Source organism: Theobroma cacao, chromosome 10 (genome assembly GCF_053813885.1).
Source record: "Theobroma cacao isolate CCN51 chromosome 10, ASM5381388v1, whole genome shotgun sequence".
Taxonomy (NCBI): domain Eukaryota; kingdom Viridiplantae; phylum Streptophyta; class Magnoliopsida; order Malvales; family Malvaceae; genus Theobroma; species Theobroma cacao.
Window position 1 is genome coordinate 20,172,896 of NC_142648.1, and position 72,089 is coordinate 20,244,984.

Here is a 72,089-nt window from a genome sequence, read left to right on the forward strand (position 1 = left end):
TCATCCCTTACGAATATAAACAGTATTATAATACATAATTACACATTATGATATCTAAGACCATAATACAAAATGTTAGTAGACATAATTTATTTTTTAATAATATAAATTTTAAATTTAATATTCTCTAAATAAAATTTAAAATGATATAATATTGCAATATTAAAAATACTATAAAATATTTATACTATAATATTAAGAAATTAAAATATAATTTTACATGCAATAGGTTTGTAATTTTACATAGGCATGATACTTAAAAAAAAAGATAAATGCCTTTATCCCTTAAGTTTTGATCGAAATTATACGGAGATGCATTAATTTTCAAAATGAATACTCCGTCTCAAAAACAAATTTTTTGCTGGACACGTAAGTCTAGTCATTAGTCAACCGTTAATGTTTTCGTCAATTTGATGACGTGACAAGGATAAAAAAGATAATTTTACCCTTGATTAATTTTTAAAATTACTATTATATAGTTTTATTAATTTTTTGTTAATTAAAAAAAACTCCCCATCTGGAGAGCATCAAAGCTGCCTTGGGGAGCAACGGTGCTCCCTTTTTTTATTTTTTAAAAATATAATAATAATTTTTTAAATTAATAAAAAAGAAAGGGTATTTTAGTTTTTTCATTATCTTTATTAATGGTGTTTGCACTTTTGAGGCGGAGTGCCCATTTCGAAAACTAATGAATCCTTTTGGAATTTTGATTAAGACTTAGGGGTCTAGGAGTATTTTACCCTAAAAAGTTAAATTAGTTAGAAAAATTCAAATAAGTTTTTATTTTTTCATTACGTTGAATCGAGTTTTTATACTTATTTTAAACTAAATAAGTTTTTATAACTAATGATTTATTAATAATTATTATTAGTACAAATTTCATGTGTCATTATATGTCTTATGTGGCACTAACATGGCATAATAATAACTATGTCACATGTTGATGTGATATAATGATATATTTACGTGATATTTTTTATTCTTCATGTCAACAGTACATTATAGTGTAAGTATAAAATAATAAGTGATATTTTGATTAATAAAAAATTAATTAACTATTAGTTATAAAAACTTATTTGATTTAAAATAAAATATAAATATTTAATTAAATGTAATAAAAAAAATTTAAATATTTAAAAAAAAATTTTAAACATTATGAAGTTGACATATTATTTGAAAAGTTGTGAAGGTAATAGTATAAAGGAGTACAGGCCAGACATTTGAGATGAGGAATAAGAGAGATAAAAAGAAACACGTAATGAAAGTCAAAACAAAAATATTTCAGAAGCCAAATCCCTAACGCTATCTCTCCTAATCAATGCCAAACCAACAAAATTTCATCTTTCCGAGAGGATTATCCGGTACTCACTGCTTACCGTGAGATGGCCTTGGGGCTCATCCCACTAACTGTGTCTTATTACATTTATCATGTAATCAAAATATTTGATAAACCAGAGGCTAATCAAACCAAAAAGCTAACATGAAACAACCTAAACTTAAATTGACTACAATTTAGATTTAAAAATCAATTAATGACAAATAATAAATATAACACAAACTATTAATCTACTAATATTTAATCATGGCTAAATACGTAAATAAACCTCTGAACTATACCAAGAAAGATAATTTATCTTCTATCCTTTTATTGCATTCAAATAAGCTTATAAACTTTTATTTTGAATCAAATAAGCACCTTACACTAACCATTGACTAATTTTAATTAACGGTACAATAAGCAATTTTTTATGCCATTTCATCATCCATGTGGCAGGTTGACATGTCATCTTGATGACGTTAATGTCATGTGACAAATAACGTAGTATAAAAAATTATTGACTAAGAATTGAGTTTTTTCTTTTTTACCTATTAAAATGTCTAAAAATTATTAATTAGGGATTTAAAAAATTAAAAAAAAAAAACCTAATTGCGTTAAACTTATTACCATCTTCTTAATTGAAGTCATCCTTCCTAACAAGAAAACCTTCACTCTCTTCAATATTCCTTAAACCTAACTTACCTTATAGTCAAAATGTCTTCTCCTTATCTGCAATCTCTATTTCTTTTCTAAAAATTGTCTTTGGATAGTCTTGAATTTTCAAAACCTCAAAAAGATGTGGAAAGAGAATCTATTATTGTTAATAAATAAATTCAATACCATTATATTTCCCTTATAGATTCTAGAGTAGAAAAAAGTATTAGATTTCCCTTACAGATTCTAAGGAAGAAAAGAGAAGGATTTAATTTTCTTTAATTATGGATCAACATTGTGTGTCTTTGCTAGTTTCAATATTATAAACATTATGTGTCCTACTTTTACTCTTTCTTTTCTCAAAATTGTTTCTAAGTATTCTCGAATTTCTCTATACTAATTTTCAGTTGAACAACAATTACTTCAATCAAATTGGAAAGGTTGGATTAGGTTTTTTTTTTTTGTTAGGAATGATGGATGGTAATTAGTTAAGAAATTATAGTAATTAGTTTGAAATAGTTATTTTTTTTATTTTTTGTTTCAAATTCTTAACCAATAACTTTTGAAAATTTGGAAAGGAAAAAACTCAATTCTAAGTCAGTAAATTTTGATGCCACGTCATTTGTTACATGAAATTGACATCATCAATATGACACCTTAATATGCCACGTGGCAGATGATTTGGCCTCAAAAATTGCTAACTATACAGTTGACTAACAAAAATTAGTCAACAGTTAGTAAGAGGGGTTTATTTGATTCAAAAAAAAGTTCCAGGGCTTATTCGAATGTAATAAAAGGATAAGGGTTAAATTGATTTTCTTGATAAAATTCAGAGACTTATTTGAGTATTTAACCTTTAATCATTTTAATATATCTTTTAAGATCTTTTTTGTACTCTTACACTTTCATATAATTATGGATATTATCCATGATTAAAAAAGAGTAAGAAAACAAATTCTTTCCATTTTTATAATTAAATTCAATTCCTAAAATACATCTTATATAAAAGCTCTTTTTATTCTTTTTTTTTTCACTCTTATGGAACAAATAAAATAAATAATTACAATTGATAAATAATAACTTACAAAATAAAAATTAATCCATAAACTAGAAAAGTAATTGACAATAATTCATCAAATTAAGTTAATTCTGAGACGTGCTTTAAACATTTTATTTTATTTCATTTTTAGTAGATATTAGATAGTTATTAGAGATATTAACTGAAAAATACTTAGAGAGAGAATTAAAAATGATTCATACTTAAAATTTCTCAATAAAGTACTAATTTTCGAGTAAGTAATTAACATTGTTTTTAGCTTTTGAAGTTCATGGTTGACCTTGCAAGTCATAAGTTGTAACTATAATTATGGTAAATTACTAATAATTATCAATGTAATAAAATAAAAATTAAATATCAATCACTCAAAAATTATTAATAATTTGTTTGAGAGCATATTATTAATTTTTTATATTTAGATCTATACAAATATAATTCAATTTGACTTTAAAAGACAACAACTTAAACATAGAAATAACATGAATCCAAATAACCTTATTCCAAACTCAAATAACCCAAGCCCGAGATAACTCGAATCTCGTATGAATTAGATCCTAAGTGATCGAACTTGAAATGACTTTAACACAAAATGACCCAAACTTGAAACTTATCCAAACTTCTTTCGACTTAAAATGACTGAATTCAAGAACTAGACGTCACTTATCTAATTATTGTTGGACATTTTCGACGATAATAGAGAAAAAATGAAAGGAAAAAAAGTCTTTTAAACAATAATGCTTATTTAAAAAATTATGTTTGTTCAAGCAATTAAGTTTGCTCAATCAATTATGTTTGTTTAAAAGATTATGTCTGTATTAAGAGATGTATTTGTATCTATAAATAGGAATCTTAGATTTTCTAAATATAAACGAGCATAAACAATTTTTCAATCATATTTGTGTCAAATTGTTCTTAGATTGTTTTTATATATTTTTTTAGAACAATTCGATAAAAGTTTGGTAATCTTACTATATATTGGTAGATGTGTCAGTGCATTGATTGCACTTTGCAAGTGAATTGATCTCGTCAATGTAAAACGTAATCAATCACTAGACTTCATTGTATATTTGATATTTTTATCATTTGTAACTCTTTTAAATGTTTAATAAAAAAAATAATAGAAGTAAATAAAATCTTAAAAAAAATGATCAAGATACACGACTTGAAACCATTATTTCATATTTTCGATTATCCAATCCCCTGTTATGATAATTATCACCTCTACATGTAATAATAAATTAATTTATGAATTTTCATAAACATATGAAATGAGTTGCATATCAATCCTTTAGTTGCTAATATTGTTTGTGTGGTGAAATGTCAAAAGTCCAAATGCACATACAATTTTCTTAAATTTCGCTTTTTTTTTTTTTTAAATTCCTTTATTCCAATATGGAATATCTAAGGGTTAGGAGTAGAGTGTAAATTCACATGTGTTGGAAAAAACATAGAAAAGGCCAAGCCCCACGTTGCCACGCCCATGCGGCTGCAAACACAACTCCCTGGGACGCGCACACGCTTTCCTTACCACCTTATCTTTTCCTCTTCCTAGCAACCTTGCTATCACAAATTCCATTAATCCTATTCCTTCTTACCAATCAATTCCCCAAAATCCCTATCCTCTCCTAAACCCTAACACTTTCTACCTCCAATGGACGCCCAGCTTTCTGCCTCGGAAATCACGTCTCAGCCGCTCTCTAGCTCCCCAGGTTCTTCTTCTCCTTCTTCTTTTCCCTCGTTTTTAGCTTCCAATGACGATTCTAAGTTTGCAACTAGTTCAGTGGCAGACCATGCTTTGAAAGCTAATGAAAATAGTAAAACTAGTGATAATGAGAGTGGTGAGGTGAAGTCTGAAACAACGCCCGAAAGGCCACTTGTGGCTGACTCAAAGGAAGAAATTCAGGCCCTAGGGAAGGATAGCGATGCCTCTCATGTCCACTTTGATGGTTCAAATGTGATTTTGAAAGAGGACTCGCTTGGAGCTGGTGATAATGGTTTAGAGGGATTTAGAGGTGAGGGTTTGATGGAAAAGCTTGATACTGAAGGTGTTGGTTGTGGAGCAAAGGAGGGCAAGGTGGAAATGGGCTCGATTGGTGATGCTAACCAATCTGTTTTAGCAATGGAAAGCAGAGAGGGAGGTAGGATTGGGATGGTCGAGAATAATTCGATTTTAGGCAGTGGAGCCAAACAGGCCGATCCTGTGGTTGTAGAAGCAGCTGATCATAAGGTGGTTGAAGCAGATATTTTGAAATTTTCTGGTGGAGAGGACTTGGTGGTTGATGCAACACCTTTAGTTGGAGATGTTTCAGAGAGTAAGAAATCTGAGATTAAGGGGACAGAGGTGGTTCCAGTTTCTAGGAGTGCGAGCTTGGAAAATGGCTTTGATCAAATTAGTCATGATGAGAAACATGTTCTGAATGTCTATTCTGTGCCTGACAAGAATATTGAGCCTGTTGCCACCAATAGAATTGATACTGCTGAGCTTTCGGCTTGTGAACAGAATGCTGACTTTGATGCTGCGAAGAAAGCTGATTCTGCTGGTGGGGGCCTGCTTGCCAAACTAAATGACCTCCAAGGGGAGGAAGTTATAGATGTGTTGGAACAAGCGGGTAGTGAGAATATAGATGAAGGGGGTGGAGATGGAAGTCAGACAGTGGATCATTCTGCTCCACCTATACAATTGATGGCAGCTTATGAAGCCGAGAATTTAGATAGTGATTCTCAAAGCAGAAGATTGGTAGAAGAATCTCATTCTCCCAAGTCTGCAGAGCTAACTACAGTTTCTAAAGCAGAAGTTAGCTTGGAAGGTGAAGTAGAAGAAGAGAACCACCATCAAGATGAAGAAGGTGAAATTGAAGGCTCGGATACTGACGGAGAGACTGAAGGTATGATCTTTGAGAACACTAAAGCTGCCAAACAATTCTTGGAGGAGCTAGAACGAGAATCTGGCTTTGGTTCTCACTCAGGCGCTGATAATTCTCATGATCATTCTCAGAGAATTGATGGTCAGATTGTTGTTGACTCAGATGAAGAAGTGGACACTGATGAAGAAGGCGAGGGGAAGGAGTTACTTAATTCTGCTGCTTTGGCAGCCCTCTTGAAAGCAGCAACTGGTGCTGGTTCCGATGGTAGTAACATCACTATAACTTCTCAAGATGGATCCAGGCTTTTCTCTGTTGAGCGTCCTGCTGGTTTAGGATCCTCACTCAACAATGCAAAACCTGCACCTCGATCAAACCGACCTAGCCTATTCACTCCTTCTGCTGTCACGAGTGGGAGAGACTCTGACAACAACTTGACTGAAGAAGATAAAAGGAAACTGGAAAAGTTACAATCAATAAGAGTCAAATTCTTGAGGCTTGTTCAGAGGCTAGGACATTCTCCAGAAGATTCTATAGCAGCACAGGTTCTATATAGACTGGCACTTGTTGCAGGTAGGCAAACTAGTCAACTGTTTAGCCTTGATTCTGCAAAGAGGACAGCTCTGCAACTTGAAACAGAGGGTAAAGATGATTTAAGCTTCTCATTGAACATACTTGTTCTTGGGAAGATTGGGGTGGGCAAGAGTGCTACAATAAATTCAATCTTTGGTGAGGAGAAGGTCTCGGTTCACGCATTTGAACCTGCCACTGCAGTTGTGAAAGAGATTACAGGAACAGTAGATGGTGTTAAGCTAAGGATCATTGATACCCCAGGTCTGAAATCTTCAGCCATGGAGCAAGGTGCCAACCGCAAGGTCCTAGCTTCTATTAAAAATTTCATAAAGAAGTGTCCCCCTGATATTGTACTCTATGTTGATCGGCTGGACACCCAGACCAGGGATCTTAATGATATGCCATTGTTAAGATCAATCACTAATTCTCTTGGCTCTTCTATCTGGAAAAATGCCATAGTTACCTTGACTCATGGTGCTTCTGCACCTCCAGATGGTCCATCTGGCTCACCTTTGAGTTATGAGGTGTTTGTTGCCCAACGTTCCCATGTTGTTCAACAATCTATTGGTCAGGCTGTTGGTGATCTGCGCCTGATGAATCCAAGTTTGATGAATCCAGTTTCTCTTGTTGAAAATCATCCTTCGTGTCGAAAGAATAGAGATGGCCACAAGGTGCTTCCTAATGGTCAAACTTGGAGACCTCAGCTTTTGCTGTTATGCTACTCTATGAAAGTCTTATCTGAAGCAAGCTCTCTTTCCAAACCTCAAGATCCATTTGACCATCGAAAGCTCTTTGGTTTTCGTGTCCGTTCTCCTCCTCTTCCATACTTGTTATCTTGGCTGTTGCAGTCTCGTGCCCATCCTAAACTCTCTGCTGATCAGGGTGGTGAGAATGGTGACTCAGATATTGATATGGCTGATTTATCTGATTCCGATCAAGAAGAAGATGCGGATGAGTATGACCAGCTCCCCCCTTTCAAGCCTCTCAGGAAAGCTCAGCTTGCTAAACTTAGCAAGGAGCAGAGGAAGGCATATTTTGAGGAGTATGATTATCGGGTGAAACTCCTTCAGAAAAAGCAGTGGAGGGAGGAGTTGAGAAGAATGCGAGAGATGAAGAAGAAAGGAAAGCCTGCTGTTGATGAATATGGTTATATGGGGGAAGATGTTGATCAGGAAACTGGAGGTCCAGCAGCTGTACCAGTTCCGTTGCCTGATATGAGCCTGCCACCTTCCTTCGATGCTGATAATCCAGCTTACAGGTACCGATTCTTGGAACCAACTTCTCAGTTCTTGGCAAGGCCAGTTTTGGACACTCATGGTTGGGACCATGATTGTGGATATGATGGTGTTAATATTGAACATAGTCTAGCAATTGGAAGTCAGTTTCCTGCTGCAATTGCTGTTCAGCTCACAAAAGATAAGAAGGAATTTAATATCCATTTGGATTCTTCAGTTTCTACCAAGCATGGAGAAAATGGATCAAGCATGGCTGGCTTTGACATCCAAAATGTTGGAAAGCAATTAGCTTATATTTTCAGAGGGGAGACCAAATTCAAAAATCTCAAAAAGAATAAAACAGCTGCTGGCTTTTCTGTCACATTTTTGGGTGAGAATGTCGCAACCGGGTTCAAACTTGAGGATAATATTGTTGTTGGAAATCGGCTGGTGTTGGTTGGTAGCACTGGGATTGTTAGATCTCAAGGTGATTCAGCGTATGGAGCCAATCTAGAAGTGCAGCTCAGAGATGCAGATTTCCCAATTGGCCAGGATCAATCCTCTTTGGGATTGTCTCTAGTCAAATGGAGAGGGGACTTGGCATTGGGTGCCAACTTTCAGTCTCAACTTTCTGTTGGACGGAGTTCAAAGATAGCAGTTCGTGCAGGACTGAACAATAAGATGAGTGGACAGATTACTGTTCGAACAAGTAGTTCAGATCAGCTTCAGATTGCACTCACTGGTATTCTTCCTATTGTCATGGCAATTTATAAAAGCATCCGTCCCGGGGTTAGTGAGAACTATTCCATGTATTAGGTGCTGTAACAATTTTTCCCACCTTGAAGAGCTGCCATTACGTTACCTTGGGAATTGTCCGAACTCAGATTATATTGGAGGCATTTCTTAGTCGAGCTCACCTTTCAGTAATTCATACATTGATTTGAGCATGAACAACTGCTATGATGAGATCTATTTTATTGCGTGATAAATGGTACTAAGCATGAGTATCTTGTTGTTTCTTTAGCAATTTTGATTAATAAGAACGTTTTATAAATGAATGTTTGCTGTTTAGCAGAGGAATCTAATTGCAAAGATCCTTATGGTTATGTAGGGAAACTTTATACTGCCCTGCAATATAATGTAACCACATGTTTTGTTTTCTGTGCTGTACACATGGACAAGTTCTCTGCTTTAATGTAATGAGATCTTGCCTGCTGAGAAAATTCAATTTTAGTCTTCCACGTGTCCTTTGATTTGAACATTATCCATTTTCTTTTGTTTAGACTCCTCACCTTGCAATGAAGAGATAGGAAACATGAGAAGGAAAGTGACATAAACCTCTAGGAAGTGGGAAAAATGGGATTCTATGAAGTGCCTCAGTTGAATCCATCTGTCCTTCACTAACAAATTCATGCCAACTTTTGTGCTATCTTCATCATCAGAGCCCAAAATTTCAATGCTTCCAAGGAGTTAGCTAATTGTCAACCTTGGATTTTGATTTAAGAAAAAGATAAAAAGGAGGAAGCCATATTAGTTACCATGACAAAATAAATAAATAAAAAAACCCTTGAAAGTATAGCACTACATCAGAAAATGGTCTCTATCTGAGAATTTCTACTCTCTATGCAATTTGAAAATGAGCTGCAGATGTATTCAAAGGATTAGAAATATGGTGGAGCACATGTAACTTATACATTGGAAGATATATTTCAATGAAATCTTTTTGTAATTTTTTTTTGGTTAAGCATACTTTGGTACCCCCTTCTTCAAATGCTTCCAGGGATAGCACGTACTTACTGTTCCTTTGTTGCCCTGAATCTTTCCTACTTGTAATATATATGTTATCTTCATCTCATCTATACTTTGCTGTGCCTTGGCAGTTAGCTGTGTTATTTGTTTTGTAACTGGCAACCCACCGTTTTCCTTCTTAGTGGACCTCTCAACTGTGTCCAGTTTGTTCAGCGATTAGGATAAGGTAGCTTTCAATCCATTCACGTACAAGTTCATCACGAATTGTATTGTAGAACTAAGTCGACACAAAGTTGATGGTCCATGACAAAACCTAGTTGCCTCAACTTCTCAATGTAGCCAAGCATCTTTGATCCATCATGAGCCCTAACAAAAAAATTGCCTTTTGTCAATTTGCAACAGAACAATTCCCTTGATGCCTCACACTTTGCTTGTCGAACAATTCTCTCAATCATCATCGTCATCCTCAACAAGGACAAGAGGAACAGTATTTTCAAAGACATACAATTTCTTTTCTTGTTTGAGAACTATTCTCAAATTGTGATATTACTCCAAAAGGTTTGATCTAGTGAGCTTATTTGCTTCTAATATGCTTTGTGGTAATAAATTGTTACTTATTTTCTAAACCTGAATGTGTGTAACTTCTAAGCCTTTGTATCACAATAAGATAAAGTCTCAAATCTTATTGGTTGCTCCCACTATTTTATTCAAAATTATAACCCTCACTATTAAATTAAGAAATTTCTAATATCTTAGTAGGTTAAAATCTCATTTAATATTCTACAAACTTGAGTGACTTAACAAATCATGACATATTAACTCTAGTAAATAACTTGACTTATCAATTACATCCAATATAACTCCTAAATCTATTAGGTGATAACTATTTGTCTAAACAAATCATATATGATTTGCTTAACATTTTCCTCTAAACCTATATGATCATGAGTGACTAATCTAAATTATAAAAGTTAGTTAAGTAAGACCCAACTGTAATAGCATGAACATATTCTTGTTCAGTTCAATCTTGAGTGACTCAACAAGCCAACGATAAAATGAACTCTAGTTTTTGCATATCATAGTGAAAGGCAACCGATCAATGTTCTTATCATATACTCAATATAATTTATGAGGGATTCAAGTATGTGTGCTCATTTATGAGGTTTGAACATAATTATTTTTTAAGGTCTCATCATACATGCATGCATAGTATTTAAATATCACATAACATAATTCTATTATAAACATACTACTCTGCATGATTATGCATTTTCATCAAATCTAGTTTCCTTGAGCCATTAGAAGTAAACTAGTTGGTCATATCCTTAGTAATTGCATTCATAGGTCTTCATAAGCCTTGGCTACAACTTCCTTGGTGTCTCCATGATGCCTTGGTCATCCATTTTTGAGATTACATAAAATTCTATCTTAATTTAATCCTATAAACTATAAACCTTTTATATAATTTATAAGATCTTGAATTACATTTGCAAAAAGTTAGATGAGAAGAGAATTTTACAACCTTAAAAAAATAGAAAAAGGCATAACTCATCATCCCTAATTCAAAAATGCGGTGAAAAATATAACCATGTTTATATCCATATCAAATAAGGTGCCAACCAACCCTTAGCCGCACCTTTGGACTAATTCCCTGTTCTTGGAAACCATTCATTATGAAACAATTTCACAATTATATAGGCTGTCCAAAATTTCCAAAATTCAGTTAAAACAATTTTCAGGATGTGTTCATGAAAATTTGGAAGTTTTCTTAATATGTTACCAACATAGTTATGTGTAAAATAATTTAATTTTGTTGTCAATTATATAAGAAAACAAGTAAAATAGAAAAGGACAAAAAGCTATCTAGATTAACAATTTGAAAATAATTTTCACAATCTTTTGCACCAAATCAATACATAATCAATGTCAATTGATATTAGCAACAATTAACATCAAGTCCAAGTTAAATAAAACTAAGGAAGCTTTGATACTACTGAGTAAAAAAAGCATGCAATCTTATTACAATACACAGCGTAAATTTAAAAATTTTTCCTATGTAGAATCATATTTTTGTTATTAATCATATATAAAGCCTAATTAGGGGATAAAGATCATTATACCTAATGTCCTTAGAGTTGAAATCACAAGGAGTCAGTACAGTCTTGATCCTCTTCACCAGGCTGGATTGTAGCAGACCACAAGTTGTCCAAGTGTTTAGCCTTCTAGATAAGTGCCATTCACATGGTTTCCTTTTTCTTAGTTAACCCATAGGATTTCAAACTATTGTATAAACCTCAAGTAATGGATGATATTCCAAGAGTCACACTTAAGGAAAAAGGAAAACAATGGCCAAATTGGTTTAGAGGAAAAATCAATGGCTTAATAGGTTTAGGAAAAGCAAAACCATATCTTAAGGTTAGGAGCTTTTTCTGAATCTTCTCACAAGCCTTTCAAGGTTTTGTGCATGTGTCACGATCTAATTCCAAGCCATGACCGGCATAAGGACCAAATAGGTGAAGTCTATATGGCCTAAGCAAACCTTATACTCACTAACCATACACATGTCAGCACACAATCAATTCCATACTCATAAGCATGTACTTTCATACACACACACACACACACACACACACACACACACATATATATATATATATATATAACATACATTGTACAGTATAAACCTACTTTCATTGGTCTTTAAATAACAAGTTTACATCATTGTTTAATTGCATATTCCATGTGCTCATATATGCATTCAAGCCATGACATTCAATCACATAGAATGTACCATTCCTGTTTTAACATTGCCAAATTTTGATTCATTATTTGAAGTTGAATTTGACATTAGTGGTGTGAGGATAGGAGCTGTTCTTTTACAAAAAAAGAAACCAATAGCTTATTTAAGTGAGAAGCTCAGTGATACGAGGCGCAAGTGGACCACATATGACAAAAAAAGTTATTATGTTGTGTGTGTTTTGAAGAATTGGGAGCACTACTTAGTCAGGCAAGAATTTGTTCTATACTTGAATCATGAGGCATTGAAGTACTTGAATAGCCAAAAGCAAATCAAATAAAGACATGCATGCCAAGTGGTCTCAATTTCTGCAGGAGTTTCTTTTCGAGTTGAGGCACAAGGTTGGAGTACAAAATAAAATAGCAGATACATTGAGTAGATATGCAGATTTGCTGGTGACAATGAGAAAAAAAGTTGTGGTTTTTTATACAGTTAGGGAATTATATCATTCATAATAGTTTTCTAATGCGAGGCAACCAATTTTGCATTCCTAGATCTTTGTTGAAAGAAAAGTTGATTAAAGACTTGCGTGGTGGAGGTCTTGCTAGTCATTAAGGTCGTGACAAGACGATTGCTGTTGTTGGAGAAAGATATTATTGGCCACATTTTAGAGAGGATGTAACAAGATTTGTGTAGTGATGTTACATATGCCAAACGGCAAAGGGATAGTCCCAAAGTACTAGTTTGTACATGCCTTTACCTATAACAAAAAATATTTAGGAGAATTTGTCTATGGATTTTGTGCTTGGATTGCCTCGAGCACAAAAGGGTATGGATTTTATTTTTGTTGTTGTTGACAAGTTTTCTAAAATGGCTCACTTTATCCCTTGCAAGAAGACTTCAAATGCAAGCGAAATAGGAAAATTATTTTTCAAGGAGGTTGTTCGTTTGCATGTTGTGCCTAAAACTATCACTTCAAATCGGGATAACAAGTTTCTTGGTCAATTTTGGAGGACTTTTTGGAAAATGTTTGATTCATCCTTGAACTACAATAACACAACTCATCCACAAACTAATGGCCAAACTGAATCAGTGAACACCCTTGGCAATTTGATTTGTAGTATTTGTGGACATAAACTGAAGCAGTGGGACTTTGCATTGTCATAAGTAGAGTTAGCTTATAATAGTGTTGTTCATAGTGCCACCGAAAAATCTCCTTTTTCTATTATCTACATAAAGTCGCCATAGCATGCTCTTGACTTGATCATGTTAGCTAAAGTTCCTAAATTTAATGTAGTTGCTGAAATATGGCTAATCACTTGTAAGATGTTCAAGCAGAAGTGAAACGGAAATTAAAGCAAGCTAATGCCAAGTACAAGAAAGTTGCAAACCAACACTACGAAAAACAGATTTTTGAAGTATGAGATTTGGTGATGGTGTTTCTATGAAAAGAAAGGTTTCCAATTGGGACTTATAGTTGAAAAGAAAGGTTTCCAGTGGGGACTTATAGTAAGTTGCAGCCTAAGGAGTATAGACCATAACAGATTTTAAAGCAGACCAATAATAATGCATATGTTGTGGATCTAACAAATACAATGGGAATTTCCAAAACATTTAATGTGGCGGATATTTACCCATTTCATTCATTAGATAAACCCTTGTATCTAGATGTACAAGTTAACTTGAGGTTAAGTTTTTCTCAAGTGGAGGGGACTGACGTAGATAGTCTAGCAAATAACTTCTTGGAGCAAGTTACGCGTCAAAAGCCAAAATGAAAAGCCCAAAAGTTATAAATGGACATGTCATAATTTTAGTATTTTCCTTATTTAGTTAGGAGTCCTATTAAGAATTATAGGTATAATAGAATTTTTCTTTTATTTTAATTTACTTAGACAACAAGTAAGCATAGGTTTAGGAATTTACTTTCTTGTACTTTAAAGAAGTCTAGGGTAGAATACTTCCTTATTTAAATTTACTTGCATGGCAAGTAGGGTTAGGCTATTATAAATAATACCCTCAAACTTAGTTATTAGACAATTTTTGAAATTATTGAATAATATTACTTTCTTTTCAATTTTTGAATTTAAGTTTCTACTTTTGAAACTTGATTATCAACTTTAAAGGCATTGTTAACTACTAGCCTTTGTTTTTATGTTAACTTGCTGTGTCAAAATAAGCTAAAATTTAGAGAGAGAAAGCTTAGATTTGAAACCCATAAATGGAAAAGTAAACATCATGGTTTATTTCTTAACTTAGTCAAGCTTGATTTAAGATTTAAGGTTGGAATTTTGTCCATGTGTGGAAAATGAAGAAGAAATAAGGAAAAAGATGAAGTGTTAGAGAGAAAGAAGTTAAAAAATAAGAGAAGAAAAAAGAAACAAGAGGGTTGGCCTAGCTATGAGGAAAATGAAGTCAAAGCTTCCACCAAGTCTAAGAAAAGTCAAATAAAATGATAAGCAAAATGACCATTTTACCCTTAGTATGAAATACATCTATTTTGATTTTTCTCACTTTTTTTTTATTTCAAATAGGCTTAATAACTAAAAAATATAGGTTTTTCAAAGAATATTCTTCAAAATGCATGGTTGAAAAGAATATTTTATAAGCTCATCAAGAAATTTACCATTTTAACCTTGTAGTAAAATTCGAGGTTTTACAACATGATTTCTAATAGTTTAGTAATGCTAGCCATTCGTTTTAATTTACAGCATAAGCCTTATATTTATAAGCAATGGAATTATTCCTAACTCTTGTAGGACTAAGCATAACTTTTATGCTAATCGCATAATTGCCTCAAGACTAATTAAACTATTTAATTAAGTCCTTGAAGTTCTCAAATTCTTTTAATAAGTCTAACTTAATTACCCTTTTTGAAATTCTTTGTTGATATTCTTAATATGTATGACTCATTAGTTTCTTAACATGTTAACAATAAATATAAACTATAATCCAGGTTCAACTAAGATTAGATAAAATAAACTCATTTTCATTCATCATTAATTCCCGACTGATTTGTTCATATTTATAAGTCAAGATTGACATCTAATAGTCGATTCATCTTCCTCCACCAATTTTGTCACGACCCGATACTCCTTTCGAGCTTGTGACAACTGCTGCGATGTCTTGATAGACATTCATTACCCGGAATGTCAACCGAAAACTCGCAAGGCTCTTGCATCAATTTTACGTCTCTCCTGTGAGCAACAATTACTAAATATCATGTTTTAAGGGAATATAAACTATTTTTAAATAAAAAACAAACAAAAAGTAATTTCTGTCACACAGGGTTATTTTGGTCATTTTACCCAAAAATTTTGAAACCTGATGAATATATAGCATACGATCGAAAAATATATATTTCTTATCTAAAAATAATTTTAGTAATCTAAATCATCCATTTAAAATGAAATTATGGCTAATCAAACTAAATAATAATATTAAATAAAATATTCTATTTTTTATTAAAAAATATTTATAAAATCCTGCATAAACAATTTTTGTAGTGTAAGAGTAAAATAAATTCATATATATAATAGCACACTAAACTAGGTATATAAAAATATTCTACAATGACAGGTGGGCCCTAATATAATCGAAAATATACAAGACTGTAGACCTTCAATTTCTAAGGATGCAAATTCAAAAGCAATCCTCAACAAAATCGGCTGTTTACAGACTGTCCTGAGCCTGAAATGGGTAAAAAGAATGGGTGAGTTTATAAACCCAGTGAGTAAGCAAAGTTTATTTATAACATCTAAAACCGAGTAAATGGAGACAGTTAATTCATCCCATCATAATATGATTAATAACATTTAAAACTCATTTCAATTCATATAAAACAATTACATTTCATCAAAATAATCAACAAGGCTTATGATTCTTTTAAAAACTTGGCTTGTGCCAAAACTCGTACTCGGTGACACCTTGACCCACGCATCCAACCAAGTCCGTCAAGGTTGTTAAATTAACATATACACATAAAACATGTTTTTACGTTTTAAAACGTAGTCGTTCCTTGACGTTGGCTGAGTTTCACCCTCACGTGCTGGTTCGGCGTGAAGTGAACTCTAAACTTACCTTAGGAGATACCCTCTGCACCTCTCATACTAAGGTAAAATATAACGGGGTTTACCGTACCTTTCTAATAGGTTGGTCCATGGAAACCTGCCCACTGCAGTAAGCTAATCAAATAACCCACCAAATTAATAAAAATTTTGACAGCATGACATGGCTAATAAGATATTACTCAGCCTGTCAAGGTAAAACAAAACAGTTCATATAATCCAAAAATCACAAATCCAACCATTCATGCCATCACATTGTCATAAGCCATCAATTCAAACCGTATATATATATGTATAGATAACACAAATATATAGTCTCCACTTACTCAATTTCCAAAATCATCATTGAATTGCAAAACAATTTATAAATCTCATTCATTTAACGAACACTTAACTTATAAAACATAAAAATCTACGGTTTAAGTTCATTATTCTTTAAAATCATAAAAACGAATATAAAAAACTACTTTAGATAGTTAAGGTGAACATTTGATTACTCACAATAGCGGGAGTTTGGAGTACTCCTATTCTTGGTCTTCGGGTACGATGACTTTACCCTTATCAGAGGACTCACCACCTATACATAACACATGACATGTAATTCAATGAATTTGTGCCAAATTGTTATAAAACTATTTCAGGCTCTATATGAATGCATGAAATTGAATGAGAATTGTTCGAATAATCACTTAAAGACGGTGTTTTACGTGGGTTCTGTCACGACCGGTACTCCCCTTGAGCCTGTGACAACCGTCGCTGTATCCCGATCGACACTTATTACTCGGAATGCCAACCGGGACCCCGCAAGGCTTAATATCAGCTTCTCATTTCCAACTTAAAATAATATTTTTCGAGTCATAAGTAAATAATTTTTGTAATGTAAAAACTAAATAAATTTATACATACTGTAATACAGTAAGCCAAAATATTTAATTTAATTTACAATAACAAGAGGGTCCCCGAATAAACAAAAGTAAAGAGAATTGTGAACCTACAGTTTGGAAAATGCAGATCTAACGGTAGTCCTCGATGAGATCAGCTATCTACAGTCTATACTGAACTTGAAATGGATGGAAAGGAGGGTGGTGAGATTATAAAATCTCAATGAGTAAACAGACATCATCATAAATATCTAGAGTTGAGTACATGGAGATAATAAAGTAAATCATCGTAAACTGGGTCACAGCATTAGAATACATTTCATTTAAAATACGTGAAGAGGCTTATGAATCTCATAAAAACTAGGCTTGTGTCATAAATCCATTCTCGGGGACACCTTGGCCGAGGCATCCTACCGAGACCGCCAAAGCTGTTAAAAATTCACATTTCGCATAAATCATATTTTTATTTTGAAACATAACTGTTCCTTGGTGTTGGCTGAGTTCCCCCTCACGTGGTGGTTTGACGTGAAGTGAACCCTAAGCTTTATCCCAGGAGATACCCTACACGCTTCTCCATTTGAGGTAAGAATATAATGGGGTTTACTGTGCCCCTCTAAAAGGCTGGTCCATAGAAACCCCCTACTGTAGTGATTAATTAATATATAATCCACCATATAATAAAATTTTGACAACATGACAAGGCTAATGAAATACTACCCAGCCTGCAAGGGTAAAATAAAACAATTCATACAATTCATAAAACACAGCCCAGCTAGTCATGCTAACACAATAACAATGTAACATAAGCCATCAATTTAAACAATCAAATTGCCACAATTAACAGTCTCCGTGTACTCTATTTTTCAAAATCATTCTTAATTTCAAAACAATTTATAAATTAATTTCATTAGAAAACTTTTATTCATAAAACATGAAAATTTACCTTTTAAAATCCATTTTTCCATAGAATTCATGATATCATATAAAAACCACCCTAGATAATTAAAATGATAGTAAGTTTACTCATAATATCGAGAATGCAGACTTTCGAAGTACTCTGTCTATTGGTCCTCAGATGCAATTTCCTTGCCTTTATCAGAGGACTCACCACCTTGACACAGTACAAAATTGAGAAATTCACCACATTAATACTAAATTGAAATTAAACTAATTTAGGCTACTAATGCATGATATGGAATGTAAAAATGTCCGAATAGCCATTTAAATACGGTATTCGACCTAATTCACACTATTCTCGATTTAATCGGCTAAAATCTTCAATTTAACTCCAAATAGATTCTTTTCACTTTCTACACTCCAATTATACCTAAATTACCTCAGTGATTGTGAATGAGGTTCAATTTATCGATCCCGGGTCAATAATTACACATGTCTATATGTTGAGCAAAAATTCGTATTTTCGCATTAAAATATCCCATTTAATTTTTAGCCTCACCAAACATCAAATATCACCAAAATATCATGAAATATCATCAAATTCAGCCACAATATTCTCCCTAGGAAATTCGGCCAATGATGGTAATGGGGGAAAATGAATTCTTTTCTTATTGTTTTGTTTCTAAATATGCTAAACTAACTTAAAACACTAACATAACTTAAAATCAAATCAATCTAACTTCATTCTCTCTCCATACCCATTTGGGCAGCCATGAATTCACCATGAAAACATGAAATCTAACCATGGAAAATAAGGAGAAAAGCATGGGAAAGGTAGATCACAAGTCAAAATCAAGAAATTTTACCTTTGATTGCTTGATTCCTTGAAATCCCACACTTTTTCTTTAATTTTCCCACCTAGGTTTCTTGTTTTTCTTTTCCTCTCTTTGTTCTTGCTATGGCCGGCCACATGAAGAGAAGATAAGCTGATTTTTTCTAATTTTAAAGCTAAAAAAATAAATGGATATTAACTTGACACATGTCACCATCCCATTGGTCCATTTTTAATTTCTTAACTATTAAGCTTTCTTTCTCCACCACTTAAATTCCTTCAATTATCCATGATAATATTGGATAAAATCCATGTGTTGGGTAAGTGTTGGGTGTGTAAAATTACAATTTTACCCTTAAGGTGGCAAAATTACCATTTTACCCCTATGCTCCGAAAATATAGGGATTACAATTTTTTTTTCACTTATCAACCTCAAATTATACTCCAATGAGTCAAATGTGATCAATATTGATCAAAAACTTCTTCCAATATTTCAATTTTATCCTCAAGTGGCAAAATTACCATTTTGCCCCTAGATAGTGAAAATTTTGATTTGACTCCAAATTAATCTTCGAACTCCGAATCACCATTTTAAGTCATTCATTGACTGTAAAATTTTCAATTTCACCCTAAAATCTTTATTTGACCTAGTTCGAGGTTTAAATCAACTTTGTTGTTCCTCTAGGTACAATACCGACTTTTGTAAATTTTTTGGGGACTCTCCTAGCATGCAAACATGCTATCCATCACATGTATGTCATGACAAGTATTTTATAAGGTCGGGCTTTACAGGTTCAATTATGATCGGACTGAATTTGTATTCGACCTAACTCGAACTATACACTGTTGAATTAACCAAAACATCCGATTCAACTTCAAATATATTCATTACACTTCCAATATTTCAAATACACCAAAGTACCTCAATGAGCTTGATTGTGACTTAATTCATCATAACCGAAATTCATTCCGATTCCGAACTAATGTGCTAATCAATATTAACACAGTCCAATAAATCCATCTACATCATTAGGAATCAAATCCAAGTCCATTTATTATGATTTTCTCTTTATTGTTCAAGTCGTTTACTTAAGGAACTATACTTTTCGATAGCCGTTTTCGATATCTGATACCATAAATCATCAATTACGAGCTAAATAACATGAAATACAACAAAATCCATCATCAACATGTCATATATAAAATTCAGCCAAAGAGGGTTGTTGAAGGACATGTGATTTTCTTGCTTGTTTTTAATGTCAAACATCATCAAACAACTAAAAACACTAAGATATCATGAAATCTAGCAAAATCCATCATCAAAACCTCTCTCCCTATGTTTGGCCAGCAAGTATTCCCTCATGAAAACTTGTGTTTCATCCATAGAAAATGAAAAAGAAAGCATGGGAAAGGTAGATCTTAAGCTAAAATTGAAAAATCTTACCTTTGATTGCTTTGTTCTTTGAAATTCAACAAATTTCTCTTGAATTTTCCTCTCTAGGGTTTGTTTCTATTCTTTTCTCTTTGTTCTTTGCTTTGGCTGGCCATGAAGAGTGAAATGAGAGAGTTTATGTTGAGTTTATAAAGGAAATTATAAAAATATTAAAACTTGACATGTGTCACCATGTGATTGGTCCATGGTTAAAACTTAACAATTAAGCATTTTCTCACCATCACATGTAATCTCTTAATTATCCAAGATATAAAAATGATAATAGGTGAAATTCATGGGCTTGACAAGTGTCATGGTGGTGTAAAATTTCAAAAATTCCAATTACATCCTTGTGGACACATGAAATGACTGTTTTGCCCTTATGTTCGGAAAAATGTCGGAATTAAAAATTTTCATTTCTCAAATTCAAATCATGCTCCAATTAGTCAAACTTGGTCAAAAATTTCGTCCAACATTCCCATTTTGCCCTCGGGTGGCAAAATGACCATTTTGCCCCTACGTTGTACAAATTCTCGATTAGACTCCAAATCAATCCTCGAACTCCAAATCATCATATTAAGACATTCTAAGGTTTAATAACTCTCAAATACATCATAAAATCTCTATTCAAACTAGTTCGAGGCTTTAATAGGCTTAATTGTACCACTAGGTACGATATCGACTTTTAACAATTTTTCGAGGTATCCAAGTATGCAGACATGCTATCAAGTACATGAATGATATGGCAAGTATATTATGGAGCTGGGCTTGACAAATTCGGCCATAATCCCTTAAGTGAGACTTCTAGTATTCTTATCGTTCATCGAGGTTTCAACAATAATTTGTAAAACCCTATTTATCGACTAAGAAGAAAAAGCTTGGATATTGCACCTAGCTCAAAAAATTGGTTCTCTTGCTGCTAATTGGTATTCCCTATTGTTGTTAGTTGTATTTCGACTTCTCTTTGTGAAGGGAGAACACCTAACTAGCATTAGGCTTTTCAAGCATAAGAAATCCAATCTTTTTTGGAGTTATTCGCAATCAGGGGCGGAGCGTCCCTTTGTAATGGGGGGGGGGGGGGGGGAGATTTTTGAAATTTTTTACATATTATATATTTTTTAATAATTTTTCAAAATAATTTTTTATTGAATAACTAATAAAATTAAAAAATAATAAAATGATCTTACAAGTCCTATTTAATTTTACTCAAGTTCTTAATTTTTTTTAATTTTTAAAGTTTCTTCACCCATCTTTCCCTCTCTTCTTTTCTTTTCCTGTATTGTGAAATTATAAAAAAGTAAAGTTTTTATTTAATTTTTTCTATTTATATTATTATCATTATTTATATATTTTTTTCAATTTTATTCTATTTGCTTATATGTTTTAAGTTTCTATAGATTTTCTTTTTTAAATTTCTACGAATCATCAACCATATTCTTTTGTTTTTGTTATATAGGTTATATCTTCTACTTGTCATGAATTTTTTTGTTATGTGAATTTTATTTTTAATGATTTTAATTTTTAAAAATTAAAAAATTATTGTATATGTAATTCTCAAATATAAGTTTTAGCGTTGCATTATTGGTTATTGTTTAAAATTTCACAAATATATTATTTTTTATTAATCCTAGTTATATAAAAAAAACTATCTTGAGTATATGTTTTTAATGTGCTTCACACTTTATATTTAATTGAAAAGAAATTATCTTGAGTATAAGAAGAAATTATTAATTCTATATATCGTATTTAACTATTTATATTTTATGCATTATAGTTTAATATTTAGTATTATAAACTTAAATATAATAAAATAAGAATATTGGATGTTGACTACAGTAATTTTTTAGTCATTTATATTGAGAAAGATAAGACTCTAAAACAAAATAAATGATAAATTTCTTACAAATAATTTAATTGTTTATATTAAGAAAGATATTGTTATCGTCGAATAAAACTTTCCTAAAGTACTATTATAAGTTTTTTTCTTTTTGTTTCTTTTAATTAACATGTTATATAAAATTATTATCTATTATAAAATTTTTGATTATTAATGGTTAAGTTTAATATATTAACTTTAAAAATTTTTAACATTTTTTCTTCTTAGCTTTTAGCCCCCCCAATAAAAATTGGCTAACTCCGCCCGTGTTCGCAATTGTTGTTCATGTGGATCACAATTGGAAGCTATACAATTAGACAACTTGTGGTTTGCTACAATCTAAGCTTGGTGTTGAGGATTGAAATTGTGATTAAAAACCTTGTGATTGCAATTCCAAGGGAAAAAGGTGCAATGGTCTTATTACTCTAGTTTAGGTATATCTTTGGTAAATAACCACAGTTTGACTTTATTTGAGGGAAAAATTTTAAATTTTTGTTGTGCTAGTGATATGATTTTATGCCTTTTCTTCAATAGCTAGATGTTTGGACAGCTTGAGGTTTGGAACAACTTAAGCTTGGTGGGAAGAAGATCTTGATATCATTATTGAGATAGCCTCTTGATTTTGACATCAAAAGCTTAAAGGTATAACAAACTACATTCAATTAGTTAGGTTAATTTATATTAAATAACCAAAGATGACCTTGCTTCTATGGCTTTTTCTAACACAATTTTCCATTGTTTCTAAAAAAAATATTGTGAAGTAAAACATAACCCCCCCCCCACCCCCCCCCCCCCCCCCCCCCCAAAAAAAAAAAAGATAAATCCTAGAATTACCATAAACACAAAAAAAGACCATAATAATAATAATAAAAAAGTCTAAAATCGCACCATCCCCTAGTCAAACACTATAACTACCACCCACAACCACTGAATTCACCTAAAAGATATCATAAGTTACCTAGTTATAAAAATAACGCATAAACCTCAAAACTAAACAACAAGTGAAATTCCCACAAAAAATTAAAAAAAAAAAAATATATATATATATATATATATATATATATATATATAATAATGCATAAAATTATGTAGTCTTGATATCAGCTCTGTCAATATTAGCCAACTTCTAAAAATTTCATGTTAATTTCATCAATATATCAATGCCACATCATCCTAATAAATGTAGCATTAAGTTCATCAATTGTCATGTCAATCTTATTCAAATATTACCATAGTCCAGAAATTTTGACCGTGTTAATAATTAGATTAATATTAATAAACTTTAAAATATAAAAATTTAATTTATATGAATTATAATATAGAAAATAAATCTAATATTTATTTCCTTACGTAAAGCAACGGACAATTATTTAGCCGGAGACTGACTAGTTGGAGCTCAACGGTCAATTGAAAAGTCCACGTCAAAGCACCGGGAGGGGGAGCGTTGGGAGCGTTGCAAAAGCGGCTGATTTTGTTCCCTGTAAAAAAGCGAGGGAAATATGTATATAAATACCCTTTCCTTCCTCCTCAAGCTCCCCCCATTTTCTAAAAGGGAAATAAGAAGCTGATTCATCCTCTCTCGGATACCCTGTTTCTTCTCTCTAACGTCTCTGTAAGTATAATATTATTTTATAAAGCAAATTTAGTAAAAGTTGATTACTGAATCCTAATCATTCAGCATCGCTTTCAGTTCGTTTTGATGCTTTAACCGAATTCCTAACTAACGCCATTGTCTTCTTGCCTACTTTTCGTTTTCTCGGCTTGCTTTCATCTCACTCTTTCATTTCTCTGTTTTCCAATATGAGCGTTTCTCGTTGATTCTTAGGTTTTTTTTTTTTTTTTTTTGCTTTTTTGTTCCTGTGAATCCTGTTTTTTGGAAGGCAGTAATGGGGAATTGTTTCGCTCAGTCGAAGAAATCCACGGCGGAGATCGCGCCCTATGATAGCATCAGGCGTTTTAAGCCGGTTCCGGTGGTACCGACGGTCCGGTTGTACGGTTCTGCTTCGAGCACACTCGCTGCCTATATCCGGTTCGCTTTGCTTCACAAGAACTTGCCTCTGCAGTTCGTTCCCACCGACAAACCACCCTGTGATGGCGAACCGTTGCTACTCGAGATCGGGTCAGAGACAGTGTCGGGTTACCGGGAGACGCTGCTCCAGTTCATTGAGGACAAGTTCCCGCACCCTCCGCTGGGGTTTAATATGGTGGATACGACGCCGTTGACGGTGCAGGTGACGTGGCTACAGCATAGGAGCATTACGTGGCACTTGGAGAGGATGGTGAGGTGGGCGGAGGATCTGTCGACACGTGGGGGGAGGAGGACGGTTGATCCGGCGGTGGGGAGCCCGAGGATGGAGCTGAGGAAGTTCGGGAAGAATTACTCTCAGCTGCTGGAGTTGATGGTGGAGCATGCTCAGATGGAGGAGAGAGTCGTCTTTCCCGTGCTCGAAATGGCTGATCGAGGTACGCTCCATGGCCTTAAGATTCTCATCAAGAATTTCATTTTCTTGGCTGCTTTCAACCTAGCAAGTAGCATCGCATGTCTTGTATATCTACTTATAAATGAATATTTTCTACAAGTCAAAGCATTCAATTGTTGTATGAAATCAAAGCATGATTTTATTCAACATAAATCAATAAGCATAGTCTAATTTTGTATTTGTATTTGATAGAGACCTATTATCCGTATATAAATAATAAAGCACTATTATATATTGGGAAATAATCATCTTCCTATGCAAACAGGGCTTTATCTTATGCTAAAGGCATTCCTAATTAATTTTACATACATCTTCATCGCTCCAAGAACCTAAACTATCACAGTGCTAGATCCAATTATTTATGGCCTATTATTTTTCAAGTATAGTATAATCAAATTGTGAAAACTATGACAATGTATCCAATGATTAGTCTTTTGTTGCATTGTTCATATGCATTTGCTAGCTGATATTCATTCTCATTTAACTCCAAATATTCTAAGAACCCGGTTTTTGTTTCCTCTTAGTATCTCAACACTTGTAATTTAGCTTTTCCCGAGTATCATAATTTCCTATGACTTTTGTCTATTCGAAACAACATAATTGATTTCCACCATTCGCAAATAATAGAGAAGTATGTCTTCCATGCATGACAGTTCATGGAATACCATTATTAATTACTATATAATTTATAAATAGATATATGGAAGTCAGAAGTCCAGAATTGATGATATCATGAGCTATAACTAGTCATAAAGATGATTTCACTCTTTTTGAAGTATGAGATCAATGCCTAGAGCATAAGCAAAGTCATTCTTTTGGATTTTGTGTGTACATTGGTCATCAGTTGTGCCAAAGATGTGCAGTAGTAAAAAGCAAAGCATGGACTTGGTTTCAATCCCCTTTTCCTGGGTATTCCTAACAGAACATGTTAAATCATCAAATGTTCATTAATATAAAGACAAATCACTAAGAAAAGCAAAAAAACTGGCTTGCTACCTGATCCGTGGTTCACATAATGGCTCCTTCACTTGTTATAGTATCCAAGTAATTAAAATTTATTCAACCAACTCATTTGTACATTCAACTTGTACTTATTCCTGCTTAGCTGCATGTTCTTTTAGGTGCCCCATTCTCAAAATAACATCAGATAAGATTCTAATTTATAATTCTAAAATCCTAACAATGAAGTAAAAGTTACAAGTAAGAAACAATATCCTAAATGCTTTAGAAAATATATAATAAGTAAATATTTTCAAGAAAAAGTAGCTTAGTCACATTTTTTAATTAGAAAAATAGCTCATATATATCTTACCCAAAATTAGAAGAATCACTATTCATGAGAAAACGTAAATGAACAAAAGGAGAAAGAAAAAAGAGATGGGAAGTCCTTCAACAACCACAGAGAGAATGCAAAAATGGATTAGGAGATCACTAGGCTAGTAAGGTGTACCAAGGTGCAACATCAATTATTAGGTTTATTTTTTCATATTTCTTTTGCCCAACCACATAGTTTTAACTTTGTTGATTGGTGCCCTATGCAACTTTGTCTTCGCAGAGATCAGACATATCACCTACATGTATTCTTGTAATTGACTTCACAAATGAATGTGACAGTGTTGAACTCCTCCCAAACATGCTCAGACATGTTAAATACCACTTTTATAATGGAGGTTGATCCCATAAGTTCCAACTTCTAAGATGAAGCCAACATTCCTGCTAAGATATCTTATGTTATTCAATCTATATCTTATTGTCTGAGGATTTGAAATCAGACAGGCTCATCTTAAGAAACTAAGATAGATTTTGCCTATAATGAAAGATGGCTTAAACAGAATGGCCCCCCTGGGTTGCAACTTGATACTTTTAACTTGCAGTGGGACGGAGGAGAGAGAGTTATACTGATTTCTTTTCAAGTAGCTCAGAGCTTAATGAGCTTTTATACATATAAAGAATATCATTAATGTGAAACTGGGAGTGTTGCAAGAACTGAACTCACAGACTCGCACTCAGAGCAAGTATCATGCCACTAGACTATGTCTTTGTGATATTGACAATATGAAGATTTTGCTTTTAACATATTTGTTACTCGTATCATAGTTTTTGAGCAAATTTGCTGATAAACAAGTTGTTTTTGAATGCCATTGTAGTAGAAAGAAATTTTTCTTTTTCCAGGTGATAATTTGACTGGTTTTAAAACTTTATGGAGAATTGTAACTTTACATGTATTTGCTTGTGGATTTTACTTTTAGCTTGTTAATCTGTAAAATAAATAAATGTTAAAAACGAGGGAAATAAATATTCTTCTAGCTTTAGAATTACAAGTTTTTGTACTTGAGGAAACTGGTAGAGTAAAAATGTTGCTGATTATAACAATGCAGGGCTATGTAAATCTGCAAATGAGGAACATGCAAGGGACCTGCCAGTTATGAATGGCATCAAAGAAGACATCAAATCCATAGGAGTTATGGACTATGGGACCCCTGCTTACCATGAAGGGCTCTCCAATCTTTCTACCCGGCTCAAGTCATTGCAGGTATAAATTTTTTGCAATGTAAAATGGGTTTAGGGCCATCTTACCGTTGATTGTCTTTGATGATACTCGACGTGCCATTACCCTTATGTATATGTTGAATCATGCAAGACAATCAAGGTAATAGTATGGATTGTCCTGTCTGTTATCTGATTATCTTTGTCCTTGTGTTGTTGACAGAAGCATTGTAAAGAACACTTCGATGAGGAGGAGAAAGATTTACTGCCATTGATAGAGGCAACAGAGCTGAGTGAAGAACAGCAAACGAGGGTATTTGAACAGTGCTTTGATGCGATGAAGGCAACTCATTCACATTTGTTAAACTTTTTCCTCGAAGGCCTACTCCCCTCGGAAGCTATGGAGTATGTCGACTTGATCAATAAATGCAGTGACAAAGAACGAACAGCCTCTATGATTCAGATGATTGCCAAGTAAAGCGTGTGATGTTGGTTGTGATGAGTAAATAAGCATGTCAAATACATAGATTGTTTGAATACAGAAAATTGAATGATTTGTTTAACTCTTTTTCTTAAGCTACGACAAATGGGTTAAACTTGCTCACAAGCTTGGCTCAGCTGTGTAGTCTGTTGGTATCATATTGTACATATTGGAGATGCTTAGATGGTCAAAAAAAAAAAAAGAAAAGAAAAAGGAACAAAATAGAGATATTGAGGGATTTAAGACATGGTTGGCTCACCTTGGCATTAGATTGTATGGGGAAACATTGGCAAGACTTGATTTTGAAGATGATGTTAATATGATATATAGGATTTTCTTATAAGAATTGTCCTAAATACAATATTATCATTATAACATTTTTTACCCTTGGATGCTAAAGATTATTAATGTGCAGTCGTATATGATATGACTACAATCTTAAAATTTATGACGGCATTTAAAATATGTAGCTAAATTGTGCATTATAGCGACACATACAACATTTTAATTTGTGATATCTATAAATATAACGTATAATATAATTTAAGGAAAATTATAATAATCTTTTTCTTTTATTCCATAGGTCATAGGAATTACATAATGCAGATAAAAGTTTAATTCTAAAATTCTGATCAGTTTTTTGCAGTGCAATTAGGCTTTTTTTGACTTATAGTTGCTAAATGAATTAAATTAGATATGATCATGGGGATTGGTTTGAATTTTGTTATCAAAGGTATGAATCGGAATTCTATCATCAAGCCAAATTTTGTTTGATCAAAGAATAAGCTTACAGAAATTTATCTTAATCATAGACAGTAAATAATGTTTAAACTCTATATAAACGGATTTAAATCAAACGTAGACCTGTGCCAATCAGCATGAAATAAAGAGGTAAACGAGATATATTGGATTGTTGGGGTCAAACCACAGAGTGTCCTTCGTTGAAATTACCTTTTAAATTTGATTTAACTTTTATTGAAATTAAGAAAACACTAATGACTTTGCTACAGAGAATAATCAAGCATTTACAGATCATAAGTAGAGGCAAAGAATGTAGAAATTATTAAAAGAAGGTTTGAATTAATTTGAACTGAAAATCATAAGAAAGAAATTTTTATTCATTTTTTTTTATCATAGAGAACACTATAATTTGAACTTAAAATTTCTACTCAAAATGCAATTGATCTTTGTTATTTGAATCAAAATTCAATGTGTTGTGACTATAAATGACAATTGCAATAAGCAATATGATCATGTTATCATGCTAAACTAACATATCACTTCATCATTAATTATTATCTGTCCACACACTATTTTATTATTAATTATAATATATTAACATATTACATCAGCACCATAAAATGATAAATAATATTTTGATAAAATCAATTATTATTATTATAATGATTTATTTGACTCAAAATAAAAGTAAAATAGTTTATTTGACTCAAAATAAAAGAATAAAGATTTAATCGAATGTAATAAAATTATAAGAGTTTATTTAAATTTTTTAAATAATTTTAAGAGCTTTTTCGAATATTATGCCAAAATAATTATAATGAAAGGTGTTTATTGTTTTAACGATCAAGAACCAATTTATTATAATCGAAATTGCATTTCTTTTGTCATTGCATTTGCTATTAAAAGTAACAACTACGATCAAATACAGATCAAACGTAGTACTAATCAAACTCTAACTCCAAGTATAGTATTATAACAGACGACATTGATTCAAACATAAACCATTTTGGATTGTAAACATCAATTTATATATAAATAGGAAAAGATGCATGCAATAAAACTAAAAATGAATTAACGAAGGCAACGACTGATGCAAGTATCATGGGGAGTATTGATGGTGTAGCAAAACCCATGAGCATCTTGCCCATATTTCATCCTGCAACCGTTGAAGCATTCGTCTACCGCGCATGCAGCCTCCTCCATGGCCGAGTACATCACAACTGCCACTAGCATTTGCCATCATTGGCTCACTGCCTGTGCCAAATAATTTATATATATATATATATATATATATATATATATGAGTGGATCAAAGCCTGACATGGTGAAATTTATATATAAAATTTAAAATTTTCAAAGACCCATTTTTGACTTTTGAGAGAAGATATTGTCTAGAAAAAATACAAATATACTTTAAATATTAATTGAAAAGAACATAAATAAAGAATCAAGTTAGGCATATTATAGGGTTTTGCTTCAAGTTAAACCTAAGTGGGTCTTTCTCTAAGTATATATATAAGAGTAAATAATAATGGACTTTTAATATAAGAATTACCAGCAGTAATGAAGAGAAGGAGAAGGAAAATGGCAGAAACTGAAAGGCACTTCGTGACTTAATTCTATTTGTTATGTGCTAGGAATATTAAGAGAAAGAGACAGTGTGTGAGGAATGAGGATGGCATGATGGTATGCTTGATTAGTGGGAGTATTTATGGGCAAAACATATTGAGAGAAGGGATTTCTATGTAACCTTCTTTGGTATAGTCTATTTTTTAATCCTAGTGGAACTATTTCTACAGGGGATGGAAATTGAAAAAAGAATTTCCTCCAGATTTTCCAGACCAATGTGAAATCTGCTCAAGTCAATGCTAAGTTTCTAGCCATAAATATATATAATATAATATAAATCAAACATTCTGGAATTTTCCTTGAATGTTTTGCCTCTTATAAAAGGTCCTTTAACCATTGATCAGTCAATTAAAGTAATTATAAGCTGAACAACTGGAATTTGGTCTAAAATCACAATTAAATTTCTCTCAATTCTTTTATTATATTAATCCCCATTTTTTTTAATTTTTTCCTCCATTTGTCGAGTCTTTATTCACTTTTAGTTGAGATATCAATTCAATAGATGGAAAGAAACATATGATGCATTAAGTCCAAGGAGCATTGTGGCTGTGGAAAGTGAAAAGGGTGTTAAAACAAATAAAAAAAGAAGAAGAATATCAAGCAAATATTCTTATTAATTATATTACGTAAGATATGGATTAAATTGTTTGTCATGAATAATGAAAATGAAGAAAATTGAAAAAAAAAAAAAACTTTGGATTTCATTCGATATTGAGTCTTCATTTACTTTTAGTTGAGATGTCAATTCAATAAATGAAAAGAAATATATCATGCACGCATTAAGTCCCCCAAGCCAGTGAAGATGTGGCAAGTGAAAAAGGTATTTGAAAAATAAAAGAAATAATATCAAGTCAATATTTTATTATTAATTATGTCACTACAATGGAAATAAAGTATCATAATCAAATCATAGGCATTCTACACAACAGATTTGTGTCATGAAAATTACACTAGTACATGATAGAAACATAACTAACATGTCTCCACAGATGTTGCCAAGATGTATCTTGTACAAGGGTCTGATCCCGGTGACATCTCTCTACCCATGATTTCCTGAGAACTTGGAAGGTAGACTTCAAATTTTAATAAGTACATACAACATGGAAGGTATTTGAGCTTACCAAGTGATGCACAGGCTACAACATGGTCACTTATCAGACTGAAGTTCTAAGAGTAACTTCTCAACATCATCCATAAAGGTTGACAAATTTTGTCCAATGTGCATATCCAAGGAATTGGCCATTTTCTAATGGATTAAATTAAGAGGAAAAAGGCAACTCGGTAAATATGAAAGTAGAGCAAAATTGTAATCTTGACTAATGTATGAAATTACTTTATAACAAAATTAATATGCAACCATATACGATATGATTGCGATCTTAAAACCTACAGTAATGTAGTATTTAAGATATGTAACTAAACTGTGTATGATAGCACCCTAATACAACATTTTAATATCTAACAAAAAATTATATGAAAACAACCTGATAAAGTATAAATCATGCTAATTTGTGTACATACACCATGTAGGAGCCTGCTGGGCAGGTTGAAAAAACTAGGCAGCATAAACAGCCGAACTAGCCATTAGACAGAGGGATAAGGGTAATTGTATAAAAGGGTAATTGTATAAGGGGTTTATAACTATAAATGCTCCATTGTAAATATATGTAAAGATGCTGTACCCGAGCATTTAACTTATTGGTTTGTGTATTATTTTCTGTAAAAGTAGAGTTCGAATCTCCTTTCTCTCAATTATAAAAAAAAAAAATCCATGTAAAGATGTTGGAACACTTTGAATACAAAGCTTATTTGCCTTCACTTAGAATTCAAAGTTGCACGAGATTAAGTTTAAAATCTTAGCTCGTGACATATTCACTTCGATATTTTAGATTTTTTTTTCTTCTACGACTAGTTGCTTTACTCTCTATATTACCCCCGGTGAAATAATTATTCATGACTTTTCCCAAAAAAAAAAAGAATTATTGGGTACTTTTCAATATTTTAGTATTAAGTTCCAGAAACTAAACAAATCGTAAACTTGTAGATTGGGCTAACCCCAATCCCGAATTGCAGACTGTACCCTCCAAACTTGCTGGTTGGGATACCTTTATGGTTTGCCTATGGACCAGGTTTAGGTTTAGTTCTTGCCCGAGCCCAATCTAAAATGGCCCAATTAACTTATTTTATTAATAATATAAAATTGAATTATATAATATAAGGTAAGATACACTAATATTTTTAAATTTTGTCCATAATTTCACATTGATCTATTAGTTTTTAAAATATACAATCTATCTCAAATGTGTAAATGGCATTAACGATAAACGTGAAATATCTAAAATATTTTTATTCTTTCTTTATTCCTTTTTATTATATTTTTCAAAGATCGACCGACGACGCTTTTTACGCAGATCAACCATTTCAAAATCAAATCTAATTGTAAAATGCCAAATCCGATTCTGAGAGCCCTACCACTCTTATGCTAACTTTTTGAACTTGTGGATCCAAATCCGAACTAATCCAACTTAAGCCATAAACACCTCTACTCTGCACTTGACTGAACCCCATATTGGAACAATTGTAAGTCCTTGTTTTAACCTTATCGTCAAGTTGCTTTGGCGGAAAGAATCTTCGGGACATGGAGTGCCATAAATCACGAATGCAAAGGTGGTCTCGTTGGTACGACTGGACAGTTGATAAAGACCATCATATGGGGAGTTCCGACATACATTGTCCCGATGATTTGGCTCCAACCCAAGTGGTAGGCAACACAAACTGCACAAGCTACGGCTAAGGATCCTGCAGTCCACTAACGTCCAAATTTCTACGGACAACAAAATCCTCAAGCCAACCACCCCAGGCCTTTTATCTGTAGTCCCCTTTTCTTGATGTCACGCCAACATCAATCATCTCACGTTTTACTTTGTTTGCTGTTTCTCTCACTTTGTGAAGTAACCCTTCCTTTTCCACTTACAAAGAAAACAAAGGATGAGGTACGATTTCCGCATTCGGCTCCTCCTTGGTGTGTTCACTTTATTAGAGGCTTTGCTTAAAGGGGAAGATGAAAATGGTTACAAAATAAGAAGGCCTTTATAAGAAAGAAAGAAATAAATATATATATATATATATTGTGTGTGCCTATTTAAGAAATAAATCAATTATAAATGATTGCCACCCGTTCTCATGAGACACATACATTTTTTATTTGTCTAAACACTCAAATGTCTTTAAACTATATTTAAAAAAAAGTTAATAAAGCTTCTATTTTTTATTGCATTAATTAAATTTTAAAATTTTTATTTTGAGTTAAATATGTCCCTTCTACTAAGTATTGACTTAACATCCGTTAATCAATGGTACAATTAACATTTTTTATATCATGTCATTTGGTCGCGTGATAAGTTGATGTGTTATTATGATTTACGGTTTAAACTCAAAATGTTTGTTTTATTAGATTAGGAAAAAAAGTAATTATTTTTTTGTTTTAAATCCTTAAGCCAATAATTTTTGAACATGTGGCTGGGTAGAAAAGTAAAAATGCAAATCCTGATCAATAACATTTAATCCATGTCATTTGCCACGTGGTAGTGATGTCATCAAAATGAAACATCAACTTATCACAATGCAAATGACACAGTAGAAAAGTGTCAATTGTATCGTTGCTTAACAAAAATTAATCAACAGTTAGTGAGATATGTTTATTTGACTCAAAATAAAAATTCATTGGTTTAATTGAACACAACAAAAAGATAAGGGCTTAATTAATTTTTTCTATATAGTTTAGGGACTTATTTAGATATTAAGCCTTTTTATTTTCAATTTCTTTCTTTTATATATTTTAATCTTGCTAAATCTTTACATATATAATAAGAAATAGACATAATATCTAAAAACACTTCTAAATCATTTAAAAAATTCAAAAAAGTTCTTATTTTTTATTATCTTCAATTAAATTTTTATATTTTTATTTTGAGTGAAATAAGCTTTTATTATTAATAATTGACTAACTATGTTAGTAATAATAACACTAATCATTCTATGTCACGTGGTACTAATGGTTGATGATGTGGTATAATTATATGATTATGTATCATTTTTCACATTTTGTAACAATATCATGTCAACGTCATATCAATATTATGTCAGTATAAATAACAAGTGATATTTTAACTAATGATAATTAGTCAACCATTAATCATAAAGACTTATTTGATTTAAAATAAAGATAAAAGAACTTAATTAAATATAATAGAAAAATAAAAACTTATTTGAATTTTCTTAAATAGTCCTTAGGTTATTTCAAACATTAAACCTAAAAAATAGTACTTTCTCATTTTTAGATAAGAGATAAATCTTTTTTGTTTCAATAATTCATCTAAACCCATTTGAGCATTCAGATACTAATTTAAAATAAAGTATCGGCTTTATAATTACTAAAATGTGCCTTAGAGATGAAAACCATAAGTATTTATAGCAATATTAATACCTTTTTCACTTGCAAAGATTAAAAAGAGAAAAAATTCATATCAAAAGAAAAAATTATTCCTTTCGTCCCTTTTTTCCGTCTCTTTTTCTTTGTCTCTCTTTGATTTTCACAAAAATTAAGACAAAACTTTGATGCATTATGGCACGGGTCGGAACTTAATTTTTTGAGTTGAGAACGTGGATATATGATTTATAGGTTTCTTAAGTTTTATTTTCATAACTTAAAATCACACGAAGTTGGACTTAAGTTTCGAACCGTGTCAAGTGAAATGCTTTGTTGTTTCCCTAAATAGCTCTCTCTCTTCTTTCTTTTTTTAGTTTTCACTTTTGTTAGTTTTAAGACTTACTTAATTTCTATTTTAAAAATATAAGACCGTACGAGTTTAAGTATGAGTTTCAACTCGTGAAACATTGTATATTAAAATTTTAAATAATAATAATAATAATCTAAATGTTTAATGTTTTTTTAAATAAAAAAATAAATCATGAAAAATAATTTTGTAATATAGAAACTAACCGTATTAGATGTCTAGAAAAAATTCATTTAGAGACATTCCAAGAATAAAAGATAGATAAAGAAAAAGAGAAGGAGACAGCATTGCACGCGCCTTTGAGAGGGGAGGCCAGGGTATTTAATAGGTGATGGGTGCCAGTTTGTTTTATTTTGAGAGAGAAGAGCAACGTCTTGGCATCGTCAACACCATATCGTAACTGAAAAGTGCCAAATAAGAGATATCCAAACCCAAATCAAACCCAACCCCTTCCCCTTAATATGTTTTTGAGACGTACTTTTCATTGCACTTATCAAATAATAATTAAGGCATTCTGAAGTGCAGTGGACAAACATTCACTTCCTTCCTTTTTGTGGTTGCCGTGACGATAACACAACTTTATCAAGCTTTTTATTCTCCTCCCAAGTCCTAACGGCAACACTACTTTTTGGTAATTCTACCTTCCAATTATTGGACCCATCACCAACACTGCTGCTCCAGCTGCTATGCCGACTTCTAGAATTTTCTTCATATTTTTTAGTATAAATTTTAAACTTTTTTAAATGAAATAGTTTTTAAAATATATATGAATAAGTGAATTTTTTTTAAGTAAATTTCCTTTTTTAACTATTGCAAGTAAATTTTAATTTGGTTCAGAGTAGACCAAATTCAACTATCTTAATAATTCTGAACCAATCCAACAAGTAGAATACAAATGTAAATCTATAACTAATTCAAATTTAAGTTTTTTGATTAGATTTTTGTATAATTTAATAGTATTAAAAATCAGAAAAGGACAATTTGATGTAGAAATAACAAAACTTTATATTCTTTTACTATCCAAAATTATTTGGGTTTTGTTAACGAATGCCCTAATAGTATTCTTTGAAACTTTAAAATACTCCTTCAGTCTCATATATTTTGTCCAAAATTGATTTTTTTATCAAAGTTTTTCAATTTTCAAGTGATCATTTATTAATTTTTTTAAAAAAAAGTATTCATTAAAAACTTTTAATAAAATAGCTGTCAAATGTATATTTATTAAAATTTAATTTGGTAAAATATTTAAGATACTTTGAGTTAGAGTTAAAAAAAAAATTGACTATAAAAAGTTAAATAGGACAAAATATATGCGACAGAGTATTATTTATAGTAATATTCTTGTATTAAATGTGATAATTGATGGTAAAAGTGATTAATTTCCATGCATAGAAAGATAGTATTACTTGAAATAGAAACTTTACAAAGGTACTCTTAAATCACTCATTAGTATAAAACCCAGATATTTTTTGCATATATATAATTTATCATCTTAAGATTTTACCCTTATATTAATGGAATTGAATGACATCAGTGAATTTTGGGTTGCCAAGTATTGATGATATTTCCACCCATTTGAATGTTCTTTAAAGATTGTTAATTTATGGCTTTTGATTTTCCTTCTTTGAGCTTCGCGATTTTCTATGTTATTCAGGATTTAGTGCTTTATGATCATATCCTTCTTGAGTCTTTTCTATTATTTTAATGAAATGTTTGGTTGAGATATTACAATACTTCTTTTCCTCTATTTCTTGTTTTCTGTCCAAGACTTTGTTTGTTTCTCTGTTGGTCATTTCGGGAAAGGTTAGATTAGTCTTTACGGACTGGCTTGGTAATGATTGTCACGCCTCGACCGGAATACGATAAAAGATCGTTAGACAAAAATGTCCTTAATCAATTTCAAAAATTACTATACTATATAAGACAGGACAGCCTAACCTTCATTTTCTTTCTCTTTTGTCTTTTTCTTTCTACTCATTTGTCTCTCGCTTTTTCTCTCTGAATTTTCTCCATGGCCTAAGGACAGCAGAGGACAACGACCAACCAATGCTTCCACAGTCAAACCTAATCGGGGGAAGCATCCATCTGGCACTCCACAACCAAACCTGAATGCGAGAAGCATCGATCAGACAAACGTAATTTTACTCAACAAATTAATATTTAGTTACATCCACAAAAAATTCCTTGTTTTATATGATAAATATATTTAAGAGTTGAAATCTATTGTCCAAGAATATTTATACACTTTTAATTAATTTTAAATTTTATGTGCATGATTTATCTAATATATAGAGAAAGAGTATGAAATCTATCAATTGAATTAACAAAGTAAAAATTGTACAAAAATATATGAAGGATCTTAAAACTTAGAAGTGTATCCCTTTATATATAATCTACACTTGAATCTTAGAGGCATCAAGTTTGGTCCATAGAGACAATGTCTTTTCTAGACTTTTCTGACAGCTTATGTTCTTAGAATAGTAGCTAGATATACTATGAGTCAATAGATGAAAGAGAAACAATTAAAGAAGCAATAGTTTGTTATTAAGATAATTTTACATTGGTCTTGTTATAGCATTACTTCTCCTTTGACGAATTAAGAATCCGAGTAGAGGAAACACCAATCACAAATTGCAACGCCACTTGTTGGTGGCATCTAGATCCCTTGATTTTTGCTAAATTGCTTTTGAATATAGAGAGCATCAATTTATCCAATTGCCTTAAAATTTTACAAGACTAATGTAGAGTGACTTTAAGATCTTGATTTTGAGATTTTACAAGCCTTTTTAATCTTCGAAAACTCACGATGAGAAACTGCTTCAAAATCAAGTAGTAACCACACTCTTCATAGTACAAAAACCTTAGCTTGACAATAGAAGAAGAACGGTTTTTGTCTAATAAAGAGAGTCTTTTTCTCTTGTTTTTTCAAAACACTCTTAGTGAATTGTTAGTGTACATCATTTGGTGGAACACCTAAGCCTATATATAACCTTTTAAAAATCACCTGATAACTCTAATCAATATAATCTTGAAAGCATGTTATCTTATGATATTAATATCTAGTAATCTTAATAATTTTAATTTATCGAAGATTAAATGGTAAAGCAATATCTTAGATAGTATTATCCGAATATGATGATATCATGGGTGTTATCTCAAAAGTCCTATAAGCTTGATATTGTTATCAAACCAACAAAGTTGTATATATTGGGTTAAAAGCAAGTAAACTCATTTGACATTTAATGATTGTGATTTGAAATCTAAAATGACTTGAAAGTCACTAGCACTTGCATCAAAACTAAAACAAATCAACATCCAAGACAACCTTATATAGTTGAAAAATGCCCTAAACCTAAAGTTAATTAGGTTTAAAGCAACCTAAACTCGAAAATTTCCACAATAAAATTAAGGGTGGGGCCATTGGCACTCCTAATTGTCTATTAACACTCCCTACTAACAACTTATAATCGTAATTTTCTAAATCACCTTCATTTAAATAATTTTTTATGTAGGTCAAATTTTAATTAATTATATTACTATTTATCTATGCACACTCCTAGTTAATATCAATCACTCTCACCTTTTGTTTATGTACCTTTTAACTCTCCATAGCTTCCTATATTCCTTGTGACTCTTCATTGCTTTCTTTCTTCTCTAGTAGCATTCAATTCATTAATTTTAAATGAATCTACTAATGGAGAAGTAGCAAATTGATGGTGAAAACATGAGCTTCAATGAAATCTTTTTCCCTAATGGCGAAAATAGCTTGAAATTGGAATTAATTGTTATCTTGGCATGCTTTCTTTTGGTATGTTCTTCTTTTCTTTGTTTAAATAACTTTTTATTTTTTTTATTTTAGAAATTCTGCTCAACAAACTTTTTTCCAAATTTATTTGTCCATATAGTTGTTTCGCATTTGTTTTAGTTGAGATGTACAAAGTTTAAGTTGGGGTAGAAAATTGATAGAATAGAGAAAAAAAATAAAGAAGATTATCATGAATGTTCAAAAAATTTACCCAAATTATTGTGAGCAAGTTTAGATGCTAGGTCAATAACAATTTCAGGGTTTGGTGCAAGTGGAAGTCTCTTAGATCTCAACACACTCTATTGTTAAAATGAGTGGCAAACTCATCTCCGAATGACTTAATAATCGAGTAACTTATGTATGTCTAGTTGTTTTAAATAAGAGTTTAATCATAAGGTTGTTTGGTGGCAAAACTAATGATTGTGTTTGGGACAGAATATGGATTCAATGAATCTGGAGTTAAGCTTGTCATTTCCTTCTTTGTTTTGGAATTAGTTAACCAATCAAATGGGCTTATTTGTTGTTGAATGTTTATTATATTTGTCTTCACTTTTAAGGTCATTCCTTATCAGAGTTTTAATTCCTCATCCTGCAAATAATTTGTAACAAATACACTAGTTAGTATAACGAACATAAAATATTTATTACTGATTTTTTTATTATTTCTTTTATGGACCTATGAGTTTCTCATAGAGGAATACTCTCTTTCTTTGTATTAAGTTGCAATTATAATAACAAATTATAAGGATTTCAATAAATAAGTAAAAATAAAAATAATTAATATTGTGGAGTATGAATTGACAAACATTAATATATTTAATTAAAGTTTAGTTTTAATAAAAAGAAGTTATTTAAGTGAGGGTAATTTAAGAAATTATAATGTTAAGTCGTCATTGGAGAGTGTGAAAAGACAATATAGAGGAGTGCCGATGACCTCTCCTTAAAATTAATAAAATTAACTCAAACTCAAACCGGTCGAGCCTAATTGATTCCCACTAGGATTGAAAAAAAATGGAGAGGTAACATCCCATTTAAGAAAGTTTAGTCACCTTAGTAATAATTCAACTGAAAATTGCATAAAAGTTTCAAATAAAATGGGAGTTTATTTATAAAAAAAAAATCTAATGATTTTTATTCTATTTAAGGTGATGGATTGATCTTTCTTTTCTTTCTTTCTTTTTTTTTTAAAATGATGTATAGCTATCAATAAATTTATACTTCAGTATTTGTTTTATAACTTCTACACAATGAGAAGTTATAAACCTTTCCCGTCTAATAATTAAATTGTACCTTGAGTTTGTTTGGTTTAGGTTTTTTTAGTTTAAAAATTATTATGAAGTTCTTATAAAAAAATAATAGCTTTTAAAATTAAGTTAAAGCAATTTAGTAAACTGTTTGGAAAAATAAATTATGTAAGCTCTAATTTTGGTTAAAATTACTATAAAAGTATTTATGCCATTTTCAATCACCTAATGAACCAAAATGGAACAAGTCTGCTTCTAGTTTATATACGATTTCAGATGTTAAAATCAAAGAATCCATAAAGAAAGTGGAACAACTCTTAAACTTATATAGTAGATTAAAACTTATATTAGATTTTTTGGTGAAGAAGAGAGAAAACTTTTAAATTATACTTGAATGTAGCTTTGAATTTTAGATTTTTTTCTCTTAATTTGTGTAAGAACAAAAAAATTCATAGATTTTGCTATTCTGTTGCTGGGTCTTTTATTTATTTTCTTTTTTAAGTAGTCTTTGTAGAGAGAGGAAGAGGAGAGTGAGATTACGATTTTGCGTTGGAGAGAGGTGATTTGTAAGGAAAGAGAGGAGGAGATTGATTGAAAAGAAAAGGGTATTTTCTGAAAAGTTAGCGAATTTTTAAAAAAAGAGAAGAGAAAGAGTTTTCCTAGAGTTTTCTTTAACTTTTTTTTAAATTTTGTTCTTTAAAAGAAACTATTTTTTAAGAGTTTTTCAAAAATTCTGTTTGGTTTGACTTCTGTTTTTAAAAGAGGGATAAACTAAAAAAAAGTCAGGCTAAATAGGCACCTCGTCCATTCGTATTTAAACTTCAAATTTTAATTGATAAAGCATCTATTTAGAACTTAATCATGATTTCTTGAATGAATTAAATTAACAATTTAATCTTTTTTTTCCTTTGGAGGAAAATGGAGTATATGAAACCCATTCATATATTGAAGAGTAAAATACCTTGACATAACATCCCATTTAAGAATGTTTAGTCACCTTTGTAATAATTTAATTGAATATTACATAAAAGTTTCAAATAAAATGGAAGTTTATTGATAAAAAAATCCAATGATTTTTATTCTATTTAAGATGATAGATTGATCTTTCTTTTCTCTTTTTTTAAAAAATGATATATAGCTATCAATAAATTTATATTTCAGTCATATTTGTTTTATAACTTCTATGCAATGAGAAGTCATAAACCTTCTCGTCTAATAATTAAATTGTACCTTGAGTTTGTTTGGCTTAGTTTTTTTTTAGTTTAAAAATTATTATGAAGCTCTTATGAAAAATAATAACATTTAAAATTAAATTAAAGCAATTTGGTAAATTGTTTGGCAAAATAAATTATATAAGCTTTAATTGTGATTAAAATTACCGTAAAAGTATTCATGCCATTTTCAATCACCCAATAAACCAAAATGGAACAAGTTTGCTTCTAATTTATATACGATTTCAGATGTTAAAATAAAAAAATCCATAAAAAAAGTGGAATAACTCTTAAACTTGTATAATTTTTTGGTGAAGAATAAAGAAAACCTTTAAATTGTACTTGAATGCAGCTTTGAATTTTGGATTTTTTTCTCTTAATCTGTGTAAGAACAAAAAAATCATAGATTTTGCTATTTTATTGTTGGGTCTTTTGTTTTTTGTTTTTAATAATCTTTGTAGGGAGAGGTAGAAGAGAGGGAGATTATAATTTTGCGTTGGAGAAGGGTGATTTGCAAAGAGAGAGCAGATGAGGAGATTGATTGAGTAGAGAGGGGTATTTTCTGAAAAGTTAATGAATTTTTAAAATAAGAGAAGAGAAAGCGTTTTTTTGGAGCTTTTTTTAATTTTTATTTTTTTAAAAATTGTCCTTTAAAAGAAATTAGTTTTTTTTATAAGAGTTTCTCAAAAATTCTATTTGGTTCGGCTTTTACTTTTAAAAGATGGATAAGCAAAAAAAAAGCCAAGCTAAATAGGCACCTCGTCTATTTGTATTTAAACTTTAAATTTTAATTGATAAAGCCTCTATTTAAAACTTAATCATGATTTCTTGAATGAATTAAATTAACAATTTAATCTTTTTTTTCCTTTGGAGGAAAATGGAATATATGAAATCCATTCATATATTGAAGAGTAAAATACCTGTCGTAACGTGTGGGTTCGGGAACCCGACCGCTAAACCTGGAGTGATTTGGGAGTCGCCACCAATCTTTTTTTCTAGGTGTGATTGGTCACCTAATAAGTTTGTTTTATTTGACGAAATCCTAAATTGACTTAGGAATCGTCAAAAGAACGATAAACCAACCTATGTATTTTTTAGAGTTAGGTTCGAGAGTACGGTTACGCACAAGGAAGGGTTAGCACCCCCGTGACGCCCGTTCCACTAACGGTACCATTTAATCATATATTATCCTAGCCCATTAATTTTATTCTTATGTTTCCTTAATTGTTATTTATTTAATTTGTCTTTTATTCCATTAATCAAGTCAAAATGTTTTACGAGTTTGGCGCACACATGATGCAATCATGAAATGTATGGCATAAAGTCAAGATAATGCCAAACGAAAACCTTTTATTGGGCATACTTTTCGAATCCGTCAATCATACTGGTGGGATCCGGGAGTATTCTCTCACCTAGAGAAATACCTTAGAAACTCGCCTTCGCAAGCTTACAAGGTAAATCCCATCATGGGGATAATCATTTGCGAGTAAAAAAAAAAACAGTGTTTTCATGAATGCAAATCCTAATGCGGGTAAAAGCCTTTTATTAAAGATAGTTCTCTTGACCCTCCCATCATACTGGTGGAGTTCAGAGGTATCTTTTCACGTAGGGAGTTTAATGATGAAACTCACCTTCGCGAGCTTTCTCGGAAAGTCCCATCATCGGGGTTTAGACCCGTACACAGAATATATCTATATGCCATGACATTTAACAATGCGACCATGATACGTGATGCACTCGTAGGCTCTATGTTCGTTTCCTATTTCCCACGAAATTCACTACTTCTTCTTTGCGTGTGTTATTATAAACAAATAATTTACGTTTATTGATTGTTTTTGTATAACCATTTCTATGTCGATATATATTTAACTATATAGATACTTATTTATTATACGAAACTCAAAAATCAAATTTTTAGACCAAGTATTATTATTTTTTATTATCCGTAATTTGTTTTTTTTTTAATATGTATTTTCCACTTTTGTATTATGATTAACGAATTTATTATTATTGCTAATTTCCTATTTATTTTGTTTTGTATATTTTGATTAATTGGTGATTGAATATATAGTTTTTTTTATTTTATTTAAAATTAGGAATATTGAAATTCCAAATTAAGACCCCCCCATCGTACTGGTGGAGTCTTAATCGAAACCCCTAACCTAGGGAAGTTTTCTCAGAATTGCAACTTCTCGCGCTCTGAATGGACATCCCATCATCGGTATTAAATTAATTAATTATTTTATTAATAATAATATTCTTTTTTACCTTATCTTATTTCTTGTATATAAAATTTTAATTTTATTTTTTCTAACATAACTAAAATAAGTAAATAAATAAAACAAAATTAAAAATAATTCAAAATAGACATCAAAGATTCAAACCCAATAGTTGTAAAGCCCAAAACATACCAAAGTCGGGCTTGGACTAGCCAAAACTGAACCCACGGATGCCCACAACAGCTCCAGAAGCCCACTTCTCTTCCAGTCAAAGTGCACCATTTAGTGCCTTGCTTCAGCTACCCTTTGTGCGCCAAAATGATGCCGTTTGGAAGGATTAAGAGAGGTCTATTGGTGGGTTACAAAACGATGTACTTTTGAGCCCTCTAAACCCTAACCATAAAATCCTCTTTTTCTCACCTTTCTCCATTTTCTCTCTTTTGTTTCTCTCTCTAACCGTCGGCTGCTCACTCTCTTCCCTCTCTGTTGCTGCTCAGCTTATCTCTCCCCTCTCTTCCCTACGCCGGCAACTCCCTCTCTCCCTATCTACCGTCGCTCAGCCTGTCTCTCCTTTTTCTTCCCTTCGTCGCAGCAAAATCCCAAGGCTTCAACACCTCTATCGGCTGAACCAACAAGTCCCTCTCACTAGATTTGAACCACCCAACTAAAGCACTCCACCGGTTACCCAAAATTCCTCCTAAAAATCCAGATCTCCACCTAAAAATCAAAACCCATGCCCCAAAAATCTCCTCCTACTTCTCCTTTTTTTTTTGCATATTTTTTTGATTGATTTTTTAACTATTCTGTGGTTGATTGCTTGCGGCTAAACTAGAGTGTTTGATGGCATTTGTGGCTAGGTTTTTTTGTTGCTGTTTGTTGCTAAAGATTTTTGGGTTTTTTTCTTTGATTGCTTTCTCTATGATTTTTTTGGCTGCCTCGGGATTTTTGATTTTGTGGGTTGTTAGGGATATCTTTTTTTGAAACCTTTCTGCTCTTTTTTTTTTAAATCCTCCCCTCCCTTTTTGCATCAGCTTGAAACCCCTCCTTTTAAGAACTGGATTGTTCAAAAATTTGGACAATCCAAAGGTGAAATTATGCTCTTTTGAGCATGATTTCACAAGGCTCTGGCAAATAGGAGGGGTTGGTAACCGGAGGTGACCACTCCTCCCCAAATTCGGCTACCTTTCAAGGCATTAATGCCTTGTAATGATGGACTGGAGAAGGGGCTGAGCACTCGCTCAGACCCTTCTTGTTCATTCATCATTTTTTATTTTTTTCTTATTTTTTGAAATAGGTGTCTACAGTTGCCCCTCTTTGTACATTCTTGAGAATCAAGAATAGTGCAAAGACATAGACACCGTATTCAATTCATCTTGGGGCAAGTTTGATTCTAGCAATTTGATCTAGGCTTGACCTATCTCAAAACAAGTTTGATTAAAAACATGAAGGCCCTAGGCTTGACCTGAGTTCGTAAAAGAATGAAATTTCTAATTTTGATCTAAGCACAACTCGTCTCAAAATAGGTTCAATAAAAAAAATAAAAATTTCTAGACTTGATCTAGACTCGACCTATCTCAAAACAGGTTCGACTTAAAAATTGAAATTCCTAAGCTTGATCTAGGCTCGACCTATCTCATAACAGGTTCGACTTAAAAATTAAAATTCATAGACTTTATCTAGGCTTGAACTATCTCAAAACAGGTTCGATTTAAAAAATGAAATTCTTAGACTTAATCTAGGCTCGACCTATCTCACAACAGGTTCAATTTAAAATTGAAATTCCTAGACTTTATCTAGGCTCGACCTATCTCACAACAAGTTCGATTTAAAAATTGAAATTCTTAGACTTTATCTAGGTTCGACCTATCTCACAACAGGTTCGATTTAAAAATTGAAATTTCTAGGCTTAATCTAGGCTCGACCTATCTCACAACAGGTTGATTTAAAAAATTGAAATTTTTAAACTCAATCTAGGCTCAACCTATCTCACAACAGGTTCGATTTAAACAAACGAAATTCCTAGACTTAATCTAGGCTCTACCTATCTTAAAACATGATCGATTTAATTCTTTAATGCCAATTTAATTGGATTAACATGAAATGAAAAGACTCAAATCCTTCCATCAAAGTTTTACAACCTCAACACTTTAGGTCGAGTGAATTTCTACCTTCGAAGTTTGGGAAATGAATTAATTTTGATTCTTGTCGAGTGCATGGCTAGGCATGTATGCATGATTGACATGATAGAATGCTTTTCATGTTTATGATTCATTAAGGTTCCAAGACCTTTGCTTCATCCAATTTTTCACTGCAGCTTTCAATGACCTTCGTCTTGTGCCTTTCTTCATTGGCTGACATTCTTGATTTTCCTTAGGCGTGCCCCCTTCTTTTTGACATTTGACTCTTTTTTTTTTTGCTCAAGTTTAAAGCTCTGCCATTCCTTTTTCTCATTATCAAGTCTTTTATTGAACAAGAAGTGTAATTTCTTGCTTAATTAGTTTATTTCTTTCACCAATCATCATTCATTTCTATGACAATCATTATGTGAAATCATGGGATGGTAAAGAACAAAAGGGTTAAAATAAAGAGGCGAAGGAGAATTTCATATATGATAAGTCAAATAATCTAAGGGAAAGAGAATTTATAGAGCAAACATTAGATCTTTAAGTAATGAACACTCAGACCATTGATGTTCGACTTCAAGAATTGTCCTTGATTGATGCTTTGAGCAAATTTGTAGGTTGCAGACTCCCTAACTTCCTTTGTTTTGCGAAATTGTTGAGCTCCATTCATAGTGTACTTCTACCTCAATCTTGTGTTCCATTTGGGCTGACATCTTTAAGTTTCATTCTAACTTCCTGCTTTTCGGCCTTAAGCTGCCCTTTTCGGGTTTTCAGCATGAGCCTCCTCCTTTATGTACGAGCTACCCTTTTCGGGTTTTCAGCCATGAACCCCCTCAATTTGTTTTTAAGTATAATACTTTTTCACTGCATCCGCATTTATCGGGTTAGGCAAATCCTCCTCATCCATGTAAGCCAAAATCAAAGCTCCTCCTGAAAAAGCCTTCTTTACCACATATGGTCCTTCCCAATTTGACATCCATTTTCCCTGAAAATCGATCTGATTAGGGAGTATTCTCTTGAGAACCCGCTCTCCTTCTCGGAACTGCCTAGGACAAACTTTTTTCTCGTATGCTCGCATCATCCTTCGTTGGTACATCTGGCCGTGACAAAGAGTCGCGAGCTTTTTCTCTTCAATCAGATTTAATTGCTCGTAGTGGGAGCGGACCCACTCAGTATCTTTCAATTTTGTTTCCATCAACACCCTCAATGATTGGATTTCTACTTCAATAGGTAGAACTGCTTCTGTACCATATACTAATGAGTACGGAGTTGCCCCAGTGGAGGTACGCACAGAAGTTCGATATGCATGCAAGGCAAAAGGAAGTTTTTCATGCCAATCTTTATAAACTTCAGTCATCTTTTCGATAATTTTTTTGACATTTTTGTTGGCTGCCTCTACCGCTCCGTTCATTTTCGGACGATAAGTTGTTGAGTTATGATGCTTGATCTTGAATTTAGCGCAAACCTCTTTCACCATCGCACCATTCAAATTGCTTGCATTATCAGTAATGATTCTTTCCGACAGCCCATACCGACATATGATCTCCCTTTGGATGAACCTGCACACCACCTTTTGTGTCACATTGGCATAGGAAGCTGCTTCTACCTATTTCGTGAAATAATCAATGGCCACCAATATGAATCGATGTCCATTAGAGGTTTTTGGCTTAATAAGCCCAATCACATCCATTTCCCACATTGAAAATGGCCAAAGTGCTGTGAAAATGTGCAATGGGACTGGTGGAGCATGGATTCTATCTGCATAAACTTGACACTTGTGGCATTTTCGAGCAAAGTTTATGCAGTCTGATTCTAATGTCAACCAATAATAACCAGCTCTCATAATTTGTCTAGCCAACATATGTCTATTAGCATAAGCTCCACAAGTTCCTTCGTGGACTTCTTTCATTATTTTGTTGGCTTTCATAACATCTACACATCTCAAAAGTACTTGATCTCGACTTCTTTTGTAGAGCACTTCCTTGCTAAGGAAGAAACCCATTGCTAATCTTCTAAGAGTTCGCTTGTCATTGTCCGTGGCATTCTCAGGACATGCCTAGTGGTTGATGTATTGCACGATATCATGATACCACGGCTTACTATCAACCTCTTCCTCAACATTCAAGCAGTGTGCGAAGGCTTCACGGACTTCTAAATCAAAAGGGCGTACATCAGTCGTTTCTTTTATTTTGAACATTGCTGTGAGAGTGGCTAAAGCATCAACAATCTGATTTTCTTCTTGAGGCATATGGTTGAAGTTGATTTCCTTGAATTGTTTTCTTAATTCTGTAATCAGCTTTTTATATGAAACTAGTTTAGAATCTCTAGTTTCTCATTCGCCTCTCATTTGACATATCACCAAAATCGAATCTCCGCAAACCTCTATCGCGTCGACCTTCATCTCGATTGCTGCTTGTAATCCCATTACCATCGCCTCATACTCTGTTATATTATTAGTACAATTGAAATTCAATCTCGCCATGGCAGGATAGTATTTTTCATTTAGAGAAATCAACACTGCCCCAATTTCGTACCCCAAAGCATTGGATGCTCCATCAAAATACATCTTCCATGGATTAAGTTCTTTGGGGCCGTCGTTTTCTATGTGCAAGATGGCCATCAAATCTTCATTTGAAAAATTAAAATTTATAGATTCATAATCCTCATTAGCTCGATCTGCGAGGAAATCAGCAATGACTCTCCCTTTGATTGATTTTTGGGATACATACACAATATCATACTCAGACAATAGCACTTGCCATCGAGCTATTCTCTCAGACAGGAAGGGTTTTTCAAAAATATACTTGATGGGATCTAATTTTGCTACCAACCATGTTGTGTGATACAACATATATTGTCGAAGCCTCTAGGCGGTCCATGCTAGCGCAGAACACATCTTTTCGAGTGCAGAGTATTTGGATTCATACTCTATGAATTTCTTGCTCAAGTAATATATGGCCTGTTCTTTCTTCCCAATTTCATCATGTTGTCCCAGTACATATCCCATAGAATTCTTGTTCACAGTCAAATACAAAATAATAGGTTTTCCAACCATCGGTGGCACCAACACCGGTGAATTTGTGAGATATTCTTTGATTTTATCAAAGGCTATTTGACATTCTTCATTCCATTCTCCTGGGTCTCATTTTCGAAGCAGCTTGAAGATTGGATCACATTTGCAGGTGAGCTAAGATATAAATCGAGCAATGTAATTCAACCTCCCTAAAAAGCCTCTCACTTCTTCTTGCGTTTTGGGAGGTGGCAACTCTTGAATAGCTCTTATCTTATCCGGGTCCACTTCAATTCCCTTTTCACTTACTATGAACCCCAATAATTTCCCAGAAGTTACACCAAAAGTACATTTTGCAGCGTTCAACTTGAGCTGAAACTTTCACAATCTTTTGAACAGCTTCTTGAGATTGACAGTATGATCCCTTTCTGTATGAGATTTTGCAATCATGTCATCCACATATACCTCTATCTCTTTATGCATTATATCGTGGAACAAAGATACCATTGCCCTTTGGTAGGTGGCACCTGCATTCTTCAATCCAAATGGCATTACTTTGTAACAAACGTTCCCCACATGGTTACGAATGTTGTTTTTTCCATATCTTCGGGTGCCATCTTAATTTGATTGTACCTAAAAAAACTATCCATAAATGAGAATAAAGCATGCTTTGCTGTGTTGTCCACAAGAGTATCAATATGTGGCAAAGGGAAGCTATCCTTCGGACTCGCTCTGTTCAAATCCCTGTAATCGACGCACATTCGAACTTTTCCATCCATTTTAGGAACTGGAACTATATTAGCCACCCATTCAGGATACTTAGCCACCTCTAAGAATCCAGCATCAAATTGCTTCTTTACTTCTTTTTTAATCTTCAGCAACATTTCTGGCTTCATCATTCTCAACTTCTGTTTAATAGGCTTGCAATCCGATCTCAAAGGTAACTTGTGGACAATAATGTTAGTATTAAGACCTGGCATGTCTTGATATGACCAAGCAAATACATCCACATAGTCACGGAGCAGTTATTCTAGCTTCTGTCATTCATTAAATGACAGCGAGGTGCTAATCTTAACCTCTTTCTTTTCTTCCCCATTTTCGAGGTTAATCATTTCTGTGAGTTCCCGATGAGGTAAAATCTCTCTTTCTTCCTATTCCAACATTCTCGACAAATCAGGGGGTAAGTCATAGTCATCCACTTCCTCTTCATTGTTCAATTCATCAACGTTTGACACTTTCTCAAAATCAAAATTCACATTGTTCTCCAGATTGTCTTCGTGTTCATTATTTAAGGACCTGCAAATAGGTAAAATTGAACATGTGTATGGGCAAGTATTTATTGGCTAATAGAATAGATTAAAAGGGAATATGCAAAAGGTTGATGAATTATGAAATACATTATGCATTGTCATTTATTTAAATGATGAAGGTGTAACAGAAAGCCCTACTCAAACAAGAAATTACTCTTAACACCCTTGGGCATAGGCATTTAGATAAAATTGTTCATTACATTTTCAAAGACTTAAAGATGATGGGCAATTCTGTGGTTGTCCAATTGGTTAACTCCTCTCTTGGCAGTACTGGATACACTACAGGGACCTTCTTGTTAGGTTCTTCATCTTTGATCATATGGATTGATAGCTCACCAAACATTCGTAGAACCTAATTGACCTCCTCTGATGCCTTGGTATGAATGTACCCTGTGGATCGAAAGGTTTCATACAAGAAGGGAATTATCTTTTTCCCAACTTTTTCCTCCTTTCCCTCAAGCTAAACCATCCTCTTAACCTTTTTTTGGGCTGTCAATTTCTTTATCTCTTATTTGGTAGGCTTATACCCCAAACCAAACCTTTCTTCAATCTTTATTGGAGTCAAATGATGGTTAATTCCTTGTAAATTCTTTCCTAACCCTAAACCTGCACGATATCCTTTTCCCATAGTCTGCTTAACCCCCATTTTCGTTGCTACTGACAAACAAAGAGTCGGTATCACTTCTTCTTCCCCCACATAAGTAGCATTAACAAATTCAAAAGATCTGAAAGAGCATTCTGAGACTTCTTCTGTCGCCTCTATATAGGGAGCAAATGAAGGTTGAATGGCCAGTATGTCTTCTTTCGCAGATACACTTATCAGTTGGCCCTCAGCTATGAATTTAATCTTTTGATGAATGGAAAATGGTATGGCTCCCGCCATATGAATCCATGGACGCCCTAGTAAGCAATTGTAAGACGGGGCAATGTCTATGACTTGAAATTGGACCTAAAAAATACAAGGGCCAATTTTTATCGGTAGTTCAATGTCCCCTACCACCTCCCTTGTGGTCTCGTCAAAGGCCCTTACAACCATGTGGTTGGTTCTCATATAAGATACATCTACTAGCAACTTAGTTAAGGTAGAGCGAGGCATGACATTTAAAGTTGAGCCATTGTCGACCAAGACCCTAGGTACGGCGTGGTCCTTGCATTTGATAGTAATGTGCAAAACTTTGTTACTTCCCCGACCACCCGATGGAATTTCTTAATCATTAAAGGCAATAAAGTTTCCCACTGTAATGTTTCCCATGATATGGTCTAACTTTTCCACTGATATATCTTGTGCCACATAAGCTTGATTCAAGACTTTAAGTAGCGCATTCCTGTGTGCTTCCGAATTCAAAAGCAAGGACAATAGTGAGATGAGAGCAGACATTCTGGTTAATTGTTTTACCACACTATACTCACTGTGTTTGATAAACTTGAGAAATTCACCAGCTTCTTTCTCGATAACAGGTCTTTTGACCTCATTGTTCGGAGCAACTACAGATTCGACAACTTGGTCTTTGGAAAAGGTATTTGCTTCCTTCAGACCTCCCTCTCTTTGTGCGGGTTTCCCTTTTTCAACTATTTCCATTATCTCAGGGGAATAACATCGCCCACTTCGTGTTATACCCTCCACACCAGTTAGATCTTCAAAAAACACTTGGGGGGCGGATGAAGTTGTGCCCAAAATATTACACTCATAATTCCACGAGACAGCCTTATCACTTTTGTAAGGGAACGGGCTAGGGACTTCGATGGTGATACCACTTTCGACAACAGTAGGGGATGTATCATTCGTCGGACTCCTGTTTTCTTCATAAAAAATGGTGAAAGGTTTAGGTTTATTCACCCCAGATGAACTTGATGCTACTTCAGTTAGAGTATCTTCATTTATGGTTCCAACCAAATCTTCTTCGCCTTCTTCATAAAATTCAATTATCGATGAATCCATCAATTCTTGCAGCTTACAACGAAAGCTATCACAGTTTTGAATGGAATGCCCAATTGCCCCCATATGAAATTTGCAAGAATGAGCGAGATCATGCCCCAATTCCTTTGTGTCTATGGGTTCTGGAGTGATGGCATTTATTTTGGATAATGCCTCAAACATTTTATCTATTGGCGTTTGAATCTCGTCGACATTCTTTTTCACCCTTCGAATCATCCCTTCATGTATTGCATTCACTGTCGGATCTCCATGGTTAGGCAAAGGATTCCCATCAACATTTGAATTGTCATTTTTAGCAAAATTTAAAAGTCTTGCCTTAATGAGCGCTTGGACCTTATGTTTTAATGCAGTACAATTCTCCGTGGAGTGTCCTTGAATTCCAAAATAGTAATCATAATGCGCATTTGGATCATACCATTTTGGAAAAGGAGGTCGAAGTGGTTCTAAAAGGGTTCGAGCAAGGAGTTGATTTTCTATGAGTTGTGGCAACAATGTAGTGTAAGGGACTGGGATAGGGTCAAACTTGGGTTTTTCTAGGGTGGTTTTAGGTCCTCTTTGACCATTACCATAATTATTGGTTGAAGCTACCGGTCTTGGTGGTGGAGCTTGTGGGAGAACATTGGTCTAAAACGTTGGTTGTGGGGTAGGTTGGTACACATATGGGTTTTGTGCGATATTGCCTATGTTCGGATAGAAGGGTTGTTATGGGGGGTATAAGTGATATGGGTTAAAGTTGTAGGCTTGTTGGCTGTCGTGAGTGACTGCTTGCACATCCCCTTCTTTTTTCTTGGGCGTACTCCATTTTTTTGAGCTGGCAACTTCATGCCCTTCAATTTTCCTACTTTTGATAGCTCATTATATTATTTCTCCAGATAAGACCAAATTCGTAAAGTTTTTTTGTGGCATTGCCAATCAAGCGTTCACAGAATGGAGCTCGGAGTGTGTTTATGAACAACACAGTCATTTCCTTATCAGTGAGAGGCGGCTGAACTTGCGCTACTGTATCCCTCCACCTTTGGGCATATTCTTTGAAGTTCTCACTTTGCTTTTTTTTCATAGTCTGCAATGACAACCAATCAGGAGCTAATTCAGCCACATGCTTGTATTGGGCTATGAAGGCTCTTTCTAAGTCTTTCCAAGTCTTAATACGATTTCGATCTAGCTGTACGTACCACCGAGCAACTGACTCAGTCAAGCTATCTTGGAAGAAATGGATCAGTAACTTGTCATTGTGAGACTGTGCAGTCATCGTCCGACAATACATGGTAATATGTGCCATGGGACACTTTGTTTCGTCATATTTTTTAAATTCTGGAACCTTGAACTTGGTAGGGATCAATACATTCGGCACTAGGCATAGTTCGGTTGCGTCCATGGTACCGAACCTATCAACTCCTTCGATAGCACGAAGGTGCTCTTCCAAGATATCGTACTTTTTTTGATCTTTTTCATTTTCTCCTATTTGTGATGAGCTCTTCCTTAATTTTTCTTGCTATTTTGGATCGTCTAAATCCGGAACATGTAATGGTTCAGCAGGATTTGTTCCAGAATTTGATCCAAATTGTCCATGAGTTGATTGATGGCCTATTGAGGGTGGTACATTGTAATAAGCAGGTGGTATCACTTGAGGATGGACCTTTTGAAAGGTTTAGGCATGGGGTGGAGTGAACCTTGAGGGATAAAGTGGATCATCCCTTGAGTTTTCAGTGTCTTGTGCTGGTGGATTTTTTTGCGGAGCTGACTCTTCGACCACTTTTTTTCCTTTACTCAAGCTTATCATTAATTCCATCATCTTTGATAACTGCTATCTTATCTCTTCTTGAGCTTTTTCCATTTTATCCATCCGTTCCCTTTGTTCTTCTTCCATGATTCTTGCTCGTTGACGAGTATTATAAACACGCTGATCACCAATCTTAGTTTGTTGACCCATCTTGGAACCTTTATTTTTTTAAACCATAAACATTAATTAGATGCGTTCTTATTTATGAATGTGATGATGAGAAGAAAATACTTATTTATTATTATTATTATTTAGATTATTTTTTTTGGAAAGAATTGATCGTGATAAGAGTTAAGTTGTTATGCTCTTTATGGAATGAATCATGCATATGTGATGCAAAAGAAAAATATTGGCCATCCAACAATAATTGTCGTGGGAAATCTTGATTTATAAAAGTTAAGCATCCGATTACATCACTGCTTAGATCATTTACATTATTGGCTTCAAAAGAAATGGCCAACTCGATCATACTGATCTCGTATTAGCTTGAGGTGGCTTATGAGGCGCTCATTAATCTCATCTTTCGAGAGAATCTCTCTCCTGAGCTCTTCAGTCTTGTTTGCCATTTCCCTTGCTTTGTAGGCTACCTCCCTCATTTGCATCAATATCCATTCCATTTCAGACTGTTTCCTTCAGAGGTCTCGCTCGTACGAGTTTCCCACTTCTCACATTCGGAAGTATTCTTGCCTGTTGGTCTCATATTGCTCTCTATAGCCTTCCATGGCTGCTTTCATTAAGTTGCAATCACTCTTAAGTTCTTGTATGACCCGTTCTTGCAGTTGTATCTTGTTTTGCAAAGTATTAGTAGTGGTTTGCATTCCTTGAATTCTGGCGACCAAAGTTGAACATGCCGTATTTGAACTTTCAAACTTATTTTTCCATTCGTCTCGTTCATCAAAAGCCTTTTGAACTTTCCTCGAGGCTTCTTTCCTTACTTCTTCAAGTTCTGCTTCATGTCTACGCTTCATATTCATCATTTCTGTCTCTAGTTTCCTTCTAGCTAGTTCATTCTCTAAGAGAATATCTTGAGGTTCTGGACCAATAGAAAATTTGGATGCACATTCTGAAAGACATACAACATCTTTTATTCGCTGGTCATGCCAAGCTGAGTACCCAGTGGTGACCTCATTAGTGAACCGTCCTTGATCCACCTGACTTGTTTTCTTCCACGTCTGAGCAATATCTTGGATCTTCTTGAGGGTTCCTGGCTCTCCATATGTGAACTCTAATTGGTTAAGCCTGTGTGTCATAGGTACAAACTGTTCTGACCCGAATTGCCTCTGCATCATTATCGGGGCATAACTAATTGCTCCCAACGGTCCCATTAGTGGCACTCACGGTTCATCCCCACATTTGTACAACACTTGCACCCTAGGCATCCAAGGAGCCCTCCAAGTCACCTCCACATTTATAAGTCTCCGAAGTTTGGCGATCCATTCTTTTTTTCTCTTATAAATTGGCCATTCGCTTTCGCAGAATTCACGAATAGGACAACTTGATGAGAGGAACGGCTTTTGAAATTTATCAAACTTGCACTCAAAGTGGCTCTTTATCCATATGGTGGGAAGTTGGGCACATCCGATGAAATGCCCTTCACCCTTCCGACGGTAATGATTTAATGACCTTAACATCTCGACTATGATGGCTGGCGTTGGGTTGATGTCCCTTGTTACTTGGTCGAAAAAATCAATGATTGAGACTTCAATGTGCCCTAGGATTTTTGGAAAAATTACCAATTTGTATATTGCTAGGGCAAAGGCAAGAAGACCTTGTTCACCTTCATTGTTTTTCTTAATGTAATTATTCAAGAAACTCCATGATAGGCATTCAGTGTCTCCCTTTTTTTTCAAGTTCTAATCGACTTCTTTAGTGGTGATATTTAACATCTTGGCCAGTTTTCGTTGATGCCTGGTCTTTTGAGCTCTCCAATATACCTTGTCTGGTTGTATTTGATCTATGTGGAGCAATGATGAATATTCCTCTATTGTCGGTGTCATATCTACCTTATTGAACATGAAACACCGATAAGAGGGATCCCAAAATTGAGTGATTGCCCTAAGTAGTTGATCGTCTACATGCACATAGAGGAGCCATGCGATGTGCCCATATTTGGTGCAGAAACTGTCTCGACTGTTACGCCTCCATTGCTCCCAAATACCTGTCATTTCTGAAAGGTCGTTCTATTTGAGATCAAGATGAACTTTCTCGGGGAGAGTCGGGATATACCCCTTAGCCAAACAGTCCCCCTCGGTTTGTTGAGCTTGTCTCATTTATAGTTCGATCTCATAATCATTCCTGTATTTATTGAGTGGGCTAGCCGACGACGATGCCATAGGCGTAATCAAGATTCCTTCAGTCAATCAGTTGTTGTATGGCCAATATTTCCCTATATGCAATGATGCAGATGGATGCATGACAAATGAAAGAAAAAGAATACTCAAGTTAGTATGGTAGGTTACATTAACTTGCATAAAAAAAATAAATAAAAAAAATAGTAACCAGTGTCGTGGGTATTTATCACGTCGTTGGTCGTAGCCTACTCCACTACTTTTATTATTTTTGGAGAGGAATTTAAAGCAAAGGATGTAAGAGGAGTTCCTTCATGTGTGCCTAATTCAAGATCATACTCTTTAACATGTGGGTGAAGCTTTAGCTAGGGAAAGGGTGCTTACGGCACTCTATATGCTGGGTTTGGTTTTGAATTCAGCTAAAGGTTCCCAAATTGTTCCTCACTATCGTCCACTCAGACTAGCAAGGCACCCCGGTCATCACCCATTACAGGCTTCAAACGGACTAGGTTCAATTTGAGTGGGGCTGTTCACTAGCCCATGTGAAGGTTATCACCTCACAAGAGCTTTTTATTATCCATAATTTGTTATTTTTTGAATATGTATTTTCACCTAGGTATCTTTTCACCTAGGGAGTTTAACGATGAAACTCGCATTCGCAAGCTTTCTTGAAAAGTCCCATCATCGGGGTTTAGACCTGTATACAGAATATATCTATATGCCATAACATTTAACAATGCGACCACGATACGTGATGCACTCATAGGCTCTATGTTCGTTTCCTATTTCCCACGAAATTCACTACTTCTTCTTTGCTTGTGTTTATTATAAACAAATAATTTACGTTTATTGATTGTTTTTGTATAACCATTTCTATGTCGATATATATTTAACTATATAGATACTTATTTATTATACGAAACTCAAAAATCAAATTTTTAGACTAAGTATTATTATTTTTTATTATCCATAATTTGTTATTTTTTGAATATGTATTTTTCACTTTTGTATTATGATTAACGAATTTATTATTATTGCTAATTTCCTATTTATTTTGTTTTGTGTATTTTGATTAATTGGTGATTGAATATATAGTTTTTTTTTTATTTAAAATTAGGAACATTGAAATTCCAAATTAAGACCCTCTCATCGTACTGGTGGAGTCTTAATCGAAACCCCTAACCTAGGGAAGTTTTCTCGGAATTGCGACTTCTCGCGCTCCGAATGGACATCCCATCATCGGTATTAAATTAATAAATTATTTTATTAATAATAATATTCTTTTTTACCTTATCCTATTTCTTGTATATAAAATTTAAATTTATTTTTTCTAACATAACTAAAATAAGTAAATAAATAAAACAAAATTAAAAATAATTCAAAATAGACATCAAAGATTCAAACCCAATAGCTGTAAAGCCCAAAACATACCAAAGTCAGGCTTGGACTAGCCAAAATTGAACCCACGGATGCCCACAACAGCTCCAGAAGCCCACTTCTCTTCCAATCAAAGTGCACCATTTAGTGCCTTGCTTCAGCTACCCTTTTGTGCGCCAAAACGACGTCGTTTGGAAGGATTAAGAAAGGTCTATTGGTGGGTTACAAAACGACGTAGTTTTGAGCCATCTAAACCCTAACTATAAAATCCTCTTTTTCTCACCTTTCTCTATTTTCTCTCTTTTGTTTCTCTCTCTAACCGTCGGCTGCTCACTCTCTTCCCTCTCTGTCGCCGCTCGGCTTATCTCTCCCCTCTCTTCTCGAGGTCGACAGCTCCCTCTCTCCCTATCTACAGTCGCTCGACTTGTCTCTCCCTTTTCTTCCTTTCACTGGTAGCAAAATCCCAAGGCTTCAACACCTTTATCGGCTGCACCAGCAAGTCCCTCTCACCAGATTTGAACCACCCAACTAAAACACTCCACCAGTTACCCAAAATCCCTCCTAAAAATCTAGATCTCCACCTAAAAATCAAAACCCAAGCCCTAAAAATCTCCCCCTACTTCTCTTATTTTTTTTGCATATTTTTTTGATTGATTTTTTGACTATTCTGTGGTTGATTGCTTGCTGCTAAACTAGAGTGTTTGATGGCATTTGTGGCTAGGTTTTTTTGTTGCTGTTTGTTGCTAAAGATTTTTGGGTTTTTTTCTTTGATTGCTTTCTCTACGATTTTTTTGGCTGCCTAGGGATTTTTGATTTTGTGGGTTGCTAGGGATATCTTTTTTTGAAACCTTTCTGCTCTTTTTTTTTTTAAATCCTCCCCTCCCTTTTTGCATCGGCTTGAAACCCCTCTTTTTAAGAACTGGATTGTCCAAAATTTTGGACAATCCAAAGGTGAAATCATGCTCTTCTGAGCATGATTTCACAAGGCTTTGGCAAACAGGAGGGGTTGGTAGCCGGAAGTGACCACTCCTCCCCAAATTCGGCTACCTTTCAGGGCATTAATGCCCTGTGATGATGGATTGGAGAAAGGGCTGAGCACTTGCTCAGACCCTTCTTGTTCATTCATCATTTTTTATTTTTTTATTTTTTTCTTATTTTTTGAAATAGGTGTCTACAATACCTTGACCTTTTAAGTTTAAGCATAATTTCACACATGTTCATTAGTATTTGAAATGTACAATCCATCCCAAACGTGTAAACGTTATTAACGAGTAAATGTAAAATATCAAAAATACCATTCTTCTTTCTTCACTCTTTTTCACAATTTTCCTTTTTTCAAATCTACTGACGACGTTCCCTTGTATCGGTTGGCCACTCTACAATCGGATTTGGCCGTGGAGTGCTAGATCCAACTGTGAGGTGGTTGATCGGTGAGAAATAGAGTCGAGAGAATTTTCTTTTTGAATAGGAGAGATCAAATTTTAAAAATGAAAAATTATAGTTTATATAATGTGATAATTTTTAAAATTAATGAAGGGTAAAATTATCTAAAAAATATTACTACATCATCAAATAAACAAAAATATTAATGGTTAACTAACTATTGGACTTATGTGTCAAACAAAAGATATTCTTTTAGAGTGGATTGTTTATTTCAAATACTAATAAATCTGTATGAAATTATACCTAAAACTTAAAAAGATCAAGATATTTTACTTATATTAAATTAGTTATACCATAATGATGCTTTGACAGGGTATTTTCTATTCTCTTTTTAGTTTATGGAGAACAAAAGATGCGTTTGAAACTCATTCATAAATATACATATATATCCAACAATTTGTATGAGGATATTTTAAACTAAATCACAGATTCAACAAATTCAGGTGAAGAATCTCAAGAATAGATTAAAAATTTGCGAATTAATTATCCTCAAAATTCGTCAAACACCAAAAAATCTAAGGAATATATTACTTTTTGTCTTGCAATCTTTTCTTCATGGCATTTTGACTGCCGGCGGTGCGAATAGGATAAGAGATGTGCCTTGTACTACGTAGCATTAGAGGTCCCAGTAAGCCCACAAAACAAAATTCAAAAGGGACAAAAATAATTCTTCGAGGCCAAAAAAGAGAGAGGAATTTGACTCACCGGGCGGACAAAAAGGATTCAATTATGATAGAAAAGCAAACACGAGACCAACAGTGTGGTCCATTATCCTTTGGCCCTTCGTTTCTTTTATCATTTGTCCCTTTGTTTCTTTTGTCAATTTTCAGATATCTCCAAAGATAGATAAGGCATGGTCTTTCTGGGTTTCTCTCTTTTCCAGATTCTGAATTTTCCTTCTTTCCACCTTTTCTTTTTTTTTCCATATTTCTCTACCCAGTTGCCATCGATCATTTATGTAGGTTAATTTACTATTATCTCCTTCTCTAAGAAATTGTTTTTGGGCATTTCTTTGAGAAAATTTAGGAAATTGATTTTTATGAAAAAAACAATACTTTGAGATGTTATTTATATTGAGTATAATAATGCTTGAAAAAATTATTAAATTATTAATTTTTTTTTACTTTTTTATTACTTTCACGGAGTTTTTGTGTTTTTATTTTAAATTAAATAAATTTTTATAATTAACGATTGAGTCATTGATCAAAATTGTCATTTATTATTTTATATTACATGATATTGAGATGATATTAATATAAAAAACAAAAACTACAATATGATTATGTTATTAGGTCATATCAATATATATATTACGTCGTTATTTATTATGGCATATTAACGTGTTATATTATTAACATTAACACTTGTATGATAAAAATAATTAATGATATTTTGATTGAAAATAAATAATTAATTATTAATTTTAAAAATTTATTTAATTTAATATAATAAAAAATTAAAAATTTATATAAAAGTTTTAAATATTGTACTTTGTATTTGGGGTACCTGAAATATGTCTTGAAGTCTGTTGAAGTCACTATTATATGCTTTCCCGTCAACAAAAATCATGTCACGCCCTTGGCACAAAAGATAAAAAGAAGGCAACAAGCAAAAAGTGGAAAGAAATAATAATATTATTAAACATAACAATGGGTTGTGTCAAACAGTGGGCAAGCGTTACATCCCAAATTTCAAGAATAGTCAGTCAGTGCTCAGAAAAAGAAAAGAAGAAAAAGTAGAAAAGACCCCTCATTCAAGTAAAAAGAGTCACGTTGATTAAGTTTCCTAGTATAGAAAAGCCTGGAAGATGATGTTGAGATTTTTTTTTTTGCTTTGGCAATAACCAAGAAAACCCTATTGATGGAAGTTTATCCATGAGCTAATATTCTTCACATTCTGAAAAGGACTAAATACATATCAATGTGACAAGTCCACCGCACAACCACCTCGGTAAGGATGCTAAACTGTAAGTCCTATTAGTACTACTTTGATTTTTGGCCTGTATTAGTTGGTGAAAACTACCTCAAAGAAATACTAGTAATGTTTAAGGGAGGGGAGGGGAGGGCATCTATCTTTTATTCACAACATTTCTTTTCAATATTCATTTGTAACAGATTCCCCAAAGTTTCTCTTGAGATTATTGAAGTCTTAATTTCTACAAGAATATCAAAGATTTGTTGGGATCCGATGACAAAGGTGTAAAACTGTGTGTCATTGCTTGCTTAGCTTCTCATTAATTAATGCCCAGTTTCCTATTAGAACCCAAGCACAACAATGTACAAAAGATGAGAATCCGAGGCTTAGTTCTAGTTGAAGGGACCAACTATACAAGTTGCCGATTTTCTGCAGGCTATTCTATTTTATCCTATTCTATTCCATTCCTTTTTCGTTTTATCTCAGTTTGCTAAGTACTCATCAACATACAAAAAAGGGTTTTTAGAGGGAATAAAGAAGATGAGTAAAAAGAAAAGCGAGCCAAAAGAAAGTTTTTACACTTTGTGACTGGGGTGTTCACTTTCTGCTGATTCTTTAAGGATTTCACCATTATTTTGACCGAAAGAGCCATCCACTTCGGCATCAAAGCTAGCATGCACACTGTATAAGACGTATACGAGCACTGCTAGAGCCGAAAAGAATCCGAATCGCACATAGGATGGTCCACCCAGAGACCCCATCAGAAATATGTTCAGGAAGATTGATATAGATGGTAGCCATGGCATGAAAGGGACACCCCAGAAGTCAGGTTTCCGTGCCTGTGGTACCATGCAACGAAATATCTGTAATATGGATATTGCAATTACAACGCAAGTGCCTAGTACAAAGGCCTTGGGCTTGCCTGGCGGTGCAAAATGCCACAGTAGGGTGAAGATAATGGATGTGAGGGACAGTAAGCATAGGAAAGATAATGTAGACCATGGCTTCGTTGTGCCCACCACAACGTAACGCCTGTAGACTACTGCATTTGCTACCATGTAAAACACAAACAGTGTGCCAATGGATACAAGGTTCAAGAGGACGCTTAGATCTGTGAAAAGGGCAATTGCAGCTGTGAAGATTCCTGAAATGAAAAAGGATGCGTACATTTGTAAGAAACTTGGAAGCTGGAATTGAATTAGCAACTTAATTATCAAGGTGAGATACGTCAACTACAAAAACACTCCATAAAGATAATGAAAAGCCGATAAAGAAGCCCACGGGGAGATAACACACAGACATTCACACACACGCAATTCAGATAACGAAAAGTCAAGAGATCCTGCCGAGTGTCAAGTATGAAATTCCAAAGCAGCCTTTGGTAGTTGAACTGCCTATGAACCATACACATCCTAGTCATTAACCTTATCATTGTAGGGGAACTTTCACTGGTGACCTTGTGAAGAAAGGTCGCTTTCAATCATGGGCTCCAATTTAAAGGGCTTTTATCTTCCACAATTAAAGACGGATGGACCAATATAGACCAGATTTCTCCATACATACATACATACATACATACATACATACAGTGCATATCTTAGATAGCATTAAAGCAAAATAGGAAAGAGGTTGAGTGAAAAGGCGGTGCTGAATCAGTCAATAGTGTCTATGATCATGTAATCTCTCTCTCTCTCTCTCTCTCTTCCTCATTCAATTCCGGTAACATGCCTGCCCTATGTGAAACGGAAATTTACTTTGTTTTTTGTGTCCCAATGCTTCCATGATTTTACTGACAGAAACTCTTTGAAAAGGAGGATGAGGCCAAACCTTTGTTCATCTTAGAATATATATATATATATATATATATATATATATATATATATATATATATATATATATCGCATCCAAAGAGCTATCTCTAGAAGGGAATTAACAGGTCTAAGTAGGAATGGCAAAAGAGGGCTGATGCATGTCATTGAACTCCCCATGTGTCAAAGCAGCATGAGCTGGAAACAAATATTGGACAGCCACAAAACGAAACGGTCCTCAGCAGCAAACTTGAGCAAAGAAACATGCATTTAAGGTGAAGGGAAACGGTTCAAAGTGGGTCCCTTTGCAACGTCCAAACTCCAGATGAACAACTTCGAACCACCACAAAAATCAATGTCCATAAAAGAAATACACGCACATAGAGCCCAATGACCCCTCATCGATAGCAGTTCAAGCCATTATTACTCGAATAAACAGTTCAAAAAATAAATATATGTATGTAAAATATTCAGAGCAATGTTAAAGAAAACAAACCCGTACCAAGAAAGGCGGAGGCGTTGACAGGCGTAGATGTCTTGTGGTGGACCCTGGCGAACCAGGCGGGGACCACGCTGGACCGTCCGATGACGCACATGTACCGAGCCTGCCCCAGCATCGCCACCAACAGCGACGTCAGTATCCCGAAGCTGGCCCCCACCCCTATCACCCTCGACACCCACTCCCAGCCATCCGATCTCCCACTGAACGCCGCCGAAAACGGCGCCTCCACATCGATCTGCGTGCTCATCACCACACCCAATAATCTCTCAATTGAAGGCCATTTTGGTCGTTTCGTTTATTAGAAAAACGAAAAAAAGAAAAAGAAAGGGAAACAGAAACGGAATTACCATGTCGTAAGGGAGGAGCTTGGACATGGAAGCGGCCATGAGGCAGTAGAGAATGGTAACGATGATTACGGAGCCCGACACCCCGACGGGAATATCCTTGACGGGATCACGGACTTCCTCAGCCATGGTGGAGACGGCGTCGTATCCAATGTAACTCAAATAAACCGCGGCTGCCCCGTTAAAGACACCGGAGGGTCCGTGGGGAAAGAAACCGGATGGATTGTCGGGGTTTGCTGGATGCGTGAAATTGTTCCAATCCCCTCTCCAAAAACCCATGAATATTACAAAGCCTATGAAAAGGATATGTAATGCGGTAAGTATCATATTCACCACCGAACTTTGTTTTGTGCTGTAGCAGATGATGAGAGTGATGATTAATACGACGGTGCAAGCCACCACGTCAATTTCGTCGAACCCTTTTGGGAGTCCTGGAACCGTGAATCTCCATTTTGCTGTGGATATACCAATTGCGGCACCCAAATAAGAGGTGAAGCTTCTGGCCACCGCTGCGTTTGACATCACGTACTCCATTATCAGATTGGCTCCAGTCAAAAATGCGGCAAACTCCCCAAAGGTAACTCGGAGGTAGCTGAAGGCACCGCCAGCCAAGGGCATGTGAACGGCGAACTCCGTATAGCAGAAGGCGGAGAGGAGGGCGCAGAAGCCAGCAATGGCATAAGAGATTACGATGGCAGGGCCAGCGTGGAGGCGGCTGGCTTTGCCGGTGGTCACGAACACACCAGCTCCCAGCATGCCCCCTATTCCCAGCCCAACCAAGTCAAACCAACGGAGGCTCCTCTGCATGTCGGAGCCAGAACGGGCCCTCACCCTGCTCAACTCTTCATATGGGGTAGAAACAGAGCCTGCTCGCCGAGCCAAGCGTCCTGGGGTGTGGACAAGGGCCCGGAGGTAAGATTGGAAACTAGAGAAAGAGGAAGCTTGGGTGTCCATTAGGAAGGTGAAAGATGAAAGATGGGTTTTCTCTGTCTGGGGTGTATAATGGAGAGTTATGGCGTTTTGGGTTGCTTCATTGATGATTTATAGAGACGGTGAATAAAGACTAAACAGAAAGGAGCAGCCACTTTTGGATAAAAAGGATTTTAGAGAGGGTGCGCTTACAGGCACTGCTCACTGACTTGTCATTGCTGGGCGGGGGTTACGGCTATGACCCCAGTATGAGGTGCTTGCATGCCCCACATAATCTCAGGGCGCGTGTCAACCACCCTACCTTGCTTCATTTTTGTTGATTTTTTTAATTCAGTTTGGTTTGGCCGTAGATTTTTAATGGTTACCAAAGTGGTCATTTTCACAGTCGTTTAGACGTACGCCTGGTCAATTTTGTCTTTCTGCCATACGACAGTCAATCCTTTTAACTTCAACATCCATGAAAATGGATATTCTTTACCCCACTTTCCTTTTTTTTTTTTTTTCATGTCCTAAAATAATTTTTTAACATTTAATATTTTCATTATTACTATACTATAAATTTATTATTTATTATTTTTTTGACCTTTTAATATTAAAAATCACAAATTGGCGAGTCATGGAATAGTAATGCCTTACAAAAGGAATAATAAAATATTATATTTTGGAGGAAAAAACATGTAATGCTATTATAGGTAACAGAATTTTAAAACTTTTCTCTTAGGCACAATCATGGTTTGGTTGTTTATTTTTAAAAAGAAATTAAAATAGATTAATTTCATAAAAACCATACAAGCAGGTAAGTTCCCCTGCCCTCACATCTAAAAAAGCAGTAGGTGAACAAAAACACACTAATTTACCCCACAAAGAGGTAAAAATATCTCCAAACATCCTTGGCCAGTGGTGCAAACATAGTTCAAAGTAAAAGCATCCACCCTTAGAGAGAAGCCCAACTCTCTCTCTGTATTCACAAAAAACAGAACCCCAGGCAAAATATCCCCTCCTCCATCTGCACACAAAATTCACAGCCTGAATAGACCTGTAAAAAATCAACAGTATCACAAACATACCAGCACCGAGGCTCATTTTTCTTAGCATCACAACTCTTTGCATTCCCCTGCACAAAAAGCGTTAAAGACAGGAAAAAAAAAAAAAAGAAAACAGCAAATTATTCCTTCCAATCACCAAACCAGAAGCATATTTATAACTTCATAACAGACTTAACCTTTACAATAGTCTTTTCAAGGCTTAGACTTAACCCTTCTACCTTTTCACTTAGTTAAGGTATAACCACTCACAAGTAATTCCTTTTGGAAGTTAAGGAAGAACTTTTACAATGTAATACAAGGATGGTGAAAAACAAGCTCAAATGCCTCTAAAAGGCTAAATAAAACAACGAAAAGAAGGAATGAAGGCTCTTAGAAGAAATTAGGAAGCTTAAGGCTCAAGTAGCTCAATGAAGGAACACTTTGATTTTGAGAGTGATTCTTGAGGAATCTTGAGTTAGATGTTTCACTTTAGCTTAATAATCTTGCTCTTGGTGTTCTTTTGCCTTGGAAAATGTGCCCCAAACCTTTATTTATAGGTAAGTGTCCTAAAATAGCTGTTTGGGGATTTGTGCTTTAAAAAATAGTTGTTATACATATTTTTTTCTAACTTGTATAATGCAAGGTCTCAGTACCTTCAAAGCAGGTCTTAATACCTTCGAATCGTATCTTGATATCTTGTTGCTTGAATCAATTGAAGTCTCGATATCTCTCTTACATGTCTCGATACATTGTTGCTTTTTGGCATTCTTAGACTAAAAGATGTCTTGATATATTGCAGCCTAGTCTCAATACATTTGATGTTGCTTTTTGGAATTTCAAGTTTAGAAAGGAGGTCTCGATACTTTAAAGGTGGGTCTTGATACATTAGCACATGCTCTTTGGAAATTGAAGTCTGGTGATGATGTCTTAATACCTTGAAGCCATGTCTTGATACAGTTGCAGTTGCTTTCTGGAAATTTGAAGCTTAGAGGTGAAGTTTCAATACCTTGAGGACAAGTCTCGATACTCTGACACTTGTTTTCTAGAATTTTGGATTTTTGAGGTGATGTTTCGATACTTTAAGGTTAAGTCTTGATACATCAACACTCGTATTCTAGAATTTGGGGCTTCAGAGGTGATGTCTCGATACATCTGTGGAATGTCTCTATACATTTGCTTCTTGAGGCTATTTCTAAGGCATTTTAAGCTTGATGTCTCGATACTTACTCAAAGTGTCTTGATACCTCTATGCTGTGAGACATTTTTTAAGGTATTTTGAGTTGTAAACTTATACCAATACTTAGCAATTTTTTTTGCAAATGCTTAAGGGATTTTGTGGTGTTCAAAAACACTTTAAGACTTATATTTTGATCATTTGATTTTGTCATTTTAAAATAGGATCAATTGTAAAGCTAATAATCTCTCATTTTTTAATAGGACAAAACTAATGAGAAAAAATTGATTTTAAAAGCTCCCTTTTAAGTTTTTGAATTTAAGCACATTCAAGAATGAAAAGCTCCCTCTCACTTGATGCTAAGTTTTGAAAAATTCAAGTGCATTTATGTGAGTGCAATGTTGCAATTTGCTCAAAATACTTCTCTCCCTTTTTGTTATATCAAAATAAGTAAAATAAACTTAAGGGTAGGACTAATGTAAAGCATTATCTCAAGTCATCAAAATCATAAAAGTATTCACCATTTATTTAAGTGAAAATATTAACATTAGCGTCCAAAATATACATATAAGTAACTATCACCACCCAAAATATTAACTTCTCAAAAGAGTTGGAGATATAACTATATCCACAAAAGTATGATGATTAAATATAAGTGTATAAAATGATCATCCAACAAGAAAACTAGACAATGTTTGAAAATAAAAACATATGTTCCCAAAACAAATCATGGCAAAATGGGTGGAGTGATGAAAGATGGGTTTGTAGGATCAATGGAAGGATTGACTGAATCAGTAGAAGGATCAACTAGAGTCATGGGATCAGTGTGGGATCGATTGGAGTAGTTGGTTGTGTTGACAGAATAATATTGCATTGTTGGACCAAAAAAGCAACCTCTAGCTCCATAGTAGTGACTGTTGTCAGATTTACCAAGTAATATAATAGAAAGTAAAGTTTGTTCCCCCGGAGAATTGCCCAAATCTTTTTGCTAAATATTACAATTAAAACAACTTAATCTTATCCAAATAACAGAAATAAAAGCTACTAAAAAATTAATAAACTAAAACTGAAACTAGAACATTAAAGGAAAAATAACAATTTAATTAATTAATCAATCAACTAAAAGTCTAGAATCACAATATCCCTTCAATGTTTCATCTAAATCTCTCATATTCCCTTTTTACTTACTAAATAAGCCTAAGTTGTTAACTTAGAGTTCTAGATTTTTTTATAAGTCTCTTATAACTCTATTATATAGAGTTATTTTGTCATATTTTGGATGCTTAAGTAGCTAAGTCTTTGAGATTTTAGGGTCAAAACTTAGTATTTTTAGTTGTTTTTCTTAATCAAGTTTAATGCATGCTTAGTAGTTTAGTTAAGTTACTTTAATTTAATTTTATGTTATTTTTCTTCAAATTACTTTAAGTTTAGTTATTGTTGATCTTTTTTATTGTTTTTGTAAGAAATCTTATGAAACTGCTTTATTTTATGAAAATCCTTGCAAGTATGGTGATAGCTTCGTTCGTACCTGCTAGAGTATTTTGAGGAGAACTTTTGCTACAAAAGTCCAACTGATGTGATTCTTGAGTCATTGGAAAGATAAGAGACAGAGATACATCTTTCATATATCATTATATCCATTTTGGATTAGATCAATGTGAAAATCATGTTGGAAGAGGCTGAACTGCTGTAGTTTTTATACAAGGTAACATGAAGCAATGAAGGTTTTGACCTTGAATTGCTCAAGGCTGCAGCACCATAAGGCAACAAGGCATCATAGTAGGACTAGAAGCTATAGTGCCATGGTGTGAAGGAAAGCAAGGCCGCGATGCTAGTGGAAGTTGATGCCCCGTACATTCACTTGAGGGCACGGTGCCATGGCGTTGAAGAGGCCAAGGCCGTGATGCTAGACGTGTTTCCCCAAAAACTACACTTTCGGGATTTTAATTCTAGGGTTGTTTTGAGACTATTTAAAGGGCCTTTTAAGAGGTTTCAAAGGGGATCTATAAAGCAACTACTATGGAGAAAAAGAGGACAAAAATAAGGCAAGAAAGCAAGAGAATTCAAGAAAGATTTTTGATTCGAGAGCTTCAATTCTTAGTTTCTCTATTTACTTTTGTTCTTTTCTTACTTTCTTTAACTTGGATTAATGGCTAATTTTCTTTGGATGATGTTTTTATTAGATATTACGAATTAATTTACTTTTCTAGGATTAGGATTGAACTTAACATGTAATTTGAATTCCTAATCTCTCTTTTGCTTATTTTCAATGAAATATGAGTTGTTTATTCTAATTCTATTTTTAATGCTTCTAATTGCTTTGTTAGAAATGTTATCTCAATGAATCAAGTAACAAGAATATCCAAGAGGGGGGTGAATTGGATTTTAAAAAATTTGGAAAGTGTAAAACAATCGACTATAGTCGACCATAAAAATTTTATAGTTGACTATGGTTGTAATTCTTTTCACAAATCAACACCAATGTCTTTCAAACAAAATTGTGGTAAACTATAAAGACTCAAGAATCAATCCTAGACTAGAAAACTCATTTTGAAAGCTTGTAAAAGGAATTTCAACAAAAGCTTTGATGTATATGCTAGTTTTAATCAAAGCTACATAATCAATCATAGATAATGTTTACTTTGAAATGCTTAAACATTCTTCAAATGTAAATCAAATAAAGGTGAATTTGAGTAAAACATTTCAAAAAATCTTTTCAACAAGGAATAGACATTTTGTCATGGTTGAAAAATGTTTTTAATAAAGACACTAACCAATTTTGTAATGCGTATGAAATCAAGGCTTAAGCAATTTGTAAAATGAGTTTTGCAAAGTCAAGTGCAGAAATTTAAAGTAATAAAAATGAAGACACAAGGATTTATAGTGGTTCAACTTTCTTTAATACCTACTTTTACTCCTTTAGCACACCAATGAATTTTCAATTGACTAAAAAGGATTCTTGCTTTTTAATAAGAAACGATAACACTTACATAATCCACCAAAGAGATTCTTGCTTTTTAACGGGATCAAGTGGTAACCCATGGTTTTAACAAGTTCACCATAAACTCATGATGTTTAACAGGCTCACCACAAACCCATACACAATCCACAAAAAGATTCTTACTTTTTGATAAGAAGCGATAACCATTACAAAATAACTTTTCAAGGCTAAGCTAAAACCTATACAAAAATAGCAATAGTGCTTCTAAAAGGTAGATTTTGCTAAGTGGGTACAATGAAGGAAGAATACCTAACATTTGGTATAAAGATAGGATATAAAGATGGGAGTGAAAGCACGAAGAAAGTTTAGCTCATGTAGGCTTGGTTTTGCTTGGTATTTTCTCATTTCATTTCAAGACCATGATCTTCAAGAGTTTAACCCTTTTTCTTTTTTCTTCCTCAACTTGAAATGCTTCAAGATGGTCCTTTTTATAGTTAAAAGAGTCTTGGAGCCATTGGAGGTGATTAGATCAATAAACTAGTCATTTTCCTTTTGAATTTTGTGTCTAACAATCACTTGTAGTTGACTATTGAACTTCTCTAGTCGATTCTATTCTAGAATGCTTTTATTTTTTAAATCTGGCATAGTGTAGTCTACTACCACTCACTTAGGGTTGACTATGACTTCATAAAGGCTTGAATTTCATGTGCTTACTTCTTAGGGTTGACTACAGACTATATGGGGTTGACTATGGCTATTTCTTTTTAAGTTTTCATGCTGCCTAGTGTAGAAATTGCAGTAGTTTAGCCTTTTCTAACATGATTTTGACCTAAATCTAGTCTAAATTGGGCAAAGTGGTAAACATAAAAATTGTAGTGTTGTCTCTTAGCTTTCCAATGGTTTAAGAATCACATCAATTTGACTTCTGTAGTGAGATTTATACTTTAAATACTGCAGCATGTACAAGAGATGCACTTAGCCATACTTGCATGATTTATCGCTACAGGATTGACTTGCCTTACTCTAAGATCGATTGGACATTTGTTTCTTCAAGAGTCCTAGACATTTGGTACTTAACTTCAGCTACTTCTTTGTGATCAAATGTTGAGTTGAGAGTGAACTTCATGGCTTGAGAACAACCTTGGTGTTGTGAAGATCAACCATCTTTGAATGCTTTGAGATAAAATTCAACACTTGTGAACCTATCTTGTAACTTCAACATCTTAAAGATGAATATTAAAGGCATCATAAATAGAAATCATTCAAGCAAATTTAGCACTCATACAATTAAGTCATTCAAGCTTGTAGACATTTGTAGAATAAGTGTGTGATAATTTAATAGCTTTAATAATTCATACAACTAAAACTATAATCATTTCAAGAATTTTTCAAAGATCATTCAATTGATGTTCAAGCAAAATTGATCATTTTTTCATAATCAAAACTACAATCATTTTAAAGCTAACAATCTCCCCCTTTTCAATATGACAAAACAATGACCATAATTTTCACTTAAAACGATTGTAAGATTATCTACCCCTCAACATATGCATCAAATTTGCTCATAAACCTTTTCCTCCCATTTGTTATATAAAAAAGGTTAAGAAGTTTGAGCCTTAAACACTTAAGCTCATGAACTAATGGTTAACTAAAATATAGACATTGAGACCAAGAGTATGTAACCATTAAGCCACCAAGTTATGCATAAAGCCATTTACTACTCAACTATGACCAAGTATTGAGAAATTAAAAGTAAGTATGTCACACACACACACACACACACACACACACACACATATCTATCTATATATATATATATGAGTGTGTGAAGTTAATGTGTGAGCATACTATTCATGAAGCTAAAAAAGAGTAAGCATAAAGATGTTCAATAAGCCTATAAACCATAATACCATCAATATTCAACTTCAATATCAAGTGTTAACGATCAAGATATGGCTCAAATACCAATCGAAAGATATAAGCAAAATCTCTCTTCTGTAAAAGCAAATAAGCACAAAATCAATTTTAAGGGATAGAATCATTTTAAAGCTCATTTTATCAATTGGTAAAGCTCTAGTAAAGGCTCCCCATTTTGAAAAGACGTTTAAGCATGTGAAGTAATTCAATCTTGCAATGCTTAAATTCATTCAAAAAGAATATGATCAATGTTGGTCGGATTATACACGTAAGTGCATGAGGCAGTACAAGTAATATAAAGTAAGTCGAGTATTGTTTCCCACAAAGATTTATACCTATTCTTATTAAGTACTAAACTTCAAACAAAATAATCTTATCCAAGCACTCGATTCCAAATTACTAATTAAATTAAAAATAATTAGTAAACTAAATAATTAACGAAGCACGAAGTGTCACCAAAAGAAATATTTACTCAAAACCTAGGATTATGGTATTTTTCAAAACTTCATCTGAATTAAATCATTTTCCTTAATTTAGATCAATGGAGTACATGGCTAACCTAATATCCAAATTATGTACACGTCTTTGTCGAGATCATGCACATATACCTTTTCAAAATTAATCCCATATGCCTATGCAAATTAATTAGAAAAAGTTCATTAGGTTCGTGTTCTAATATGGCTACCTAAGGTATTTCGGTATATATCTATCCTAAACACGAAACTATCACCTAACTTTGAAGTGAATGGAACAAAGCTAATCAAAACTATGGTTTATTCTAACTCCCTCTGTTGAGTTCCATTTAGAGACTCACTACATTTCAACTGGTGATCAGGCAGTGAAAAGTATTTAGTGAAGCATTGAATAAACCATGTGATTTCCATTAACACTAAGCAAGGAAAAATCAAATATTCAAACTACATAATGAAATATCCCATGATCTTAGAAAGCGAAATTAGTGCATCATTTTTTTTACAACAAACATACTTAAATCAAGAGAAAAGATCATTTCTATAGCAAAAAAACAAG

At 33.6% G+C, this 72,089-nt stretch overlaps 3 protein-coding genes across 5 annotated transcripts; 2 read left to right on the forward strand and 1 right to left on the reverse strand.

The window, feature by feature from the left end:
- The first annotated feature begins 4,509 nt into the window (after positions 1–4,509).
- Positions 4,510–8,938, forward strand: TOC159 (translocon at the outer envelope membrane of chloroplasts 159). Its single transcript, XM_018129336.2, has one exon. It carries the CDS (start codon positions 4,681–4,683, stop codon positions 8,491–8,493), a length of 3,813 nt encoding a protein of 1,270 aa, XP_017984825.2. The 5' UTR covers positions 4,510–4,680; the 3' UTR covers positions 8,494–8,938.
- A 14,581-nt stretch (positions 8,939–23,519) lies between these two features.
- Positions 23,520–27,836, forward strand: LOC18586796 (hemerythrin HHE cation-binding domain protein). 3 transcript variants are annotated; one of them, XM_007010357.3, is made up of 4 exons: positions 23,520–23,757; positions 24,026–24,608; positions 27,004–27,158; positions 27,336–27,836. In XM_007010357.3, exons 2-4 carry the CDS (start codon positions 24,032–24,034, stop codon positions 27,588–27,590), a joined length of 987 nt encoding a protein of 328 aa, XP_007010419.3. In that variant the 5' UTR covers positions 23,520–23,757; positions 24,026–24,031; the 3' UTR covers positions 27,591–27,836. The 3 variants fall into 3 exon arrangements, with proteins under 3 accessions (XP_007010419.3, XP_007010418.3, XP_088666752.1); XM_007010356.3 differs by having other exon boundaries at positions 24,030–24,608; XM_088810626.1 differs by lacking the exon at positions 23,520–23,757 and having other exon boundaries at positions 23,873–24,608.
- A 32,862-nt stretch (positions 27,837–60,698) lies between these two features.
- LOC18586823 (cationic amino acid transporter 6, chloroplastic-like) lies at positions 60,699–64,173 on the reverse strand. Its single transcript, XM_018129536.2, has 3 exons — positions 63,077–64,173; positions 62,730–62,964; positions 60,699–61,563 (listed from the first exon to the last, which is right to left on the reverse strand). Exons 1-3 carry the CDS (start codon positions 64,025–64,027, stop codon positions 60,995–60,997), a joined length of 1,755 nt encoding a protein of 584 aa, XP_017985025.2. The 5' UTR covers positions 64,028–64,173; the 3' UTR covers positions 60,699–60,994.
- Positions 64,174–72,089: the final 7,916 nt, after the last annotated feature.

Coding starts and splice junctions, on each gene's coding strand:
- LOC18586823 (XM_018129536.2), bottom strand. CDS start 64,027: ATGGACACCCAAGCTTCCTCTTTCTCTAGTTTCCAATCTTACCTCCGG. Junction 62,965..63,076: donor AGCTCCTCCCTTACGACATG/GTAATTCCGTTT, acceptor ATGAGCACGCAG/ATCGATGTGGAGGCGCCGTT. Junction 61,564..62,729: donor CAACGCCTCCGCCTTTCTTG/GTACGGGTTTGT, acceptor TTTTCATTTCAG/GAATCTTCACAGCTGCAATT.
- TOC159 (XM_018129336.2), top strand. CDS start 4,681: ATGGACGCCCAGCTTTCTGCCTCGGAAATCACGTCTCAGCCGCTCTCT.
- LOC18586796 (XM_007010357.3), top strand. CDS start 24,032: ATGGGGAATTGTTTCGCTCAGTCGAAGAAATCCACGGCGGAGATCGCG. Junction 24,609..27,003: donor GCTCGAAATGGCTGATCGAG/GTACGCTCCATG, acceptor ATAACAATGCAG/GGCTATGTAAATCTGCAAAT. Junction 27,159..27,335: donor CCCGGCTCAAGTCATTGCAG/GTATAAATTTTT, acceptor TGTTGTTGACAG/AAGCATTGTAAAGAACACTT.